This window comes from Lynx rufus, unplaced genomic scaffold, assembly GCF_022079265.1.
Source record: "Lynx rufus isolate CCGP_SWC_20201006 ecotype Redwood Valley unplaced genomic scaffold, mLynRuf1.p SCAF_16, whole genome shotgun sequence".
Taxonomy (NCBI): Eukaryota; Metazoa; Chordata; class Mammalia; order Carnivora; family Felidae; genus Lynx; species Lynx rufus.
The window spans coordinates 12,782,103-12,854,191 of NW_025814830.1; the positions used below are offsets into that span (position 1 = coordinate 12,782,103).

The 72,089-nt window shown below is 38.9% G+C and overlaps 1 protein-coding gene across 5 annotated transcripts; it reads right to left on the minus strand.

Moving 5' to 3' along the window:
- Window positions 1-16,478: 16,478 nt before the first annotated feature.
- ZFP30 (ZFP30 zinc finger protein) lies at window positions 16,479-35,263 on the minus strand. Of its 5 annotated transcripts, XM_047078156.1 has the most exons (7): window positions 35,171-35,263; window positions 34,846-34,985; window positions 34,583-34,654; window positions 28,728-28,813; window positions 26,455-26,581; window positions 25,378-25,476; window positions 16,479-18,904 (listed from the first exon to the last, which is right to left on the minus strand). In XM_047078156.1, exons 4-7 carry the CDS (start codon window positions 28,734-28,736, stop codon window positions 17,535-17,537), a joined length of 1,605 nt encoding a protein of 534 aa, XP_046934112.1. In that variant the 5' UTR covers window positions 28,737-28,813; window positions 34,583-34,654; window positions 34,846-34,985; window positions 35,171-35,263; the 3' UTR covers window positions 16,479-17,534. The 5 variants fall into 5 exon arrangements, with proteins under 5 accessions (XP_046934112.1, XP_046934113.1, XP_046934114.1 ...); XM_047078157.1 differs by lacking the exon at window positions 34,583-34,654; XM_047078158.1 differs by lacking the exon at window positions 26,455-26,581 and having other exon boundaries at window positions 25,378-25,473.
- Between the last annotated feature and the right edge of the window lie 36,826 nt (window positions 35,264-72,089).

Here is a 72,089-nt window from a genome sequence, read left to right on the forward strand (position 1 = left end):
GATGTCTCATTCTGTTTAAAAGCCTCTGCCTACCATAGGACCTGAAGATATTCTATTTTTCTTCTAGAGATTTTATTGTTTCACCTTTCACATTTATAGTTATGATTCATCTCAAATTAATTGTTTTGTTTCTTTCTTTTGAGGTGAGGATCAAGAGATTTTTCCCCCATACGTATAACCAGTTGCTCCATCACTATTTATTGAATTGCAATGGTGCCTTTGTAATAAGTCAAGTGACTTTATATCTGTGAGCCTATTTCTGTACTATATTTTCTCATTGGTATATTTAGCTATCTTGCACTAATACCAAGCTGTCTTTAGAGTAAGTATTGAAATATCATGGTATACATTTTAAACTTTATTCTTTTTCATTATATTGGGCATTCTAGGTCCTATGCAATTCCATATATATTTCAAGAAACAGCTGGTTGATTTACACAAAGAAACCTGGAGGGACTTAACTGGCTTTCTTTGACCCTGTAAATGTAGGATGAATTGATATCTTAATACTAAGTCTTGCAATTCACAAATATTGGCATATCTCTCCATTTCTTTGAGTCCTCATTAATTTATCTCAGCAACGTTTTATAATTTTCATTGGAAAGCATTTATGTCTTTATAAAAAAACAGCTTTATTGAGATACAATTAACATAAAATTCTCCCATTTGAAGTGTTCACTTCATGGATGGCTCAGTTGGTTGAGCATCTGACTCTTGATTTTGGCTTAAGTCATTAACTCATGGTTCGTGAATTTGAGCCCTGCAAATTGTTCACTTCAGTGGTTTTTAGTATATTTACAGTTATACACCCAATTACCCCACAGTCAATGATTTTACATTTTCATCGCCTGAAAAAGGAATCCCACACCCCTTAGCAGTAATTCCCAATTCCTGTCTCCTGTCCCCCAGTCACAGGCAACCATTTATCTTCTATCTGTATCTACAGAATTGCCTATTCAGGATAATGCATATAAATGGAATCCTACAATATTTGTTTTTTTGTGACTTTCACTTAACATAATTTTATCAAGATTTATCTTTGTTGTAGCATGTAACATTACTTTATTACTCTTTATTGCTGAATACTCTTCTATTGTATGGATTTTCCACATACCTTGGGGGAAATCATTGTCTTAGTTAATTATGATGTTAGCTGTCGATTTTTCATAAATTCCCTTTACTAGAATGAGGAAGTTTTCCTCTATTCTGACTTTGTTGAGTGTTTTTATCATGAAAGGATAGTAGATATTGTTAAATTTTTTTTCTTTGTCAGACATCATGTGCTTTCTGTCCTTTATTCTATTGATATATTACATTGATTTTTTGCATGCTACACCACCAACCTTGCATTCCTGGCATAAATCTCACTTGGTCCTGGTGTATAAATTATTTTTTTGTTTGTTACTAGATTCAATTTGTTAGTACTTTGTTGAGAATTTTTGTGCCTTTTTGTTATTTTCGTGTTTTGTTGCTATGAGAAATACTTTTGTTTTTTTATTTTACTGTTTAATTTAAGCTGGTATATAGAGACACAAATTCTGTTTTTATATGTACTTAAATCCAGTAATTATGCTAAATTTGCTTATTTATTAAGAGTTTTAGAATTCTAGGGGTGCCTGGGTGGTTCATTTGGTTAAACTTCCGACTCTTGATTTCAGCTCAGGTCATGATCTCGAAGTTCTGTGGGATTGAATCCCATGGCATATCTGCTTGGGATTCTCTCTCATCCTCTTTCTCTACCCCTCCCCTGCTCATATTTTCTCTCTCTTTCTCTCTCTCACTCAAAATAAACATTAAAAAAAAAGTTTTAGAATTCTTTTTTGGATTTTCTACATACAAATTATGTTATTGACAGATACTGTTATATTTCTTCTTTTTCCAATCTTTATACTTTTTCCTTTTTTCCTGTTTATTGCACTGGCTTGGGTCTCCAGTATGATAATAAATGCAAGTATCAAATGTAGATATCCTTGTTTTATTCCCTTGAGGAATCCATTAGGTTTGTTATCTGAGATTATTTAAAGATGTTCTTTATCAGATTGAGGCAATTTTCTTTCCTGCCACTTTTGTTGAGAATTGTTTTAATGGATGTTGAATTTTTTTAATGGATAGCCTGCACATTAGATGATCATAAGATTTTTCTCCTTTATTCTGTTAATGTGGTAAGTTACACTGATTATTTTTTGTATGTGAAACCATCTAGCATTCCTAGAATACTCATTTGGTCATGATTTATTATCTTCTTTATCATTCACTGAATTTGCCTAGCTATATTTTGTTTAGGGCTTTGCTTTTATGTTTTTCTTGTCCTGAAATTTCCAGGGTTAATATAAAGATGTTTTTGGCTTCATAGAGGAAATCGGGAAGTCATTCCCCTTTTTCTTTTCTTTGTAAGAATTTGTACATGACTGATATTTTCTGTTCCATCAAATATTTGGAAGAATTCACCAGTAAAAACATCTGGAACTGGAATTTTCCTTGTGGGAGATTTATAAATGAAGATTTATTTTTTTTTTAACAACTACTCAAATTTATATTTTTTCTCATGTCATTTTTGCAAGTTGTATTTTTTAAGAAATGTTTTATTTCTTTCAAGATCAAATTTATTGGTGTAAAGTTGTCCATAATGCCTTCTTGTTTACCCTTTAATATCTATAAAATCTTTTTCCATACCTGATATTTGTGGGATTGTTTTCTTTTTTGGTCAGTCTTGCTATGGCTTATCAATTCTGTTGATCTTTCAAAGAACTAGCTTTTGGCTCAGTTTATTTTCTCTATTACAAGTTTGCTTTCTATTTTAGTGATGTCCATACACATCTTTATTTCTTCTTTCCTTTTACTTTCTTTTGGTTTAATTTGATATTCTTTCTTTTAGTTTCTTATGATGGAGGCTTACATTATTCATATTCAGTATTTGCTCCTTTCTAATATATGCATTTAGAGCTACAAACATGCCCTCAAATCGCTGCTTTTACTGCATCCCAGTAAAAGCAAAAATCCCTTTTTGATTTTCACTATCAAAAAGTTCAAAATATCTTTTAAATTCCATTGTCATTATTTGATCCACTGCTTTTGTAGAGTTATGTTCCTTAAGTTTGGATAACTTGGGAAGTTTTCAATGTTTTGTTTTGTAATGGTTTTTGGTTTTTAGTTTAATTCCATTGTGGTCAGACACGAGACTATACATGATTTCAATCCTATGAAGTATATTAGATTTGCTATATGGCCCAGTGTATGGTTTATTTTGCCACACAGTCCACATTCACTTGAAAAGAATATATATTCCAGGGCACCTGGGTTGCTCAGTCAGTTGAGCATCAGACTCTTCATTCTGGCTCAGGTTATGATCCCAGGGTCATGGGATTGTGCCCCACATTGGGCTCCATGCTGAGCTTGGAGCCTGTTTGGAATTCTCTCTCTCTCTTTCTCTCTCTCTCTCTCTCTCCCTCTGCCTCTCTCCCCTGCACGCGCGCGCGCGCACACACACACACTCTCTCTCTCTCTCTCTCTCTCTCTCTCTCTCTGTCAAATTAGAAAAAAAGAGAGAGACAATAAAATTTAGAATTAGTTTTTCTGTTGAATTGCTCCTTTTATCATTATGTTCCTATTTATTTTTAGAAATATCTATTTCCTCAAAGTCTATCAGCTATTAAAATAGCTACCCCAGCATTTTTTTGGTTAGCATTTGCATGTTGTTCCCTCCACCATCTTTTTACTTTCAACCGTTCTCTGTCATACGTAATGTATGTCTTGTAGATCTTTTTACATAAAATCTAGTCTGATAGTCTCAGTTTTTTTTAGAGAGCCAACCTGCCAAAGCAGGGGAGAAGGAAGGGGTGAGAAAGAGAGAGAGAGACAGAAGAGAGAGAGAAAGGATCTCCAGCAGGCTCTACACTCAGCACAGAGCCTGATGTGGGGCTCAATTCCATGACCCTGGCTGGGATCATGACCTGAACCAAAATTAAGAGTCTGATGCTCAACCAGCTGAGCCACCCAGGCACCCTGGTAGTCTTTACCTTTTAATTGAAATACTTAGATCATCTTTATTTAAGATATTTACAGACATAGTTGGTGTGGTTAACTATAAAAACAGTCACAATAATTTATGCCATTCTATATTCACTTCGTAATGTGACTTTGCTGCTCCTTCCATCCTCCATTAAACACCGCAAAATGGAGCAGTGTTTATTTCTCCATCTCCTGAATCTGGGCTTAACCACATGCTTTTGCTATTGGGACATCAATAAATGTGATATAAGCAGTGACTTGACGAATGGAATTTGCCCATTTTTGTGTGTGAATGGTGTGAATGAACCTGGTGTGAATGAATCTGTTGTAGCATGCTAGAATAGTCATCTAGTAAAGAACCAAGATACACTGGTAGCCAACTTGCCAACCACCGGTGAAACTATCCTAGACTAACCAGCCCCAGCCAAACTGCCTAGAGCTTCATGGATGTGTTAAACTGAGACTCTCCTTGCCATAGTTTTTTCTTTAAAAAATTTTTTTAAGACTTTATTATGGAGCAGTTTTAGGTTTACAACAAAATTGAGAGGAAGGTACACAGATTTCCCATTTACCCCCTGCCTGACACATATGTAGTTTCCTCCATTATCAATATCCCTGGGGAACCTGGGTGGCTCAGGTTCCCCCTTTCCAGATTTGCCTTTTCCAGAATATCATATACTCAGAATCAGACCATCTGTAACCTTTTCCAAGATTGATTTCTTTTACTTAGTAATATGAATTTAAATTTCCTTCATGTCTTTTTTTTTTCACGTTTATTTATTTTGATAGAGCACATGCCCAAGTGAGTGGGGGAGGGGCATAGGGAGAATCCCAAGCAGGCTCCATGCTGGTAGCTCGGAGCCCAACATGGGGCTCCATCTCACAAACTGCAAGTTCATGACCTGAGCCAAAATCAAGAGTTGGATGCTGAACCAACTGAGTCACCCAGACACCTCTCCTTCATGTCTTTTGGTGGCTTGGTAGCTCATTTCTTTTTAGCACTGAGTAACTATCCCCAGGAGGTACCATAGTTTATCCATTCACCTACTGAAGATCATCTTGCTTTCTTCTGAGTTATGGCAATTAAGAATAAAGCTGCTATAAATATAAACATCAGTGTGCAGGTTTTTATGCAGACATAAGTTTACAACTATTATGGGTAAATACAGAGGAATTCCATTGCTGGACTATATGGTAAGAGTATATTTAGTTTTGTAAGAAACCATCAAACTGTCTTCCAAGGTGTCTTTGCCATCATTTCTTAACTGTAAAATAGGATTACCCACTTCATAACATTATTAGGAGTGGGGGATAAGGTAATAGTGTCAATTCCTTAGACCAGCCCCTGGCACATACTAAAAGCTCAGAAAATTTTACCTGTTATTATGATGTGGTAATTCTTAGCCAGTCCCCCTCAGGTTTCGGTAGATCAACAACAATGACAATGTAAACTTAAATTTATTGGCACTTGTAGGTAAGAAAATGAAGCAAATGCTAAAGTCATATAGAATACCATTTAACTCTATGCCATTTGCCTTCATTTGTGGACTTCCAGGAAACAATTGATTCATTAATTTTCCCCCTCACCTTTATTGAGATATGTTTGACATATAACATTATATAAGTTTATGATGTACAATGTGAAGATTTGGTATATGTAAATATTGTGAAATTATTACTACATAAGGATAGTCATTACCCTTAACACATCATTACCTCACATTACCACATCACCTAACACACATTAACAGATAATTATCTCACAATTAGCTCTTTATGTGTATTCATGTGTGAAAGAACATTTAAGATCCACTCTCTTAGCAACTTTCAAGTATACAAGTATATGGTTGACTCTAGTCACCAAGCTGGACAGAAGATCCCTAGAGCTTATTCATCTTCTAACTGGAAGTTTATACCCTTTAACCAACATTTCCCCATTTTCTCAATATCCTAGACCCTGGCAGACACTAATCTACTCTTTGTTTCAGTGAGTTCAGTTTTTTAAGGCCCCACACATAAGTGAGAAGATACAATATTTGTCTTTATCTGATTTATTTCACTTACAATAATACCCTCAAAGTTCATTCATGTTGTCTCAAATAACAGGATTTCCTTCCTTTTTATAGCTGAGTAACATTCCATTGTGTGTGTGTGTGTGTGCGTGTGTGTGTGTGCATCTATATCTTTATATACACTAAATGTGTTATATATATACATATGATAACGTGTACATATGTTAGGTACATGTATATATAACATTTTCTTTATCCACGTGTTGGTAGGCAAACAGGTTTGTTGCCTTCCCTTGGCTATTGTGAATAATGTTGCAATGAACATAGAGGTACAGACATATCTTTGATATAGAGATATGAGATAGTAATTTCATTTCCTTTAGACATATACCTAGATGTGGTATTGCTAGATCATATGATAGTTCTATTCTTAAGTTTTTGAGGAACCTCTATACAGTTTTCCATAATGGCTGTACCAATTTATATTCCCACCAACAGTGTGCAAGGGCTCCCTTTTCTCTGCATCCTGGACACCACTTGTTATCTCGTCTTCTTAAGGATAGCCATTCTAATAGATGTGAGGTGATATCTCCTTGTGTTTTTGATTTGCATTTCCCTGATGATTAGTGATGCCAAGCATCTTTTCATATAACTGTTGACCATTTGTATGTATTCTTTAGAAAAACGTCTATTCGGGGCGCCTGGGTGGCACAGTCGGTTAAGCGTCCGACTTCAGCCAGGTCACGATCTCGCGGTCCGTGAGTTCGAGCCCCGTGTCGGCTCTGGGCTGATGGCTCAGAGCCGGGAGCCTGTTTCCGATTCTGTGTCTCCCTCTCTCTCTGCCCCTCCCCCGTTCATGCTCTGTCTCTCTCTGTCCCAAAAATAAATAAACGTTGAAAAAAAAAATTAAAAAAAAAAGAAAAATGTCTATTCAAGTACTCTGCCCATTTTTAAATCTGATTGATTGCTTTTTTTTTCCTTGTGAGTTGTATGAGTTCCTTACACATTTGGGATATCAAATATATGGTTTGCAGCTATTTAGTTTGCAAATATTTTCCCCCATTCCAAAAAGGCTGCCTTTTCATTTTGTTGATTCCTTTTGCTGCACAGAAGCTTTTTAGTCTGATGTAGTCTCACTTGTTTACTTTTGCTATTGTTGCCTGTGCTTGTGGTGTCATATCCAAAATATCATTGCCAAGACCAGTTTTCCAGTGTTTTCCTCTAGAAATTTTATGACTTCAGGTTTTATATTCAAGTATTTAGTCCATTTCAACTTAATTTTTGTTAATGGTTATGTTTTTTATTTACTTTTTTAATGTTAATGTTAATTTTTGTTTATGTTAATGATGTAAGATACAGGTCCAATTTCATTCTTTTACATTTGAATATCCACTTTTCCCAGCACCATTTATTGATTATCCTTTCCTCATTGAGTATTCTTGACTCCTTTATCAAATATCAGCTGGATGAATATATGTGATTTTATCTCAGGGCTCTCAGTTCTGTTCCATCAGTCTAGGTGTCTATTTTTATGCCAGTATCATATTGTTTTGCTTACTATAGCTTTGTAGTATAGTTTGAAACCAGGAAATGTGACATCTCCATCTTTGTTCTTTCTCAAGATGGCATTTGGATATTCAGGGTCTTTTCTGGTTTCATAATTATTTTAGGATTGTTTTTTCTATTTCTGTGAGAAATGTCAGTGGAATTTTGATAGATATTGCATTGAATCTGTACATGGCTTTGGTAGTATGAACATTTTAACAATATTATTCTTCTGATCCATAAATATAGAATACCTTTCCATTAATTTGTGTCTTCTTCAATTTCTTTCATCAGTGTTTAATAGTTTTCAGTGTACAGATGTTTTACTTCCTTGGTGAAATTTATTCCTGAGTATTTTATTATTTTTTACGCTATTTTTTTTGTAATTTTTAAGTTTATTTATTTATTTTGAGAGACAGCAAGCAGGAGAGGGGCAGAGAGAGAGAGAGAAACCCAAGCAGGCTCTGCACTATCAAGTGAAGCCCAATGTGGGGCTTGAACTCACAAACCATGAAATCATGACCTGAGCCAAAATCAAGAGATGGATGCTTAACCAACGGAGCCACCCAGGTGCCCCTATGCTATTTTCAATGGGAGTGTTTTATTTCTTTTTCAGAGAGTTCAGTGTTAGTATATAGAAACATAACTGATTTTTGTATGTTGATTTTATATCCTGTTAACTTTACTCAACTTGTGTGTTAGTTCTAACAGTTTTATGGTGGCATCTTTAGGATTTTCTATATGTAAGGTCATGTCATTAACAAACAGAGACAGTTTTACTTTCTGATTAGGATGTATTTTATTTTTATTGTATTGTATTGTATTTTTTATTTTATTTTATTTATTGTATTGATGGGTCTGGCTAGAACTTCCAGTACTATATGAATAGGTGGTGAGCATGGATGGGCACTCTGTGTTGTTCTTGATCTTAGAGGGAAAACATTCAGCCTTTCAGTGTTAAATAGGATGTTAGCTGTGAGTCTGTCAAATATGGCCTTTATTATTTTGATATATATTTCTTTCATACCCAGTTTTTTTTAAGTTCTCAATATGAAAGGATGTTAAACTTTATCAAACACTTTTTCTTCATATAAGGTGATCATATTTTTAACTTTCATTAATGTGGTATAACACATTTATTGATTTGCAAGTTAATCCATTCTTTTTTTGTAATTTTTAAAAATGTTTATTAATTTTATATGAAATTTATTGTCAAATTGGTTTCCATACAACACCCAGTGCTCATCCCAACATGTGCCCTCTTCAATGCCCATCACCCACTTTCCCCTCCCTCCCACCCCCCATCAACCCTCAGTTTATTCTCAGTTTTTAAGAGTCTCTTATGGTTTGGCTCCCTCCCTTTTTTTTCCCCTTCCCCATGGTCTTCTGTTAAGTTTCTCAGGATCCACATAAGAGTGAAAACATACGGTATCTGTCTCTCTGTATGACTTATTTCACTTAGCATAACACTTTCCAGTTCCATCCACGTTGCTACAAAAGGCCATATTTCATTCTTTCTCATTGCCAAATAGTATTCCATTGTATATACAAACCATAATTTCTTTATCCATTCATCAGTTGATGGACATTTAGGCTCATCCATTCTTGCATCCCAAGGAGAAATCCCACTTGATAGTGGTGTATGATCCTTTCAACGTGCTGTTGAATTTCGTTTGTTAATATTTTGCTAAGAATATTTGCATCTATATTCATCAGGAATATTAGCCTATAGTTTTTGTATTAACTGTAGTATTTTAAAAATTTATTAAAAATACTTCTTAATGTTTATTTTTGAGAGAGAGAGAGGCAGATGGAGTGTGGGCGGGGAGGGGCAGAGACAGAGAGAGGGAGACACAGAACCTGAAGCAGGTTCCAGGCTCTGAGTTGTCAGCACAGAGCCCTATACGGGGCTTGAACTCACAAATCATGAGATCATGACCTGAGCTGAAGTCAGACGCTTAACTGACTGAGCCACCTAGCCACCCCTTAAATTTATTTAAAGTTAGTTAACATACAGTGTAGTATTGGTTTCAGGAGTAGAACCCAGTGATTCATCACTTCTCTATAACACCTAGGGCTCATCCCAACAAGTGCTCTCCTTAATGCTCATCACCTATTTAGCCCACCCTCCCACCCACCTCCCACCCCCCCACCCACCTCCCACCCCGGCAAACCTGTTTGTTCTCTGTATTTAAGTCTCTTATGGTTTACTTCCCTCTCTCTTTTTACTTTTTTTCCCTTCCCCTGTGTTCATCTGTTTTGTTTTTTAAATTCCACATGAGTGAAATCATATTTGTCTTTCTCTGACTTGTTTTGCTTAGCATAATACACTCTAGTTTCATCGTTGTTGCAAATGGCAAGATTTCATTCTTTTTTTAAAAAATGTTTAAATGTTTATTTTTGAGAGGCAGTGAGAGGGACAGAGCGTGAGCTGGAGAGGGGCAGAGAGAGACAGAGACACAGAATCCAAAGCAGGCTCCAGGCTCTGAGCTATCAGCATTTAAAAAGGAACAAACTATTGATAGATGTGACAACTTTGATCTCAAAAACATTGAGTTCTGAAAGCCAGTCTCAAAAGGTCACATACTGTATGATTCTATTTATGTAACTTCAACAAAAAATTATAGAGATCTAAAACAGATTAATGGTTTCCAGGGATTAGTGATGGTAGGTGAAATGCAGGTGTAATTATAAAGGGGCAGCATAAGAGAGATCTTTGTATTGGAATAGTTCTGTATCTTTACTGCAGTAGTGATTACATGAATCTATACTTATACTCATGATGACATGTAACTACATATATATGTCATATTAATGCCAAATTCTATGTTTTGATATTGTACTTTATGTAAGATGTGACCACTGATGGAAACTTGGTAAAATGTACCATTTCTGTAGATTCCTGTGTACCTATAATTATTTTCAAGTAAAAAAGTTAAAAAAAAAACTTAATGGACTGAAAAACAGAATGCATACAGCTGAACTGTGAATTAGGAAGCCAGATTTCATTACTATACAGGTCAGAGGAACCAAATGTAACAAAGTGATGCAAAGTATTAGAATAAAACTTGATATAAAAGATTGAAGTAGAAATTCCACCATCCATTTAAAAGAAGCCCCAGAAGATAATAGAAATAATTGAGGAGAGGTAATGTTTGAACTAGTAGTCAATGAAAGTAACCTCAAAACCAAGAAGGATGTTAAGTACTCAATTTGAGAGAGCCCTAGCAAGTTAATAAAATTCCAATTATCATTAATTCTGGTACACATTTTGATTTTAACATCTGTGAGACCAGAATGCATCTTTTTTTTTTAAATTTTTTTTTTTCAACGTTTATTTATTTTTGGGACAGAGAGAGACAGAACACGAATGGGGGAGGGGCAGAGAGAGAGGGAGACACAGAACCGGAAACAGGCTCCAGGCTCTGAGCCATCAGCCCAGAGCCCGACGCGGGGCTCGAACTCACGGACCTCGAGATCGTGACCTGGCTGAAGTCGGACGCTTAACCGACTGCGCCACCCAGGCGCCCCGAGACCAGAATGCATCTTAATATCAGTGACATAGCATAGTTTAATTCAGTGTTTTCTTTCCTTTAAAATGGTAAATAAAATAACTGGTTCTAAAAGTGATGGCTTTGAAAAAATTAAGTAAAATAGTAATACCTGAAATACCAAAAATAAGTTTTAAAAAATACTGAAAGTTTCAAGAAAGATTTAAAAAACAGTTTACATACATAAGAATAAGAAATACATTAACATTATACTTTCACAGATTATACTCATGTAGGAAGACAATGGAGTAAATCATCAAATTCAGAGAGAAAAACAATTCGTACCAATTTCCAGACTGTGCCAAACTCTCATTTAAGCATCAATGAAATAAATTAGGCATTTAAGAAACCTTCTCTGAATGTATTCCTGGAAGCTATAATCCAACAAAAAGACAAAATAACCAAACAACAGAAATAAGGTGACAAGGTTGCAATCTTCATACAAAAATCAATAGCTTTCTTATATATCAATAATGATCAATTAGATACTGTAACAAAACATTTCCAGTCATGAAATCAACAAAATGTATAATGCATCTATGATTGAACAAAGCAAGGAATTTGTAAGCTCTTTATCTAAAAGTGTAACGACTAGGGGCGCCTGGGTGGCTCAGTTGGTTAAGTGTCCGACTCTGGCTCAGGTCGTGATCTCACAGTTCCTGAGTTTGAGCCCCGCATCAGGCTCTGTGCTAACAGCTCTATGCTGACAGAGTTAAATTAGTTTTAATGCGGGGCGCCTGGGTGGCGCAGTCGGTTAAGCGTCCGACTTCAGCCAGGTCACGATCTCGCGGTCCGTGAGTTCGAGCCCCGCGTCGGGCTCTGGGCTGATAGCTCAGAGCCTGGAGCCTGTTTCCGATTCTGTGTCTCCCTCTCTCTCTCTGCCCCTCCCCCGTTCATGCTCTGTCTCTCTCTGTCCCAAAAAAATAAATAAATGTTGAAAAAAAAATTTTTAAAAAAAAAATTAGTTTTAATGCATGGAAGATCTAATATTGTAAAGATTTCAATTTTTATCTTCCTTTTTAAGTACCCTGTCTGAATAGGATACAGTATAACACCTTGCAGCTTAACAGATTTTCTTTGGTAGAAAGGAAAATAGAAGTGATCTTGATTTTTTTTTTCATTATGTTTCTGTATATTTTCTCAATTTTTATAGAAACTTACTTATAAAGAGCAAAGGTAAAAATGTTTAGAAGGATACAATACTAATATATATTAAAGGACATTAAAACAGCAACAATAAAAAAATTATAATGGATATTCTATGCCATTTTCCTGTCTCTGCAATGCTATATTTACATATATATAAATATATATTATACATATACATACACACACACACACACGTATTTCAGAAGCAGACAACAGGACACAATGATAAGGGAAGAAATTATTCAATAAATAAGAGTGTAAAAATTGAAAAATTTTCCAGCCTCAGTTAATTATTCCCCTTCACAAGTCAGGATGATATAAAAATTACATGCCAAGCACCAGTCTATCATCAAATTAGTAGTAACTGATGAGAAGTAATGCCAGGAGGAATACTATGACAGTGGATAAGGCATTCTCTAAGTCCATGGATGGTAGTTTTATCAGAAGCTTGGCATGCAGGGCAAGTAAATCCATATCGAGTTAAGTTTCTAGTCCAGTAAGGTCAAAACGCTGCCTCTTCTATGATGGAAGTGATCGAAGGTAACCAACCTGCTTCCAGTAGCTAGCTGAACACCTCAAGGAATAGGGTTATGTTGGGGGGCTCAGTATTGTCTCTGCTTCTGGCAGATTGAGCACTCAGCAATGGTCATAGCCAGGTCAGCCTTGGTGAGTGGAAGTCCATGTTGCTGATCACATGCATTACCTCCATCCCTGCCACCATGGCCACTTTGTTCATGGGTCCATTGGATGACAAGGGTGGCTGGGGAAAGAAACTATTAACCACAGAATGGGCCATCCTGTCCACTTGATTATTAAAATCCTCCTTTGCTGAGGTCACTCATTTACATGGGACACACGTATCTTCAATTTTTTTGCCCTAATTCAGAGAGGTCTACCCACCTACCTCTCCCCCAGATTTCAATGTCCAAAGTTCCAATCATGTTCCTTCCACTACAATGCCACACACTTAGTATCCATTTCCACACTTGTTCCCTGGATTTCTAAGTTAGAAAACTCAGGTAGTTCTTTTGGACTGTAGCACCCCTCCTCATGGGTCACACTTTGCACTGTACTTTTAGGAGTCTGCTGGGACAGAGTCTAGTGATAGGTCTAGAAACAAAAGGGGGTGGTTGTGCGGGTTTCTGAGAAGTAGCATTGTCTTGCATGGCCACTACCTCAAGGGAGGTCATTAGTTTCCTCAAGCAATGCATAGTTAATTCCATCAGATGGAAATGGAAAGGCTGATGTCACTGTGGGTGGGGATGCCACTGCCACTAGGGATGGAAAGGCCACCTCTGCTGATGAGGCTGCTTCTACTGGGAAGAAGACTCAGAATATAGGAGCTCAATGTCACAGCTACGTCAGAGCCTTCCCACTTGTCCCCATACCATCTTACAGGATCCCATTCTTTCCCAATCAATACTCTCACTGTAACATTACTCAACTATTCAGCTGAGAATTTCCCAAATCTCGTTTGAAAAATTCCATTGTTAAGTAATTTCTCTCTACTTGCATTTTTTTGTAATCAGCCAGGAGCCAAGCCACACCTTCAACTTCATTATTGTTCACAAGTTCTACTTTCCACAAAACACTAGAATGGAATGCAATTTCACCAAGTTCTTTGTCACTTTATAAAAAGAACTGCCTTCCTCCAGTTTGCAATATGTTCCTCACTTCCACCTGAGACTTCATCTGTACTGCCTTTACCATTCATTTCTACGAACATTCTGTCGATAATGTATTCTCTAAGGTTGAAGTTTTCTCTTCAGCTCTTTTCTGAGATATCACCAAAATCACCATTAATGTCTCTATTTTTTGCATGCATCTAAAAACTCTTCCAGCTTTTACCTATTATTCAATTCCAAAGCCACTTCTACATTTTTAGCTATTTGTTACATTAGCACCCCACTTCTGGTACCAATATCTGTCTCATTCATTTCAGTCTGCTATAACACAGTACAATAGACGGGGTGGTTTATAAACAACAGCAATTTATTTCTCACAATCCTTGAGGCTGAAGTCTGACATCAGTGTGCCAGCATGGTTAGTTTCTGGCAAGAACTGTCTTCCAGAGTAAAGACTGCCATTTTCTTGTATCCTCAGATGGCACAAAAATGTAAGAGAGCTCTCTGGGATCCCTTTTACAAGGGGACTAATCTCAATCAGGAGGGATCCACCATTGTAACTTAATTTCCTCCAAAAGGCTCCACTTCCTAATGTCATTATATTGGGGGTTAGGATGTGAACACATGAATTTCAAGGCCCAAATGGCTTCACTGGAGAATCCTACCAAACATTTGAAGAATAATTAACAATTCAACACTACCTCTACCAGAAATGAAAAGGAAGCAATTCTGTGAAACTCATTTTATGAGGCCATAATCACCTTGATAGCAAAATCAGGCAAAGACAGTAGAATGCAAGAAAACTACAAACTAGTATTCCTCATGAATATAGATACAAAGTTCCTAAAAAAAAAAATCCTCAAAATATTAGCACATCATAGCAATCTCAGCAAATCCAGCAATGTATTTATGTACTACATACAAAATGTACACTACAAACAAATGGAGCTTATTCCAGTGATGTAAGTCTTGATCGATATTTGAAAATTCATAAATGTAATCCATCATAACATAGCAAAAGAGAAAAATCACATTTTAGTATCAATTGCTGCATATTTCAAATAAATTTCAAGGAAACATAGAGGGTTCCATGGCAGTGTTTCCAGAGAGCAAAGGGTTTTCAAAGTTATAATGGGCCTGGGGTGGGAGTGGGAATCAAATATATAGTGCTGTCCTGAAAATATAGCCTCCAAATAATGATGAACCCAACTTTTATCTTTCCTGTGAAATACTAGGGCTTCTAACAATTTCAAACTCATTTTTCTACAGCAGCCTCATAGGGAACCTAATAGAGAAGAGCCTGTTGATTCTTTGAGTGAACCCTAATAAAATTCATAGAAAATACAGTTTTTAGGGGTGCCTGGGTGGCTCAGTTGAAGATTGACACCACACCTTGATTTCAGCTCAGGTCATGATCTTAGTGTTGAGATGGAGCCTGGTGATGGTCTCCATGCTGATAGCACAGAGCGTGCTTGTTATTCTCTCTCCTTCTCTCTCTGCCCGTCCCCTGCTTGTGTGCATGCTCTCAAAATAATAATTTTGTAAAATTAAAAAAAAAAATGTTTTTTAAGACAATGGTACTACTTGAAGCACTGCAAGCTTGAACCTAATGGGACAGAAATAGTACAAAGTGAAAGGGCCTTGGGATCCCAAGACATCTACAGGCTAAAAACAGTCTGAGAAAACTATTCAGCTTTATAAACACGGGCTACCTTTCATGAAGGGGAGGAAAACAAAGGATGATTCAGGGTAGAACCAAGATCTCAGTATGCAAACATGCCACTTGGAAGCAGAAAGACACTTAAACTGGGTTCTGAATATCCCACTGAATATCACAGCAGAGAAACACTGTGAGAAACAATATACATTACATTCTTTTAAAAACCAAATCTTCAAAACCTCATGTGTATTTTACACCTAACACCATTTTAATTTGAACTAGCCACAATTCAAGTGCTCAATTTTGAGTGCTCAACATGTTGCTGGCAACTATCTTATTTGACAATGAAGGTCTAGTCCATTAATTTCCACATTTAGTTGTAGTAACTGCTTTTTAAACTCATTCTTTAAACATATGAAGTACTGTGGGACAGGCATGGTAACAGAGGTAGCAATAGGTGAAGTAGATAAAATTTGGATCTTCCATCTGTATTTCCCAAATACAGTACAGCGTATTTAATATCCCAATGTGCAGAACTTCGACAACACCCAGAAATTTTGATATGCAGTCATTTAAAAAAATCATTTACTTCAATTTGGTTAAAATTCCAGAGCTAATTTTATCTTTAAAATAATATTATGGAAAAACTCAAATACATAAAAGTAAAGAAAATAGCAAGAACAAAATAAACAAAAACTATGTACTCAAGACTTATCTTACCATCACTTTAACAAGCTTATCCTTTTCTTTTGCATGAGCACTTTTTTTTTTAATTTTTTTTTAACGTTTATTTATTATTGAGAGACAGAGCACGAGCAGAGGAGGAGCAGAGAGAGAGGGAGACACAGAATCTGAAGCAGGCTCCAGGCTCCGAGCTGTCAGCAAAGAGCCCGACATGGGGCTCGAACTCACGAACTGTGAGATCATGACCTGAGCCAAAGTTGGTTGCTCAACCGACTGAGCCACCCAGGTGCCCCACATGAGCACTTTTAAAAAGTTCCAGACATCATACCATCTTATGTGTATAAACTTATCTCTAACATTTTTATATAACTACGATGCTACCTAACAAAAACATAATTTCTTAGTATTATCTGTCAATATTCCCATTTCCCCAACTGTCATAAAAATGTCCTTTTTACATATTTGTTCAACTTGTGATCTAGTTCACTGCATTTGATTAATATACATTTCTTCAGACTCTTAATATTTAAGAGTTCCACCTCCCTTTTTTCAATGCTATTTTATTGAATTTGAAGGCAGGTCATTTCTCTTGTGGAATTACCCACATTTTAAATTCGTTTCATTGCTTCTTCTTGTGTCATGTTCTTGTGTTCTGTGATTCTTCCCTAAACTGGGAGTTAGATCTTGATGCTTAGATTCAGTTCAATATTTTTTGGCAACATGTGTATGTCTTACTGTAACTTATTAGGGGGCACAAAATGTTTTGTCCTATTTTGAGATTAAAATTGATCAGTGGGTATCTACTGGTCTTAACCTCCACTGAGAATTGTACCTAGATCCATTATTTCATTATGTGCTGCAAAATTCTCTAATAAAGAACTTTAGCTCATCAACTTCTAGTTACTCTAAAATACAGTTCAACAGGAGATGCAGGCTAAATGATTTTCCTTTCAATTATCAGTTTTTGGAATGAGACAGTGCCCTAGCAACCTTCATAGATATATTATACAGATGGGAAAAAGAGGCGATGATAGGTAAGATTAACAGCTCTTCTATATTCACTCCTTTAAAAAAGAGTTTCTTTCTAGAACACATTTCCCAAAGTTTAACATAGTTTTTAATGATGAGAAAAGGCTTCTAAAAATTCATGAAATTTATCCTTTCCTTCAAAGAAAACCTAACTATTTAGGTTAGCTGTAAGCACGAAGCAAAAGGGATTCCTATATTCAAAAACTTTTCCCCTAGAATTTATTTTCTAATGCCCCTTAACACAAAATTCACAGTGGAAGGCTTTCCTAAATTATTTAGTTACATTATGAATTCGCTGATGGTAAGTAAGATGTGAATGTTGTCTAAATGCCTTTTTACATTCCTTACATTTGTATGGTTTTTCACCAGAATGAATTCTCTGATGTTGAATAAGTGATGAATGAAGTCTAAAGGCCTTTCCACATTCCTTACAGTCATAGGGTTTCTCACCAGTATGAATACTCTGATGTTGAGTAAGTTGTGATAGCAGTCTAAAAGTCTTCTCACATTCCTTACATTTATAAGGTTTCTCACCAAAATGAATACTCTGATGTTGGGTAAGTTGTGAGAACAGTCTAAAGGTCTTCCCACATTCCTTACAATCATAGGGTTTCTCTCCAATATGAATACCCTGATGTGAAATAAGTTCTGAGTAACGACGGAAGAACTTCCGACATTCCTTACATTCGTAAGGTTTCTCACCAGTATGAATTCTCTGATGGAGAGTGAGATGATAGCCACGACTAAAGGTCTTTCCACATTCTTTACAATCATAGGGTTTCTCACCAGTATGAATTCTCTGATGGAGAGTGAGTTGTTGCCGCACCCTGAAGGCCTTTCCACATTCCTTACATTCATAGGGTTTTTCACCAGTATGAAGTTTGTGATGTACTCTAAGGCCTGTACTACACAAAAAAGCCTGCCCACAGTCCTTACATTCATAACACTTCTCAGCAATATTAAGTCTCTGATGTCGTGTAAGGTGTGCATACTGTCTAAAGGTCTTCCCACATTCCTTACATTCATAGGGTTTCTCGCCAGTATGAATCCTTTGATGAAGATTAAGTTGTCCTCTTACTCTAAAGGCCTTCCCACATTCCTTACATTCATAGGGCTTCTCACCAATATGAGTTCTCTGATGTACTCGAAGATCTGCACCACATGTAAAGATCTTTCCACATTTTTTACATTCAAGGAGTTTGTCAGAAGTATGAATTCTCTGATGTCGACTAAGGTGGGCACACTGTCTAAAAGCTTTTCCACATTCTTTACATTCATAGGGTTTTTCGCCAGTGTGAATTCTCTGATGGAAAGTAAGTTGTTGGCGTACTCTAAAGGCCTTCCCGCAATCCCCACATTCATAGGGTTTCTCTCTATTATGGATACTCTGATACAGAGTAAGAGAAGTGAGTTTTCTGTAAGTGGGCATTTTTTCAGAGGTGGTTTTTTTCACTTGCCGGAAATATCCCTCTTGAAGGTGTTCTTGTCCCTCAAACTTCTCATATTTATAATCTTTTCTGATAAAGGAGTTTTCAAGGCCACAACTTCTAATTCTTCCCATTATCTCCCACTGAGATAAATTCATTTCACAAATATCCTTTTCTTGAAATAACTTTTTAGTGTCATATCTGGATTCTAAATCTGAAAGAAAACAAGACAAATACATGCTATCTTCTTATTCTAGAAAAAGCGAACAAGCATATAAAAAAACTTTATAATAGAAAATAAAGCTCAATTTCAAGTAAACGAGCTAAAAACCTCATCAAAGTTTGAGAATCTTTAAATTTTTTAATGATTACTTTTTAATTAGAATAATGCACAAACATCTTACCATGCATAACATGGCCTTTGTTTACCATAAGATATCATCTCAAGCCACTGCCTGATTTGCTCCCTATATTCCTATCCCACTAGCCTCCTTTCAGTTCCTAGAATATGTCACAATCTTTCCATTTCTTAGAGCTTTTCACTGACAATTTAAATTCACAGGAATTTCAACTTGCATTTTCTACATAGTTGGGTTCCTTTCATCCTTTAGATACCATGTTAAAAATCAGACCCATTCTGGGGCACCTGGGTGGCTCAGTCGGTTAGGCGACCGACTTCAGCTCAGGTCATGATCTCGCAGTCCATGAGTTTGAGCCCCACGTTGGGCTCTGTGCTGACAGCTCAGAGCCTGGAGCCTGCTTCTGTTTCTGGGTCTCCCTCTCTCTCTGCCCCTCCCCCATTTGTGCTCTGTCTCTCTCTGCCTTTCAAAAATGAATAAATGTTAAAAAAAAAAATCAGACCCATGCTGACTTCATCTAATTTATATACTTCATTTTCTATCCCAGTAACTTGTTCCATGCCTCTTAATACTTTTTTTATTTTGTTGTTACATATTCATTACTTTTCCCATTTTTAAATTCTCTTTATTTTCTTACCTTAAACCTTCCCAGGGCAGAAGCAACCTTTCATTTATCATTGAATAACAAACTCATAGCATATAGTAACTATTAATTAAGAAATCTCATAATTGGCTAACAGTTATTGCCTATGTTCCCTTGCCTCTAATCTTATACCTTATTACAAATTAAATATTTTTTATTACTTCCTATAGAGATAGGAAACAAAAGCACATCTAAGCTATCTCAGTCAAATATATAAATGAAAAATGGTGATGTCTTCACATCTGATCATCTTCCCAATTGTCTACTTTCACTTAGGTATCTCCGCTACTTCTGATTTTCTACCTTGCATAGTCATGAGTAAACTTTGCCTGTTTTCACAAGGTAACAAGAAGCTCATCTTTATTTCAGTTTATATATCTACACACATCTATGTTACAAACAGCCTGTTTAGTTCCTTCTTCATGCCCTTCCCTATACTCTCCCCAGAGTCCTCAAAGCCAATGCCATTTAGATTCTACCTAGAGAGTATTTTCGTGATTTTTCAGGCATAAGAACAGTTTTATACCATACAAGCATGCTAATAAAATTCTGAGCAAAGAGACGTTTTTCTCAAATGTGTATTTCCTCAAAAAAATTCCAATTAAGAGTTCACTACTTTTCAAAATGAAAATGGTATTTTTAAAAACTGAGAATACAGGAACATTAGTTTTAATATGCCCAAACTGGAAAGAATCCATCAGAATGGCTATGCAAATTAAAACATACTGAAACAACACAATACTGTATACCAAGGAGAATGAATAATATACAAGTACATGCAACAACATGGATCAATCTCACAAACATAATGGTGAGTAAAAAAGCCAGACATAAAAGAACATATACTGTATGGTTCCATTTTTATAAGTTTCAAAAAAAGTAAAACTAATCTATGGAGTTGCTAACAGTCAGGATAGTGGTTAATTTCAGTGGGGAGGAATGACTGGAAGGAGTTAGGAGGGAGCCGCTACTTCTCTCTCTCTCTCTCTTTTTTTTGTTTGAGTTTTTTATTTATTTAAGAACTCTCTACACAGAATGTGGGGCTCAAACTCAGGACCTTGAGATCAAGAATCACATGCTCTTCCAACTGAGCCAGCCAGGCACCCCAGGAGGGAGCTTCTAATATCCCAGCAAATCTCTATTTTGCTGCCGGTCAGATGGGTGTGATCACTTCGTGAAAATTCAGTAAGCTGTTTCCTTATGATTTCTGGATTTTTTTTTTTTTTTGGGTATACATTTATGTTTCAGTAAGTTTGCTTAGAAAAGGATTACCGAAAACATTAAAAAGTAACAATGATTTAAATAGTGTAGATAAAATATAAGCAGAGACAGGTAAATGATGATAGAAAATATCACTATCGGGGCACCTGGGTGGCTTAGTAAGTTAAGCGTCTGACTTTGGTTCAGGTAATGATCTCACGGTTCATGAGTTTGAGCCCTGCGTCAGGCTCTGTGCTGACAGCTCAGAGCCTGGAGTCTGCTTTGGGTTTTGTGTCTCCCTCTCTCTCTGCCCCTCCCCGACACATACTCTGTCTCTCTCTAAAAAATAAATAAAACATAAAATTAAAACATATATATATCACTATGAAATCTTTGTGTCTTCCTCCCTCCCTCTCCCCTTAGTTCCTTCCATTCTCCCGCTTTCCCTCTTCCCCTTCTCTCTGTCTCCATCTCCCTACCCCAAAAAAGCAATAAAAAATTATGGCAACTTTGTAAGAATCTTTAGGAAAAAGTCAATTTAAGTCTTCATTAAGATAAATAAGATATAAATGACATAGTAAATGACTAGTAATTAGCTAAGTAACAGTAGTAAATAAGTAGGAGGCTATAAAGGTATGACAAATGTTATAAATGATAATTACAAAGGATTTACTTATAAATTTAAAAAGTAAAAACCAGCAATGGAAAAGGAAAGTCATAAAAAAATTTAAAAACAGGAAAGTCATAGTTAAAATAAAAGTAAGCCAAAATATTTGTAAGAAAATGAGAAAGTGTTCACAGCATAAATGCTCACACAAATTGACATAAGAAACATTAAACAATGGAATGGAAAAATAGAATAAAGGAGATGAGCAGACAGTACACAAAATATATATAAATATACACGAACTTAAGACAAAATGTCCATATTCTCTCTCTCTCTCTCTCTCTCTCTCTCTCTCTCTCACACACACACACACACACACACACACACATCCTATAAATTTAAAGGTTTTCATTAAAAAAAAAAATTCTGAAAGTGGATATAGTGAACCTGAGACTCTCATATATGCCCCCACCCGTTATAAGACATGCCAGATTAAGACCCTGGCATGTTGAAAATTCTCACCTAGGAGACTACTCTATAGTATGAACACTGAACTGTAATCTTATGATTTCTGTAAACAAAAAGTCAGCCATATTTGTTTATGCCAGTTCTTATCCTTGCAAGCTACTAAGACAATCATTTCTATAAAAACAAAGCTGAATATTTTAGGTTCTTGTTCTACTTTAAATTGAAACTAGAAATAATAGCCTATGTAATATATATATGATCTAAACAAGAAAAAATTGGCTGGACCTACAATGAAACCAAAGGCCAAACTAAACATCCAAAGACTCGCCTATGGTAAGGAATTTTAATGTTTTGATTTTTAAGATATATGTAAAATATTTAACTATTTAAAATTACTAAACCAAACACTACTTTGGATTCTACTGAATCAAGAACTTTAGTAAACAATGCTAATATGAAAACACAGTGTTAGCCCATCTTAGATCAATATGAAAGGAGAAATGTTCTTTCCTTTTGCAGGGTATCAGCTTAAATTAAAAAGAAAACGAGGATCATGTTACCTGGTCACAGAATTAATTTGTTTTCTGAAGTATGATGTCTTTCACTACCTTTCTTTGTTGTTACTGATACAAGATAATATGGAATATAGAATATTTATGACAGAGGCAGTATTGGTTATATTAACACCAGGGTTAATGTATCAAGAAGTCTGTAAATATTAAAACCCTATGACCACAGAATTGTACTTCTGAGAATCAATACTTACTAAATACTAAATAATCCATACTGAATCCTAATAAAATACTAAATAATACATTCTGCTGATAATCTTACTGCTTAATTAAACAAGGAATCAGAAGCAACTGAAAGAAAAATACGTATTCTCCCCTTCACATTATTCAACCAACCTGTGTCCGTATCATTGTCATAAGCATGGGTTTTCTTCATAAATTGGCTCCTATTCTTTACCATCTATTGAAGGCCATTCCATACAATATTATCTATCTTTCTACTCCATCAATTTTCATTTCTTTGAAATCATTCCCTTCAACATTTAATATGTTCTAATAGCTCACATCGTAGAAGACATTTCCTGTATCCTATGTGTCTACTTTTATGGCAAAATTCCTTCAAAGAGTTGTATATATTTTTAACACGGTCTCATCTCTCATTTTCTTTTTATTTCCCAAAAACTTTAAAACTTTACCACAGAGCACCTTTAACATACACAAAAGTAGAATAGTTTAATAAATGTCTACACATCTATGACCCAGTCTGAACAACCATCAACCCCTGACCAACCCAGGCCAATGCACACCCCAATCTACTCTTCTCATATTATTTGACACAAATACCATATATTCATTTTTTCTACTTACAGGATTTATTTCTAATAATACCATTATCCAAACCTAAAAAAATGGACACTAATTCTTTAAGAATATCAAAAATGAGTGTTCATACTTCCAACTGTCTCAAAGATAAAATTTTAAGTAATTTAAAAATAGTAAATTTATCCCCCCAAAAAGTCCATAGAATACAACTGGTTGACAGGTCTTTTACATGTCTTTTAATCTATAGGTTGGTTCTCCTGCAATCTTTCAATTTCCCTTGTAATTTATTTGTTGAAGAAACAGTTTTGACCCCATAGTGTTTCCCATTTCTTAATTTTGCGGACTATATTCCTATGGGGCAGTAGAACATGTTCCTCTATCTTCTTCCCATAAATTGGTAGTTGGCTTTAGAAACTTGATCAGACTTAGGACCAATTTTATTGGCAAAGTTACTTCATAGGTGATATTGTGTCCTTTCATTAGAAGAAGTATGTCTGATTTTCTCTATTTCTGTGACATTATCAGTATTGATGTTCAATGCCTAGATTCAGTTGTTCATTATGGGTTCCAAAATGGTAATACTCTAATTCTGTCATCTTTCATTTATTCACTGAATACTTTTTTTTTTTTTAATTTTTTTTTTAACGTTTTTATTTATTTTTGGGACAGAGAGAGACAGAGCATGAACGGGGGAGGGGCAGAGAGAGAGGGAGACACAGAATCGGAAACAGGCTCCAGGCCCTGAGCCATCAGCCCAGAGCCTGACGTGGGGCTCGAACTCACGGACCGCGAGATCGTGACCTGGCTGAAGTCGGACGCTTAACCGACTGCGCCACCCAGGCGCCCCATATTCACTGAATACTTTTAAGAAAAACATCCATCTAATACCTATTGGTACAGTTCTTATAAGGAATGCAGAATACTTCTTTTCCTTTATATTTATATTTTCTAGTAAGTTAAATCTCTAGTAGTTTCCAATGGTGAACAATTTACTATTAGTAACACTAAGAATGTATGGAATTAAGCATATTTTATGTATTATAACATATTGCAGTTATGTGTATAGTCAAATAGTTCCATCTTTGACCAGCTAGAGCCTCTTCAAACTACTTCCTGTTTTCTGACCACCCTATTTAAAGTTACCCAACTCACCCATCATAATTCTCCATATTCTTACCCTACCTACTTTTCTTTTTTTTTAATATGAAATTTATTGTCCAATTGGTTTCCATACAACACCCAGTGCTCATCCCAACAGGTGCCCTCCTCAATACCCATCACCACCCTCCCCTCCCTCCCACCCCCCATCAACCCTCAGATCGTTCTCAATTTTTAAGTGTCTCTTATGGTTTGGCTCCCTCTCTTTTTTTTTTTCCTTGCCCTCCCCCATGGTCTTCTGTTAAGTTTCTCAGGATCCACATAAGATACTTTTCTTCATAATACTTAATCACTTATGATATTTGGTAACCCATTTGTTTGTTTATTGTATGACTTCCCTACTACAATGTAAACTTTATGAAAAGAGCAATGAAGAAATACATATACAAAAAATGGATTGGAAACAAATTAGATCCAAAGTACAGGTAAAATGGTTGTCATTACAGGGGTACCTGGGTGGCTCATTCCATTAAGCACCCAACTCTTGATACCAGCTCAGGTCGTCATTTCACATTCGTGAGATGGAACCCACCATGCTCAGGGCTAAGCATGGAGCCTGCTTGGGATTTTCTCTCTCCCTGTCTCTCTGCCCCTCTCCTGCCCGTGCTCTCTCCCTTTCCCACTCTCTCAAAATAAATAAATAAACATTTAAAAAATTTTCCTTATTTAAAAAAAAGGTTGTCATTATGGAAGAAAGCTTTCCCCCACTGAAATGACAGGGAAATAGAAGTGAAGAAACAAGTAGCAAGCCATAGTACAGATGAAATTTCCTTGGTGGCTCATGCTGAGATCTAAGTTTTCTTCCCAGGTTTCAGGTCTTTTCTTCATTACCAGTATCTATGGTGTGTGTTTCCTTCCCAACCAGTAGGCCATGCCATGCCATAACCACGTATCTCTGCCTGATTAGCACTTACTCACCTAGGCTCCTTCTTCTTCTCTCATCCCTCACAACCATCCAGGGTTCTTTCCCTTGCTCTAGTAGGGTAATCACATCTGGCTTAGAAATGGTACACCCTGCTTGAAAAAAACATAAGGGTATGTAATAAAGAATTTATTTGATCAAGCCTGCAGAATGAAATCGAGTAATGGGATTGAAAAAAACATTCATAATAGTGTTACTTCAGGATCATAAGGAATAACAAGAACAGAAGTAGGAACATTGTCTTAAACTCATACAAACTCTGTCTCTTAAGAGGAAGGAATGATTTTTTTTTTTTTAAAGAAGAAATAATGATTTGAGAACACTGGTTTTCAAATCCTGGCTCTGCTACCTGGGTCACTATGGCCTTATTTTTCTGTTGTAAAAAGGAAATACTGTATCTAGCCAAAGGACTGTTGTGAGGTTTGATTTAATAAATGTAAAGTGTTTGGATGAGTGTTTAGTACACAGTACACGCTATGCATACTTATTAGGGACTTTTATTAGATATTTTTGCTATTTTTTGTTCTTTTGCTAAGAGGAAAATAATTAGTTTCTTGCCAGGATATTCATCCAATATCAAATGCAAAATTCATGTATTTTAAACTTTTACGCATAAATCACTTAAAAGGTAATATGTCTGTTGTGGTAAATTCAATGGTCCACTTGAGTTTTAATAAACTGTTGATTCAACCCAGCAACACATATGTTGTATAAGCTTTTTAAATAGATATGCGGAGCCAGATACCTCTGGTCTTCCTACTCACATTCAGGTGAAGTAACAGATAATAGACCATTTATAGCAATAAGAAACCAGATTTCTTTGATAACTGGTTTTTCTATAAGTGTCTCAGAATTTATATCTAGCTGTCATTAAAGAGAAGTAATTACAGAGAAGGCAAAGAAAGACATAAAGGTCACTAAATTATCGGGGAAGCTGAAGGAGCTATTTAAATGCTTAATGGCTGCAGGTGCCTATTCCTAAATACAAAGAAAATATTCAGCTAGCTTCTAGAAAGACAGCCGTGAAATTCAGTCCTATGAATTTCTAAATTATATGACACAGATAAGCTTACCCACTGACACCAAGTTGCTATAGTTCTCTAATATCACATCTCTGTACAAATTCCTCTGATATGAGTTCAGGCATTCCCACTCTTCCTGAGAAAAGTCTACAGCCACATCTCTGAACATCACCAAATGCTGAAATGACAAACCCATGTATTATTTCTAAAATTATTTATTTCTGTAAAGGGCCAATATTTTAAGCTTTGCATGCCACATATGGTCTGTTCCACATCCTTTCCTTTTCCCTTCTTTTTTAAAACAATTCCTTCAAAACATAATTAGCTCAAAGGCTGTATGAAAACAGGCCAAGGGGGGCACATGGGTGGCTCAGTCGGTTAAGTCGGTCTGACTTCGGCTCAGGTCATGATCCTGTGGTTCATGTGTTTGAGCCCTGCATCAGGCTTTGTGCTGACAGTTCAGAGCCTGGAGACTGCTTCAGATTCTGTGTCTCCCTCCCCTCTGCCCTTCCCCTACTCATGCTACATTTAATATAAATAAACATTAAAGAAATTTTTTTAAATTTTAAAAAATAAAAATAAAAACAGGCCAAGGGACGAATCTGGCTCATGAGCTGTAGTTTGCCAACCACTGCTAGAGACAAAACTTCCTGTGGGAAGGGGGATAATTCCCTTAATTAAGCACTGTGGGATACTTAATTTTATTTACTTCTAGATATGTTCACATAGATTAATCAGAATTTCACAATTAACTGGAATAGTGATCATAAAAACACTGCTTGCAATGGGCTTAAATAGGCCTAAAAAAATTCTCAATAAATGTGTTTCATTCTAACTCCTTTTCCTTTAAGGATTAGAAAAAAAATTGATGGATTTTTTTCCCCCTTCCAAATGAACCATAAAATTTCTATTTTTAAAAAGTAGAGTTTGGGGGTGCCTGAGTGGCTCAGTCGCTTGAGTGTCTGACTCTTGATTTCGACTCAAGTCAAGATTCCAGGGTCGTAGAATAGAGCCCGTGTTGAGCCCTGCTTTGAGCCATGCTCAGCATGGAGCCTGCTTAAGATTCTTTCTCTCTCTCTCTCTCTCTCTCTTTCTTCCCTCTGCCCTTCTCCCCCACTTGCACTCTCTCTCTCTCAAAAACATAAAAAAAATAAATTTAAAAAGTAGAGTTTGTATAAAACTAAAAATTTCTTCCAGACCTCTCTTCATCATTGTATCATTAGCATTTTTGTTATAACAAATACTTTACTGAATATTTTTAATTTACTAAACAACAGTCCATTTGTGTTAGACTTAGTAATGATTATATTCATGTTTCTATACTTTTAAATATATTAAGTCATATTTAAAATTTAAGTTATACAAAATCTCTGAAGCTGCAATGTCCAGTATTCTAACGTAGATACATATAGTTATTGAGCACTTAAATTGTGGCTAGTCCAAATTTAGATGTGCTATAATTATAAAATACATACCTGATATTAAAGACTTTAGAAAGAAAAAAATGTAAAATATAATTTCCATACTGATTACACTTTAAATAACATTTTGACTATATGTACTGAATTAAATAAAACATTAACTGTACATGTTACTTTTTACTTTTTTTTAATGAGACTACTAAAAAGTTCAAGATGACATAAGTGCCTTGCATATTATTCTATACTCTTTATGAGATGTTATGCTGCCTACTGCACTTAAGGCACTAATTCTTTGGGGTGCCTGGGTGGCTCAGTCAGTTGAGTGTCCAACTCTTGGTTTCAGATGAAGTCATGATCCCAGGGTTGTGGGATCGAGCCCCACATCAGGCTCCACTCTGAGCATAGAACCTGCTTAAGATTCTCTCTTTCTCCCTCTGTCCTTATCCCCAACTAGTGTGCGCTCTCTCTTTGTATATCTCTAAAATTTTTAAAACGACACTAATTCTATACTTTTAATATGTGACTACTAGACAATTTTAAATTACATAGGTAACTCATATTATAATTCCTTTAGATGGAGCTGCTCTAAAGTGATCTCCAGTACTGAGTCACAGATCAAACAATTTCCTCTATGGACTTCACTTTTATTTTATCTCTGCTCTAGGCAAAGACTGAACATTTAGGAGATGCTGAATAATTTGGTCAATATACACATGGACATGGATGGAGAAGAGAGAGGCAAACAGAAGGGGCCTGGGCTGCCTGATTTCATCCCTTGCTAGAATGGAAGACTAGGAAAAAGCTGTTGGGTGGGGCTCTATTAAGAAGTTTCAGGATATCTAATGAGAATGTTCACATAAACTGAAAAAAATTACCGTACTTTAAATAGAAACACCAACTTACATGAGCCATGATTTTACAGTTGCAAGAACTGGTTAGTTTTCCTCAAAGGTCACTTGCTGGAGAAGCTGAGTCCATAGAAGCTAGAGCTGGGGGAAGAAGGTGAAGCCATAAGAACAAAATTGCCTCAGAGCTCCCAAATTTTAAAAAGTCATACTACTACTCCCTTCCTACAACCCTCTCCCCCCAGCAACACACAGACAAGTTATAAGAGGTAGGATGTAGTTTAGACAAACAGATGTCCTCAAATCCACAGGAAAATCAGTTGCACAAGGACAGACACAGAGCAGAGACTCTCTTGCATGGAAGCACATATTCATATACTTTAGCAGGAGTGTTTCCAGTTAGTCTCCTGCCCCAGGGAGGCTGATCTGGACCTGAGAATGGATTGTCTAGGCCTGTCCTGAGCAGATCCATTTCCCTCCATTGCCACCTTCCCAGCCAAGAAGTGGTTACATCATCTAACCCAGAACTTCTTTCTAAGACTCAGGAATGTGGCTGGGCTCCCTAAACCTAAACATAGGAAATACTATGGACAAGAATTTCCTAAACTTTGCTAGACACTGGAATTACCTTCAGGTCTTTAAAATATACTGATGCCTGGCTCACATCTCTCATTTTTATTTAATTAGTACAGAGTGTGACCTGGGAATCAGAATTTTTAAATTCCCCTCAGATTTTATAAAATTTCTGCCAGGTTATCATAATGAGCAACAAAGTTTGGTATTCAAACTTTGTGTGCATCAGATTCCCCTGGAGGGCTTATTAAAACACAGTTTGCAGGGCCTCACTCTTAGAGTTTGGAATTTAGTAGGTGTTTGGGCTTGGGCTTGAGAATTTGCAGTTCTAACAAGTTCCCAAGAGATACTTGATGTTGCTCGTCCAAATGTCACAATTTGAGAAAAACTTGCATAGCCCATGCTAGTGGTCTTTATGACAAAACTATACTTGCACACTGGGATCCCTTCCCAGGGGGAGGATGAACTACCATTTGCAGGCCCTCAGAGCTCACCAGTCACTACATATCTGTTCAGAATCATCAATACTACCTGCATGATCTCATTTATCAACCCATCTCTCTTGGAACCCAGGCTGGGGAAAAGTGAACTTGTGAAACCTGACCATGGCTAATTCTCTAGAAAGTAGAAATAACTCATTCGTTAAAACTAACTAATAACTAAGGAAATCCAAATTAAAGGAATTGGACTAGATTTGAAAAATTGATTATACTACTTACTACTAAAGTTGTGGGGAAATGGACACTTAAGGTATGATGTAGAATGATGTATGGGAAGTGTTTATAATGGGACCAAAAAAAGCTGGAAAGAACCTAAATATCTTTTAGCAGGTTAAATAAATTATTGTGCATTCACACAATGGCACTAAAAACCCATGAAAAATGAGGGTGCCGGGTTAGCTCAGTGAAGAGTGTGCAACTCTTGATCTCAGGGTCATGAGTTCAAGCCCCATGTTGGGTGTAGAAATTACTAAAAAAATAAGTAAGTAAACTTTAAAAAAGTAAAATAAATTTTAATTAAAAAAATACTAAAAATGAAGGTAAAATTCTTATTTGATATAATGGAAAGATGGTAACTACAAACTGCTGGTAGAAGGTAGGTTAGGAAATAGTTTTATAGTATAATTGTATATTTGGCAGGAAAACTACTTACATAAACATACATGTATATGATGAGGGAGCATAAGGCAAGCTAATACCTCACAAACCCTCCCCTCCCGCCCCCCCCCCCAGGTGGGATATGTGTGATATTCCTCAGACCCTTCTGGCTGCCCAAGAACAAAGGAAAGGGAAGAAAACAAATGGTTAACTAATAGAGATCACAGTCATGCAGGACATGAGTCTCCATCAGTTTACATATGTCTTAGTAAATGACAAAAAAAAAAAAAAAAAAAAGAGGGCAATCTTATCAATAACCCAATCTCCAGAAACCTATAGACTCAGTTTCCTGGAGCCCTAACATCACCTTCCTCTCCATAGTGATGTGGGGGACAAAGGCCAAGAAAGAAATGGCAGGTAAAATTAAATTTTATGGTCTACTTCATACTGTAAAGAATCCTTCAGAAATTCAGCCAAACAATTCACAGAGTGTCACCTATATCCCACTTGGTAAAAAGTGTTCCTGTCTCTGAAATGACCATGAAGTGAAAAGCTGGGTAAGTAATAGCACATAGAAAGCCTGTTGAAAGAATTGCTTGGGCAGTTTGAACATTACCACCCAATAACTGATTTCTTAAATAATTTATAAAACATTCATAAAATGGAATACTAAGGTAATCATTAAATGCTAAGTTTTAGAAAACAGTTAAGGAATAGAAAGTATTTTCAAGATACACTGAAAGAAAAAAATCAGTTTACAAAACAATATATGATTAGTTATTTTATTTATTTATTTAATTTTTATTATTTTTTAACATTTATTTATTTTTGAGAGACAGAGCACCAGGTAGGGAGGGGCAGAGAGAGAGGGAGACATAGAATCCAAAGCAGGCTCCAGGCTCTGAGCTGTTAGCACAAGGCCTGACATGGCTCGAACTTGCGAACCATGAGATCATGACTTGAGCCAAAGTCAGACGCTTAACCAACTGAGTAACCCAAGCGCCCCAATATGATTAGTTATTTTAAATCATCAATATGAAACAGATATCAATAGATGGGGGGAAAAATCTCTATCTTTCAATTCTGACATTTTAAAATTAATTTTAATTAAGTCTCTCAATTTAATTTCCATTTCTATCTTAAGAATTGTAATTGCTTGGAAGATTTCTCAAACAAGAAGGGGACTACTGGGATTTTACCTTTCCCCATAGATCCATGATTCAAAAATCCATGAGGACACTGAATGTCTCTTTTAAAGTAAGAACTAGAGGGGGACTCCTGGGTGGCTCAGTCGGTTAAGGGCCCAACTCTTAGTTTTGGTTCAGGTCATGATCTCACGGTTTGTGAGACCAAGTTCCACAACAGGGCTCTGTGCTGACAGCAGGGAGCCTGCTTGGGATTCTCCCTCTCCCTCTCTCTCTGCCCCTCCCTCACTAGCACTGTGTCTCTGTCTCTCTCAAAATAAATAAATAAACTTTAAAAAATTAAACTAAGAATAGAGGTCTTGATTTCTTTTAAATTTTTAATTAGGGTTATACCATTATTCAGAAATAAAATCGTACACAAAAATACATGCTTGTAGAAATATTTTGGGAAAATATGCTCTAAATATTAATAGTGATTATTTCTGGATGTTGGGACCATGGGTAATTTTATTTCACAAGCCTGCATTAATTCCATCAGAAATATCGTTTTAAAAAGCTATTCTCATTGGAGCGCCTGGGTGGCTCAGTGGGTTAAGTGTCTGACTCTTGATTTTGGCTCGGGTCATGATCTCATGGTTTGTTTGGGGTTCTGCATTGACAGCACAAAGCCTCCTTTCTCCTCCTCCCTCTCTCTGCCCCTCCCCTACTCATGCGCGCTCTCTCTCTCTCTCTCACACACACACACACAAAGTATTTTTCAAAGCTAAAAATAAATAAATAAAAATTTATAAAAAGCTATTCTCACTAAAAATAATTTTTTAATGATTTGGGAGAATGGGATACCTTATAGTCATTAAGAAAACTGTGATTAGGGGTGTCTGGCTGGCTCAGTCCACAGAGTGAGTGACTCTTGATCTCGGGGCTGTGGGTTCCAACCCTACACTAGATATAGAGATTACTTAGAAAAATAAAATGTTTTTAAAAATTTGTGATTGAATTGGCCTATGTAAGTGGTAAAAACAGGGAAATGAGAGAGAGAGAGAATCCCAAGCAGGCTCTACACTGTCAGTCCAGAGCCCAATGAGGGGCTAGAACCCATGAACCATGAGCCTCCACGCTACCAATTCTTGAATATTGTATTTCATCAACACCTGAGATCCTTCTGTGAAGGATCACAATGCTTTTCCAAACTAAAGACAGGGGAAAAAATGCTTATTTCATAGCATCTGCTCAAATATTTGAGCTTAACTCTACTGGGCTCCAGTTAATACACTAGTTATTAAACCCTTGTAATGTATCTTATAAATTGTTATCTTAGTGTTCAAGATACATATATAACTTAATTTCTTAAAGATTTTTATTCAGAATAAATACTTTTCAATGTTACATTATATACATATATATTTTTCTAATGACTAAATTACTAATAAATAGAATTTTTAGTATCGTATAACATCCCATCACATGGATGGAGTGTGAGTTACTTAACCATTTCCATACTGCTGGATGCTACTTTTATAAAAGATTATAACAAAAGTCATTCCCAGTTATCCCAAACTTCGATTCTACACCAGTAAGAATCAACCTTGTTGGGTCTTATACAACTTTGATTAGTATCATGAAATGACAGACTTCCTCCCCACCAAATTACCAACAAATATATACAACAATCCTGTACGTATTCTTAGATTTTTGTTGGCCTGAAAACCCATAAACACAGTCCAAAGACTTCATGTTAAGAACTCCTCTTTTGGTCCATTTGAGCATGTGATTCATTTTCCTGCTAGCAAGCATCCATCCTAATTAAGCTCACATTTTCATTACTCTTGGGAGTACAGAAAACTGATAGAGAATGACTAACAATCATCATTTAATACCAATAGCTAATATTAGTTAAGCAGTCTTCTAATGTGCAGGGTACTCCTCTAAGAGCTTTACAGGTACTAATTCAGGTAATCTTCAAAACCACTCTGCGACATAAATACTATTATAATTCTGATTTAATGGATGAAGAAACTGAGACACAGAAATATTGCTCAAACTCCCTCAGATTTAAGTGGTGGGCAGGATTCAAATTCTCTTAACCTAGGTTCAAAATCCTTTTATTTTTTATATATTTTTAATGTTTATTTATTTTCAGAGAGGCAGAGAGCCAGCAGGGGAGGGGCAGAGAGAGAGACAAAGAATCCAAAGCAGGCTCTAGGCTCCGAGGTGTCAGCACAGACCCCGCCACTGGGCTGGAACTCTCTGACCGCGAGATCATGACCTGAGCCGAAGTCCCATGCTTAACCGACTGAGCCACCCAGGCGCACCCCTAGCTTCAAAATTCTTAAATACCTTATACACCTCAGTCTATCCAATAACATGCCCTAAATAAACTTATGCTACAAACTCTCAGTCATAAGTAAACTCTGAAGACCTAATGTACAACATGGTTACTATAAATAATGATAATGTATTATAGGCTTGAAATTTGCCACAAGAGTAGATCTTAAGTATTCTCTCACCACTCACCATAGTTATTTACACAAAAGTAACTATGGGAGGTGATGGATGTTAGTCTGACGGTGGTAATCATTCCATTCCACAATGTATACATATACTGAAACATGTATATATTTATGCGTTAAACATATACCATTTTGTATTTGTCAAAAATAAGCAAAATAAACTCATGCTACCAAATCTCTACCACATCTGGCAGTTACCAAAAATCTCCAATGGCGGAGTCTCTTGGAAAAAAATTCCCACCCCTACTCTGGAATCAATCATTGAAGATATCTAAACAAACCCTGAACTACTCCTTAACAAATCACAGTCGAAAACAAAGCATGAACTTTCACTTCCAAAAGGGGCATTTCCATAATCAGAATATATAGCATATGGTTAAACTAAACGTAGAACTGTATTAGACGGGCACTAAGAAGTGTTATCTATTAATTAGGTCCTCTGCCATTAACTAGGTAGGGAAATCTTAAAGCACAAATCAATGAATAGATCATTCTTAAGCAGCACATTCCAAGGGAAGAAAATTTAAAAAGCCCAGTGTCCATAAAATCAAATCATTTCACGGAAACAAAGAATCAGCACAAACTCACACAGAACCTGGCTTTTAGAGGCGCGGCAGCGATTCGTTTCACTTCGAAGGCCTTCTCTGGAGACTGGCAGGGCTAGGGAAGCAAAGTGTTCATTACACCCCAGGCTTTTCTTAGTCCGTCAAAACCCACCCGCTCTGCCCCTTGCCAATCGCCACAGGCATGCACAAACAGAAACCAGAGGCAAACGAGGAAAGGTTTGCGGTCACCCGAGTCCGGGTTCGCGGCTCTGGGTACCCAATAGCTTGGTCGTCGCTACTGCTCACCGCCTGGGACTGCCCACTGCGTCTTCTTCGGTCCAAGGGGTCGTTCCGTCCCCACAGGCCAGCCCTGAATCTGGTTCCAGCGCTCTGCAGGGGACCTTTATTCTGGGGCTCCACCTCCGCCTTCCCTCTTACAGCCAGGCCTGGGTGGTAGAGAAGACCGAGGTGAGTAGGACCGCAGGGTCTCGCATTGCAGAACAGGCCGCGCCCACATACCCGGCCCAGCGGCGCTACTGGCGCACGAATTTAAACCCAAGCCGTCCGTGTCTCTGACTGCAAGCCCTCACTCGGGAAGAATCGCACAGTAGCCCGAGGCCCCAGGACCCACCCCGGGTCGGGTCCGCGGAATCTAGTCCTTCAGAAAAGCAGTCCGCGCACTCCGGCCGCCACTAGCTCTGAGGACCGCCCAGCCCTCAAGTCTACTGTGTCGGGCTTCTAGAGTGCCTATCTCGGCACGAGTGCGCAAGCGCGCAGGGGGCGGGGGAAGGGCCTCGGCTCTTCAGAAGCGCTCGCGGGGGGAAATGGGGCCAGATTACCGCGGCTGGCCTGCGGAATGGAGAAGCATAATTCTGCAGGGCCAGGACTCCTCAGGCCCGTAATGGTGACTCTGTGAGTGATCGGTGCTACCAAGGGTAATCCGAGCCTGCTCCCTTTTTGGAACAGTAGTCCAAAATCACAAAAGCTACGTATTCTGGCTTTCCTCTTTCGGTTCTCGGCTCCGCCCTCGGTTTGAACCGCGAGCACCGCACCGCCCTCAAGAGGAGCGTGGAGGCTCCGGGGAGTTGCAGTTTCCGTTCCGAGTACGCAGGCGCTGGGGTGGGGTGGGGGGCGAACCCTGTCCTCTACTGAGGTCAGGGAGCCTCTTGGAGCCACAATCGCTGGAGGGTAGGGGAAGGGAAAGGGGTGCAGGTAAGAAAGGTTGGAGCCAGGAGCCCGGCTTGGGCCTGGGTATCCAGATCTCTAGGCTCGTAACGGGGACCCTGACTGATACCCAGTGCCCTGTGTGTGGTTCACGTGGAGCTTCCTGATGGACTGGCGTGGTACCGCCAAGTGCCTGAGAGTGTAATTGCAGACTGGGTTGTGTTTTTTCCTACATGGAGCGATTTCCCCGCATATGTCATTCTTTGGATGTAAGACTGAGAAAGCGCCACAGAGAACACTGTGTGCATGATTGTGCTTGACTAGGGATCTCTGAAGTCTCTGTGGTTTGTAGCATTAAGAAACAAATTCAATTGGCTAGATCTAATCGGCTTTATTTAACTCTTCATGAGTTGGCAGCATCCCTTCTAGTAAGTAGACATTCCTAGGAATTTTACAGAATGGAAGGATTTCCAGGCAGGATGATGGGGCAAGGAAATTATTAGCAAAAGAAAAGAAAGGGTTGTTTCAGGCCAGGTCATCTTTTTGAGGGAAGAGAATAGGCAGGAGTCTTATTTTGCAGATTACTAGTGCTGTTCAGGAAATTTCAGGTTGACTGTTTAAAGGTCACATTTATGGGAGTGGTTGGAGCTGCAACTGTTGATTAATTAAAATTGTTAATCTTGGTTTGCTCTCTAAGGGTAAAATGACTCCATCTGGAGCTGGTTTCTTTTATTGTAACAATGAAGTGCCTCACATTGTGTGTATCCTTGAAGATGGCTGTGCTGTGAAGGTAACCAGAGTATGTTACCTCTATATATGCCTCTTGGACAAAAAAAATTATTTTGAGCTGAAAGCAATTTAGAAGCATGAAAGTCAGGAAAGCTCTCTCTGCCCTCCCCCATTTCTGCCTAAATGCAGGGTATAAATTCTCATTTTATACCCTGTTTGAGTTTTATACCCTGTTGTTGAGTTTGTTGAGTTGTTTGAGACAGCTCTAGATTCTTAGCCCATAGATGGTACCAAAGGAATCTGCAAATAGATTTTACTCCCATTAGTTTCCTTTCACAGACTTCCACACTTGGGATTCTAAAACTGCTTTTCTTTATCCTGTCATTTCTCTACAGTCATATTATTTGTTAAAGATGCTGTATAAGCTAGAGTGCTAAGCCACCAGTTTTGAGTTACTCTTGTTTTCTCCCATGAGACATGTGCACACATGTTAATAAATTGTTTATGTCTTCTGTTAATCTGTTTTTTGTTGCAGAGCCCTAGCAGAGAACCTAAGATGAGTAGAGGTAAAATATTTTCTCCCAGAAGCCCCATTGTGTGTTATTTCTGGCACGGTTTTGATAGGCCTGTACTTCTGGTTCTTGCTTTGCATGGATACCATGTTTGTGGGTGTAGGGGAGCAGAATTTGCCACCCAAAATGTGTCTCTTTAGCATAAGGATTATTATAGGCTGATTATTTTTTTAAGGAACTGCAAACACAGAAGCTCTGGAACTGAGTACAAGTTACCTTTTTGTAAGAAACATTTACATTTGTAAGGGAAATCTCTATTTTTAAGGGTGTCTCCCTCACTGTAACAAGAAGAAGACGGTACCTAAATCTCTAGAATGTTATCCCTGGAGAAGGCATGGACTTAAATCTGCATAACAACCTTATACTTATTTAATATGCTTTTCCTGGTAACCTCCCATAACTGACCCTCCACCCCAACATCTTTTGTCTTTAACTGAAGATGGTAATTAAGGTGATGGCTTTGGCCATTTCAGGGAGCCATGCAGTTTTCCTAGGTCTCTCCCTTGTATACAGGAAGTATACGTTTTATTAAACTTTTGTTTATCTTCTGTTAATTTATGGTGTGTCGGTTTAACTCTTAGATCAGCCAGAAGAATCTTGAAGGGCAAAGGATAATCCTTCCTCCCCAGCATGGATCACTGTGTTACTAGGTTCTGGGATTTTGATGGTCAGCATCTTGGCCACTAAGTGTGCTCTCAAGAATGTGGTGCTATGGCATTTAAGTGAGTAAAATAATTATAGGCACAAAAATACTGGAAATGAGCATGTAAAATTATCATTATTTATGAGTATAAGATTGTAGGAGTATATAATCAGGAAGTTGAAATTAATAGGACTTCATAAAACAAAAGAAGGGCGCTTTATTTTCTCTTATAAATGTACTTGCAATATTCATCTGCATATGAGGTTTTTTTTGTTTTTGTTTTTAACTGCACTTAGATGAAATCTTGGATGAATTCAATGTTTTCAATCACTCTTGGATAATAAAAGTTTCTTTGAACACCTTTAGTTAAAAGATCAGTCTTGGGGTGCCTGGGCGGCTCAGTCAGTTGAGTGTCTGACCTTGATTTTGGCTCAGGTCATAATCTCACAGTTTGTGAGATTGAGCCCCACGTTGGGCTCTGCACTGACAGCATGAAGCCTGCTTGGTATTCTCTCTCTGCTCCTCTTTCACTCATGCACTTGGTCTCTCTCTCGCTCTCTCAAAATAAATAAATAAACATTAAAAAAAGATCAGTCTTATTTTTAGCAGTTAAAAATGTCTTTTTTAATAAAAATGTCAGTGTAATAATCAATATTTCATTTAAAGCAAAAAACTTACACCTTTTTCTTTCTCCTTGACCACCTCCAAATATAATTATATCTCAAAGTCAATATGTGGTACTTATATACTAATTATGTAAATTATTTTTTATTCAAAATCAGGTAGATTTTCTAGCTTTTTTTGTTTATTAAGGATTTCATTAGTTTTCTTTGTACCTGTTCTTAGTTTTTATAGATGTTCCACATTTATGTTAAATATCCACAGATGATTTTTTTAAATTGTTCAAATATCCAATTAGAGGGGTGCCTGGGTGGCTCAGTTGGTTAAGCATCTGACTCTTGATTTTGGCTCAGATCATGATTTCACAGTTTGTGAGATCAAGCCCCACATCGGGCTCTCCGCTGAGAGCACAGAGCCTGCTTGAAATCCCCCCCCTGCCCCTCTCCCCCTCAAAATAACTAAATAAACCTTTTTTAAAAAACCAACAACAAATATCCCATTAGAATCTCTCAGTCTACCATTCTGGGGCTCCAGTTGGACTCTACAGTTGTCATGAAGCTCACTTTCATTGTTTTCCTGAATCGGATTACTGTTTCCTGGAATCAAGTTAATTTTTCATTTTCATTAAGGTTCATTAAGGTTCTTTTTTCAATAGCTTCCTTTAGATGCACGTGTTCGAGTTAAATTTTTTAGTTCTTTCATGTTTGAAAATGTCTTTATTCTACTCTCACACTTCTCCAGTATTCAAAATTTGGAAACATCACCTCAAGTCTTCTGGTAGCTTATGTTGTCAAATCTAATACTAGTTGCTTTCCATTCCTGTATATGTAACTTTATGTCCCCCTCCCCATTCAGATACTTATTGTTATTTATATCTCCAGTGTACTGAAATGTCCTAACTTATGGTATGGATTTTCAAACATTTTTTATGCTAGGTGAGAATTTTAGTCTTTAGACTCCAGATCTGAGAATATTTCTTATATTTTTGTTTTTGGACAAACATTTTTAAGTTTTTAAAAAACGTTTATTTATTTTTGAGAGAGAGACAGACAGATGCAGGGGTGTGGAGAGGGGCAGAGGGAGAGAGGGAAAGATTCCCAAGCAGGCTCCACACTCAGTGCAGAGTCAGACACGGGGCTTGATCTCATGACCATGAGATCATGACCTGAGCTGAAATCAAGAGTCAGACGTTCAACTAACTGAGCCACCCAGGCACCCCTATTTTAGATTTTTAATTCCTGGGATTTGTATTTGCTGGAAGGACTATTCATGAGTTGTGCCTAATTTTTCCTTTTTCATAGGTTTCTCTTATTATATATGGATGCAGTATAATTTTCTATCAGGGTAATTACAGTTGTTCAAATTTTTCTTCTCCATTTTTGTCTTTTATGTCCAAATCAAATTCTTTTTGCAAAAAAAACCTTGAATTGTTTAATTTACATGGGATCCTTTCCTGAAATGTGTGGTAATCCTTGCCTCCAGTCAAGAGGTAAAGTTTCTCAACTGGCAGATATTAGAGCCAGCCTTTTTACTGGAAGACTGCCAGAGAGCTCTGTTCTCTGTTCTTTCTGCTCTGTTTAGAGCAGAAAACATGTCCAGTCTCCTGAGTTACTGGTGTTTGGGGCTAGGATAAGGAAGGTCCTTAGTGGCCTGATTTTTCACTCAGGCAGCCTGTGCCTCAATCCTGTCTTCTTTTGTGCAGTTGTACATCCTTTCTAGGTCAGTTTATCCAGAGATCAAACCCTATGTGCAGTGTATTTGATTACATAAAAGAGGAAAAGTAAAGGGGGAGAGCAAACAGTTTGTGCACAAATTTTCAACCAAACTGTTTCCAGGTACATACCTCTCCAGGTTTATCATCTTTACCAGAATATAGGACTCAGCAGCCAACAGGGTCTAACTGACATTTATAGAACATTTGTTCCAACAGCAGCCGAAAACACATTGTTTACAAATATTCATGGAGCATATAATAAGATATGGCAAATGCATGGCCATAAAGTAAACCTCAAAATACTTAAAAGAATTGGGGCATGTGGTGGCCCAGTTGGTTAAGCATCCAACTCTTGATTTTGCCTCAGGTCATGATCTCATGGTTCATGAGATTGAGCCCCACAATGAGCTCTGTGCTAACAGCTTGGAGGCTGCCTGGAATTCTCTCTTTCCCTCTCTTTCTTTCCCCCTCCTTCGCTTATGTGTGCTCTTGCTCTCTCTCTCAAAATAAGCATTTTAAAAAATGTTTAAAAAGACTTGAAACCAATTCTTTTGGACATTCTCTGACCACAATGGAATCAAACTAGAAGTCAGTAACAGAAGGCAGGAAAATCTCCAAACACTTAGAAACTAAACAACACTCTTCTAAATAAACTGTGGGTCAAAGCGGAAACCTTAAGGGAAATTAGAAAATTACATTAAGTTGAATGAAAATACAACATATCAAAATTTGTGGGACACAGCTAAAGCAGTGCTATGGGGAACTTTTTAGCACTAAGTGAATACATTAGAAAAAAAGAAGAGTCCCAAATCAATAATCTAGTTAAGCTTCCACTTCAAGAACCAAAGGGGAAAAAAAGCAATATAAACAAAGCAAGCAGGAGGAAGAAAGTATTAAAGAGCAAAAATTTAAAAATGAACCTTATACGAAGATCAATTCAAAAAGGATCACAGACTTAAACATTAAAAGTATAAAACTTGTAGGAAGAAACATAGGACAAAATCTTTAAGTTCGAGGTTGAGGTAGAGTACTTAGACCTGATACCAAAAACATAATCCATAAAAGGAAAACTGAAAACTTGGGCTTCATTAAAAGTAAAGTATTTGGCTTGTGAAAGTCCACATTTAAAGGTTGAAAAGACAAGACATAGTCTAGGAGAAAATATTTGTAAACCACATATCCAAAAAAGGGCTAGTATGTAGAATGGATACATAGATTAGCTGGAATGTGGTGACATTTCATAGTGTATGCATATGCCAAGCCGTCATTTTAATATTCAGTTACACCTCAATAAAAATGGGGGTGGAAGACAGAATGAAAAGGTCTCATATAGCTCTCATTGGAGTGTCAAAAGGAAACAACAAATGAAAAAAGGCAGTATCTAAAGAGATCATGAATGCAAAGTTTCCAGAATTGAAGAAAACTATGAGTCCACAAATCTAGGAAGCACAGTACATCCTAGGTGAGATGAATGAGACAAAAAAGATGCATACTTAAATATATTATTAAAAACAGCAACAAGAACAACTTGAGAATACAAAAGACAAAATTAAAAGCACCTAAGCTAAAAGCATTAAAAACAGAGTACCTACAAAATTATTGCAGTTAGAAAACAGCAGACCTCCCAACAGCAACAACGGAAGCCAGAGACAGAATCATATCTTTATCATTTTTTTTAATTTAATTTAATTTTTTAAATTTACATCCAAATTAGCATACAGTGCAACAATGATTTCAGAAATAGATTCCTTAGTGCCCCTTACCCATTTAGCCCATCCCCCCTCCCACACCCCCTCCAGTAACCCTCACTTTTTTCTCCATATTTATGAGTCTCTTCTGTTTTGTCCCCCTCCCTGTTTTTATATTATTTTTGTTTCCCTTCCCTTATGTTCATCTGTTTTGTCTCTTAAAGTCCTCCTATGAGTGAAGTCATGATTTTTGTCTTTCTCTGACTAATTTCACTTAGCATAATACCCTCCAGTTCCATCCACGTAGTTGCAAATAGCAAGATTTCATTTTTTTTTTTTTACATTTATTTATTTTTGAGAAACAGAGTGAGACAAAGCATGAGCAGGGGAGGGACAGAGAGAGAAGGAGACACAGAATCTGAAGCAGGCTCCAGGCTCTGAGGAAGCAGCACAAAGCCTGATGCGGGGCTCGAACCCACAAACCATGAGATCATGACCTGAGCTGAAGTCAGGTGCTCAACCAACTGAGTCACCCAGGCGCCCCGATTTCATTCTTTTTGATTGCCAAGTAATACTCTGTTGTATATATATACCACATCTTCTTTATCCATTCATCCATTGTTGGACATCTGGGCTCTTTCCATACTTTGGCTATTGTTGATAGTGCTGCTATAAACACTGGGGTGCATGTGTCCCTCCAAAACAGCACACCTGTATCCCTTGGATAAATACCTAGTAGTGCAGTTGCTGGGTCGTAGGGTAGTTCTATTTTTAGTTTTTTGAAGAACCTCCATACTCTTTTCCAGAGTGGCTGCACCAGCTTGCATTCCCACAGAATCATATCTTTAAAGAGTTGAGGGTTAAAGCCCATAACTGGGCATCTAGGAAGTGAGTCAAGAATGATGATAAAATATTTACAAATTAAAACAAGAGTTTACTACCAAGAGATATCGTTAAATGAACCTCAAAAGGATACACTTCAGGAAGAATGAAAATGATCCCAGGAGGACAATCTAGTGTGCAACAAAGAGTGGTGAACACAACAATGGTAAACATGTATGTGAATAAAAACTAACTTTACAGAAGCATTAATTAACATAATACCATCTAATTGGCAGTATTAAAAGGAAAAAACAAGTGGACTTCCACTCTAACCATGATGGAGTATTAAGGACCAGATTTACCTTTGTTGCCTTTAACAAATGAAAAACTAGAAAAAATAAATAAAGCAACATTTAAAAACAGGCGAAGCAGGAGAATAATCCCTGAGAGAAGGAGAAAAGGGAAGTCTTGTGGTTGCCCTAGAGTACTTCCAGTAGAGACTTTTGCAAGCCACAGCACAAGAAAGGGTAAACTAAATAGTCTCCCATGAACTGAAAAGAGCTGACAATTCAGGAAGGCCAAAGTGGCTAGAATTCCAAGCAATTATACATTTGATAGAATTCATACAGAGAGATCACATGTACCATTTTTCCAACTTTCCCCAATTCTAACATCTTGCAAACCCCATAATAGAATACCACAATACCCAGGTACTGACACTGATAATAGTGAAGATACTGAACATTTGCATCATGCAAGGATCACTAATGTTGCATTTTTAGAACCACACCCACTCTTCTCTGTTACCATTACCTCTTCCATACCTGCAACCACTAATCTGTTCCCTATTTCTAAAATATTGTCATTTTAGGAATGTTATATAGGTGGGATTATACAGAATGTAATCTTTTAGGATTGGATTTTTTTTTTTTTCCATTCAGCATGATTCTCAGGATACTCATCCAGGTTGTTGTGTATAGCAATAGTTCTTTTTCTTTTCTATTATTTTCCTTCTTTCTTTTTTATATCTGAATAGCTTTCCATGATATGGATCAGCTTCAGTTAGTTTACTCTTTGAGGGAATCTGGGTTGTTTTTGGGCCTTGGCTGTTACAAATACAGCTGTTACAAATATTTGTTTACAAGTTTTTATGTAAACATGGTTTACATTTCTGTTGAGGAAACACCCAAAGAGCCTTAATTGCTGGGTCATATGGTAGTTACATGTTTAGTCGTGGTTTTTTTTTAAATATATAAAGTTGATTCATTTTAAGAGAGAGAGAAAGAGTGCACATGTGTGAGAGAGAGCGGGGGAGGGACAGAGAGGAAAAGAGAGAATCTGAAGCAGGCTCCATGCTGTCAATGCAGACCCCAACATGGGGCTCGAACCCACAAACCATGAGATCATGACCTGAGCCAAAAACCAAGAGTTGGATGCTTAACTGACTGAGCCACCCAAGTGCCCCACCATGTTTAGTTTTTAAGAAATCACCAAACTTATGGTAACAGCAATGGCTGTACTATTTTACTTTACCAGTAGCAATATATTAGTGATTCAGTTTCTCTGCATTCTTGCCAGCATTTGGTATTGTTACTCTTTTTCATTTTAGCCATTCTAAAATGAAATGATAGTAGTGATAGTTCACTGAGGTTTTAATCTGCATATCTCTCATGGCTAATGATGTTGAACATCCTTTCATGTGTGCTTATTTGGCATGTGTATATCCTCAGTTAAATGTACCCTTGTCTCTTATGCATGTTTTCTAATGGGATTGGTTTTTTTTTTTAATTTTTTGAGCTTTGAGAGTTCTGTTTGTATAACTTAAAAATTTAACAAAATTCTTCCAAAATTACAAAAGTAACACTCATTCTACTGTTGAAAACATTATAAAGAAATAAATATTATCCCATATATTCTTCCTTTCCCCACCAGTCTTGAATTTCACCTTCTTTTTCTGCACCCTCTGCAGTATTGGATGCTAATTACATTTTGTCAATTAGATGGGTAAAACATGCTTTCTTAACTGTTGCTTCAATTTGTATTTCTTTGAAAACTAATAAGGTTAAGTGTGTTTGTGCATGCGTGCATGTGCTTGTATGTGTATGTATTCACGTAAGTAGCTTCCTCCTCCCATCTAAAGTTTCACTTTTCACTGTTTCAGTTATCTGTGGTCAACCACATCTGCCTGGAAGCAGATGATCCTCCTGACATACCATGAAAAAGTCAATCAGTAGTAGCCTAGTGCTTTGTCATAGTACTTATGTCATTCACTTCACTTCATCTCATCACATAGGCATTTATCATGTCACATCACAAGAAGGCGGCTATCATAGTACAGTAATATATTGAGAGAAACCATATTCACGATTTTATACTGTATGTTATTATAATTGTTCTTTTTTATTATTAGTTATTATTGTTAATCTCTAACTATGCCTAATTTGTAAGTTAAACTTTACCATAGGTATGTATGTATAGGAAAAACATAGCACATATAGAGTTTGGTATGTATGCACCTTGAGGCATCCCCTGAGGGTCTTGGAATGTATGTCCCATGGACAAGGGGGTGACTACTACTTGTAAATAAGCAATTCTGTGAATATAATGAAAGCACATCCAGGGAGTTAAGACCAGCATATATACTTTACTGTAATTTCCAAATTATGATATTTCTAAGTCTAGAAATTAAATGTGGAAAAACAGAGGAATGGAAATGTGACATCTTACTGGTAAAATCTGAAGAGAGTTGGGCTTCTATTCACGAGGTGTATTTTCATTGTCCTTTTATTGATGCTGATAGAGATCTCTGTTTCTCTTTGGTGAACCTTCAGGTTGAATCTTCTTTGTCAGAGGTGGAAATCAAAAGATATAATGTTTTGGATACTCTTGTGCTTTATCGATTTATTTCCTAGCAAATCTATCCTTCCTTGACCTGCTTTGCAGTATTGGAGCTGAGCCATGTAAACATTCCCTACTGACAGCTGGGCTAGTGTTAAGCTTTTTACTAGATGGGAGTGGAGAGACACTGCATGAAAGTGGGGCTTTTCTTCCTGGTTCTGAAACACTTTTCAATTCTTACTCGGATGATGAACCATAGCCAGCAGGATACATGTGGGATACACAATCTCTTGTGAGTTCTGATAGCACTCACAGGCGGCTGGGCTATCCAGTGGCACTCATCATTCTGAGAGCTTCACTGGCACCCTCCCATGCCCCTCCTCCCTTTCAGGAGGCTTCCTTGCACATTTGACAGCACCTTCTGTCTTCTTGAATACGTGACGTTTTATTTAGAGTAGCCTATTTGACAACCTTTTCTATGAATTCTATCGACTGTATAATTTCTTGGAATTCTAGCCACTTCGGCCTTCCTGAATTCTCAACTCTTATCTTTTCAGTTCAGGAAGACTGTTTAGTTTACCCTTTCCTCTGCTGTGGCTTGCAAAAGTCTCTACAGGAAGTACACTAGGACAGTCACAGGACTTCCCTCCTTTTCTCCTTCTCTCAGGGATTTTTCCCCTGCTTTGCCTGTTTTCAAATGTTGTTTTACTTATTTTTTCCAGTTTTTCATTTGTTGAAGCAGCAAAGGTAAATCTGGTCCTTGTGACTCCATCATGGTTGGAGTGGAAGTCCATTTCTGTGTTTTCCTTTTGATACTGCCAGTTAGATAGTATTGTGTTAATTAATATTTTCCAAAAGTTAGTTTTTATTCACATACATGTTTACCATTGTGTGTGCTCACCATTCTTTGTTGCGCATTAAATTGTCCTTCTGGGATCATTTTCATTTTTCCTGAGGCATATTCTTTTGAGGTTCATTTAATGATGTCTCTTGGTAATGAACTCTTGTTTTAATTTGTAATTATTTTATCATCACTCTTGGCTCATTTCCTAGATGCCCAGTTCTGCATTTTTAACCTCAACCCTTTAAATATATTATTCTGGGGGGAGCCTGGGTGACTTAGTCGGTTAAGCATCCCACTTCAGCTCAGGTCATGATCTCACAGTTGGTGAGTTTGAGCTCCTCATCGGGCTCTGTGCTGACAGTGCAGAGCCTGCTTTGGATCCTCCTTCCCCCCCCCCCCCCCGCCCTTCACCTGTTTGCACACTCTCTTCCTCTCAAAAATAAACATTAAAAAAAATAATAAAGATATGATTCTGCTAACTCCTGGCTTCTAGTTGTTGCTGTTGAGAAGTCTGCTTCCCTAAATCTTGGTATTTTGGAGCTGGACCAAGTTCCTCATGCTAAAGCTCATGCCAAAAATTAGGAAATTCCAGCTCAGAACTGCCCCTAGGTCACTGGCAGTTTGGGACTGGACTCCACACTGGATGCTCTGACTTTCAGGCCTAAGTGAGCCCAGTTTCTTAACCAAATGTGAGCAACTTTGGCCCGGAAAGGAAGGGAGTTCTCTTGTTTCCCTCATCTGTGAATTAGGTCAAAACCAGCCCCTTCCTATGCAGCTCTGGGGGTTACATAGGTGGGCCCAGCCCAGGGATGCCACTCAGTAGTAGGAATATCATAATGGGAAGTGGAAGGAGGGCTAGAATTTTGAGAGTTCCCAGACTCTATGTCACTTCTCTTCCCCAAATCCCCTGGTTTACTAGGGAAGTGGTTATAATGAGTGTTCAACTCTAGTATGAAAACCCACCCTGATTTTATTTTTTCCCCTTCAGAATAGCCCTGAATTTCTCTTTTTCTCTGTCCAACTTTTACCTACATAACAATTCCAGGCCTTTCTGAGGCCTGGTTTTACTGTCATGGCTTCCTAGCCCAGCACCTGGATTTAGCTTCTTTCTAATCCACCTAATATGCCACCTAATATGCCACTGCCTGACTTATCCTAAATGCCAAAGTCATCACACTGCTTCCTGCTTAAATACTTGCTGTCATTTTCCAGCATCTGGCTCTTGACCTGTATTTAACTGAGACTGACTTTTCCTGTTTCTGGCCCTGTAGCATTGAGTATCTGGCAGGTCGATAACTGCATTGTTCCAATTATGATGTGTGTCTTAGAAGGAAATTGGTGATCCTTGAAGACAAGGATGGTTACTTGTGTCTGTTTTGGATTTTTTTTTTTTTTTTTTTTGAGACAGAGAGAGACAGAGCATGAGTGGGGGAGGGTCAGAGAGAGGGAGACACAGAATCTGAAACAGGCTCCAGGCTCTGAGCTGTCAGCACAGAGCCCGACGCGGGGTTCAAACTCACGGACAGCGAAATCATGACCTGAGCCAAAGTCGGACGCTTAACCGACTGAGCCACCCAGGCGCCCCTTTGGCTTCTGCTTTTTAAGATCTTTTAAAGCTGTGTGTCCTTCCTTTTCAGCCTCACACATGGCAGCCATTATTTCCTCCAGCTAAAGCCTGATTTACTTAATTTAAGTTAGTGTTACATTATTTTCATTTTAGCAGAATAAAGAAAAATCTAGACTTATAGTTAAAACATTTTTCATTTAGCATGACATCTTGAAAGTTGAGTTATAAGTTATTTTCCCAGAAGAAACCATTTTAGAACAAGCTGTTTTAGAAGAAAATGTAGGAGAATATCTTTATAACTTTGGAGGTAAAGAAGCATTAAACCACACACAAAAAGCACAATTATTATAATGACCTGCTATACTGCTATACCTGTTCCACCAAATTCCTTGGAACTCATAGAACTGGATCCCCAATATGAAAACAATGATGATGACAATACACTTATTTCCTATAACAAGTGGTAAAAAGGAATCTGAGGCTTAAAGAGATGAAGCAGTTCCACCCCCCAAGGCCTCAAATGTCCAAAGGGAAAGAGCTGGGTTTGAAACCTGCTGGGTCCACAAATGCTTACCTTCACCACCTTTAGCACCCTGAAGTCTTGGTCTAAACCTTGGTCATTGTGGAGGCACTGATCCTGCAGGAACCACTTGATTCCCCGCCGGGTATCCTATACTTCCTCCTTCCAGCACCTTTCAGTGGGGCTGAGGGCTCTACCCCGGGAGGGTATCCAGCATGTCTGCACGGGTCTCACCCATGTTCTGGGAAGGTTCCATTTCTGCAGGAATCATGAATATATATTTAAATTGAATAAATTTAATTTATTCAGGGCACCCCTTGAATAAATCCTCTCTGCTTCTGCCCACTCTTTTGAAGAAGGCACCGTCTAGCCTTTCTCCAAAAAACTAGAAGACTAGAGCTGGGGAGGGAGAGCATGTAAAGGTAGAGAGGGATTTATCCTCCTCCTCCTAGGATGAAGGGGCACCTTCCCTGCAGCACATTGTTCCCATGCCCTGGGCTGCCTTATGCTCAGTAGCCAGCCTCCCGCAGTTCTCCCTGCTCTCTTGACACTTGCAAATTGAAATTCAGCTTGTAGAGGTGGAATTTTCTCTTTCTGTTTGAGGCTGACAAGAACAATGACTGGGAGATGGGGGATTCCTGTGGGCCTCAGACTCAGCCTAGGAATTTTCAAGTGTCCTGGAGCTGGCCTCTTCCCTTTCCCCATTTCCTACTGCATGAAGAGGAGACCTTGATCCCTACAGGAGGTAAATAACATCTGCTCCTAGGGTGTGGAGGTGCTTCCTGCCTGGAGTGAAGGGATGCAGAGGCTTGGGCTAAGCTTGAGGGTCTGGGGCCAGAAAACAATTTCTTAAAACAAACAAACAAAAGGCACCTACAATTTTTATTGCTTGTTTTGTTCCTTATTATATGACTAATCCATGTTCATGGTGGAAAAATTAGAAAATGGAGATGTGCAGAGGTGCCTGGGTGGCTCAGTCAGTTGAGCATCTGACTCTGGATTTCGGCTCATGATCTCATGGTTTGTGAGATTGAGCCCCACATCAGGATCTGTGCTGACAGTGCAGAGCCTGCTCGGGATTCTCTCTCTCCCCCTCTCTCTGACTCTCCTCTGCTTGTGCTCTTGCTCTCTCTCTCAAAATAAATAAACATTAAAAAAAAAAAAGTACAGATGTACAGAATGAAGAAAATAAGAACCATCCATATAATCCCATCACCAAGGATCCTGATCATTTATATTTGGGTGTATGTTCTTCCATTCTTATTACTAGGTGAGTCCTCCCTACCCCATTACCCCATAGCAAAAAGTGAGGAGTCTTACATGTGAGTTCTTAAAAAGTCTTTCATGGGAGAGGGTGCAGTTATCTGAAGGACTTTAAAGATAATAGGACAGTTTGGAGAAGATTCATTGACCTTAAAGGATTTCCATTCATTTGAGCTTTGGAGGCCTAAAGAGGTCTCCCTATGAAATCAGTCAAACAGGGGCGCCTGGGCGTCTCAGTCGGTTTGAGTGTTTGAGTCTTGATTTCAGCTCAGGTCATGATCCCAGGGTCGTGGGATTGAGCCCTGGGTCTGGCTCTGCACTGAGCATACAGCCTGCTTAAGATTCCCCTTCTCTCTCCTCTGCCCCTCTCCCCACCAACCCCCCCACTCACTCTCTCTAAAAGAAGGAGGAGGAGGAGGAGGAGGAAGAGAAATTAGTCAAACAAGTGGCAGAGAAATTTAGTTCAGATTTGGCAGTTATTCCTGGGAAGATGACTGTACATTTGCATAGACTGGATAGCATTGCACACAAGTATTTTAACAATTATTTAAATAGGAAATCCTATTTTGATATTGTGAAGATAAGAAATATACACCTACAGGGGTGCCTGGCTGGCTCATTTGGGGGAGCATGCAACTCTTGATCTTGGGGTCATGAGTTAGAGCCCCACATTGAGTGTAGACATTACTTAAAATATATACGTATGTACAGGATAAATAGAAAAATGTATTAATGTCACATGAATGCATGCAATGAATGCATCATTGTCAATAATGTTCAGATTCCACTTCTTATTCTACTTAGAAGAGAAAATGATGGACCCTGGAAAACTGGCTTACAAACCTCAAAAACAGCTTTGGGGGAGGTGCCTGGGTGGCTCAATTGGTTAAGTGTCTGCCTTTAGCTCAGGTCATGATCTTGTGAGTTTGAGCCCCCTGTCGGGCTCTGTGCTGACAGCTCCAAGCCTGGAGCCTGTTTCAGATTCTGTCTCCATCTCTCTGACCCTCCCCCACTCGTGCATGCATGTGCACTCTCTCTCAAATATAAATAAACATTTAAAAATTATCAAAAAATTGCTTTGGGGATGAGAAAAACACTGCTACTTGTAGAGTTAAAAATCTTTTTTCAAAACATGAAATTGGAGAAGACCAAAATTTATATATTATTCATTCAATTTAAATATATAATTCATCTAAACTAATACATATTATAAGTACATATTTCATTTCCCTAAAAATTTATACAATCAGGACAATCCCAACAAAATCTTCTTGGCTCACTGTGAAATATTACTGCATTGGAAAAAGTACCTTAGATTTAGGGTCACCTTGTGTTTGGGCATTCGTGGTGTCCATATTTATATTTTTTAATTGTAGCCTCTTGTACATACTCTTAAGAAACTTACTTTTAAAAATTAATATATTTTAGATATATTGTTATGCTGATATATCAGTATCTAGATCTATATCTCTACCACCTACATAATATTTTTAAAGATCTGCACAGTAAAGCAAAGTTTGTACTAAAAATTATAAAACACTTGCCTTTTTGTTCTTATTCTTTTCCTTTTCCTTTTTTTTTTTTTTAAGCCACATACCTTGAAAATCCTTAACATTGTTAAGGTTTACCAGAGGTTTAGCTCTTGCCTAGCTCTGCAGTGTCATCTCTTAAAACTATCCCTTTCTGTTAGAAACGCACTAGTTTTCCCCAGAGGCTGCCCCCACCTCCAGACTCATCTGTGCTTTTCCTACTTGGTATGACTTCCTCTTCAGGGAATCTTCTCTGGCCCTTCAGATGGCTGCACCTGTTCTTCCCCTTTTCTAACTTTTCCCCTGCTCTTTTCCTGCATGCTGGGAAGTCTAAAGTGTAGAGAGTATTGTTTACCCCTGTATTCACCATCACTGCTGCGTGGCCTGGCATCTAGTAGGTGCTCACTAAATGTCTGCTGCATGAATGTGAATGAAAAGTTGTGAGAAAGGAATTCCCCCAACATTTGGAAACAGGGCTGATGTTCACTACCAGGCCATTCTTTTCTCCTGTTGGACATAAACAATCTCACAGACATCATATCAGACAAGGTTTCTCTGAGACCATGACAACATGAAATAAAACAAGGTCCCTCTGTGGCCCACTGAATAACAAACATCCCCCTCTCTCAGCTGACACATGGGTTTATTTTTGTTTATATTTTAATAAAGAAAATTCACATTTGACACCAATATTAAAACTTCTTATGTCTTTAAAACTGATCATAAATGATAAATCAAACAATGTGGTTTCTATAAATATACAATTTCTTTTTTAGGAAAATGGACTTTTTGCACTTCTTGTTGATGATAATGGTAACAGCAATTTCCATTCTCAAATGCTTACTGTTCCTATTCCTGGGCTTCATGCTTTACATGGCTTCTCTCATTCACCCCTCACAACTCTATGGTATGGATCCTACTGAAGTCTCCTCTGCAGACAAAGAGAGGGGAGAATACTCATTTATTCTGAATAATTTTGGCAGAAAGGGTGCGTTGGTCAAAGATGTGAGGAAAGGTAGAAGAGGTGTGGAGAAGAGGGGAAGGGAAAGCATGTTGTGTGTCCCCACAGAGCTACATGGTTGGAATTTAACCTTAGAACAGAGAGGGTCAGACCCAGGAGCTTACGGACTTGATGTCACATGGACATACAGAACTGATATATGACCCAGAGCTTTGGAGAGTGCCTTGGATGTTCCCTGGCACAGAGCCCTCTGCTGCCCCAGCATCTTGAGCACGAGTGTTGAAGGCAACAGGAGGCAATGCTTTTAGCTTGATACAGAGACAGATGAAGCAGAACATAAAAGATGTGCCCCTAAGTCCACAGGACCCAGAAATCACCCAGGACCCAGGGAGGCCTGGGGAGGAGATGGTCCTTCTCCAAAAGCTGATAGGGATGTGGGCACCCAGGAGTCTGGGTGACTGTTAAGGGAACTTCATCTGATCTTACTTTCTGGGAAGACCTAGCACACATACAGGTCATCTTCCTGGCCTCTCTTTGAACGTTTCTATGGCTTTTCAAAACTTTATCTTCCAAAATTCTCTGTGACATTTATATTCCAACCCCCGTTGCAAAAAAGAAAGAGAGGGAAGGAGAGAGAGAGAAGAAAAGAAAGAAAGAAAGAAAGAAAGAAAGAAAGAAAGAAAGAAAGAAAGAAAGAAAGAAAGAAAATCTCACCATTTCCAATTCATAGAATTGTAGCGTGGAAGAAATGTGGAGGTGATCTGCTCAGTCCTCGTTTTGCAGATCCTGGAATGAAAACAGCAGTGTTTACCAGAGTTACTTAACATTTTAGTAATAATATTAATTTCAATAGCTATAACTTGCTGGGCACTCAGCATATACTAGGCTCTTCATGGATTAGCTTCTTTAATCCCCACTGGACCCCATGATGTAAATTCTCATCCTACATAGGAGGAAATTGAATCTCAGAGAGGTTATGTGACCTACTCAGCCCCAATAGCACATAAGTGGAGTTGCTGTGATTTCTTTTATTCCAAATATCAAAGACTTAACCACTCTACCATCTCAACTGCCCATAGCAGTTGCTATTTATTGAGCTCCTACTGTGTGCTAGTCACTAGATGAAGCCTACAGACAGAGCCATTGGTGGAATTTCTCTATTCACCTACCAAATTTTTATTGAATTCATATTGTGTGCCATGTACTATGCTATGTGCTGAGGATACCACAGAGGACAACTGCTCTGGGGCAACATGGAGCCTGGTCAGATGACTTTCATCCCTCAAGCCACAACTGCTGACTGGGCTTGTGGTGGTTTACACCTCCCAGTGAGCCTGCGATTCTTCCCCCCTCTGAGCTCTCCTCTAAAGCTGAAGGAAACATGGGTAATCCTGAATAGTTTTTGGCTTGTACTCACATTCTTTAGTACCATGTTTCCCAAGAGTATCCCAAGGATGTGCAAAAACAGCTGCTTTCAGTGTTCTACATTTAAAGCCAAACTCAAAGGAAGGAATGGAGGAAATGAAAGACAAAAAATTTTAAGATCTACAGAAACAAATAATGTGAGGAATAAGCTTAAGAATTCCCTGAGCTTTCACCAATGGGTTAACAAGGCTTAGGGTGGAAAGCCAGCACAGGGAGAAAGTGCCACCAGTGTAGAAGAAAGCATAGAGCGGAAAGTCACTTCCACAGGATGGAAGTGTCTGTGAACAGGTAGAAGCAGAAAGCCCCTGCAGCAGGGTAAAAATGTCCAGAGCTAATTAGCAAGAAAAATGCCTTGTTAACCCTGAGGCAGCAGGGTTAGCCCCTAGACAAGTTAAGATAAACAGACACAGTGCCTGGTGGCTGCAGTAAACGGCCATCTACTCAGCGCCGGGACTTTGATTTGTATTGACCCAAACCCCTAACACCACGTACCTTTGAAACCCCCTTTCTCTCACATACATGAATTAATGGTTAGTGTTTTATTGTCTCTTTCTGCATGTCCATCATGTTTGTAAGCCTTCTGATCCTAATAAATATGGAGCAAGGACACTTACTTGGGGCTCTCATCTCCTCCCGGACATTAGCCTCTCTTGTATTCAATTCTGCATCCATTCTCTTGCTGGACAAGAGGGAACTCCAACTCAAAGTCTGTGACAAAATAACAATTTGGTGAAAGTAAGTCCTTACATTAGTTTAAATGTAAATTGATTAAACTGCCAATCAAAAGATACAGATTGACAGGATGGGTTTTTAAAACTCAGGATTCAGGGGTGCCTGGGTGGCTCAGTCATTTAAAAGACTGACTCTTGGTTTTGGCTCAGGTCATGATCTCACGGTTTGTGAGATTGAGTCCTGGGTCAGGCTCCACGCTGACAGCATGGAGGCTGCATGGGATTCTCTCTCTCTCTCTCTCTCTCTCTCTCTCAAAATAAACTTTTAAGAAATTAAAAAATAAAATAAAAATCAATATTCAACTATATGCCATCTATAAAAGATAGAAAATCTTGGGGCGCCTGGGTGGCGCAGTCGGTTAAGCGTCCGACTTCAGCCAGGTCACGATCTTGCGGTCCGTGAGTTCAAGCCCCGCGTCGGGCTCTGGGCTGATGGCTCGGAGCCTGGAGCCTGTTTCCGATTCTGTGTCTCCCTCTCTCTCTGCCCCTCCCCCGTTCATGCTCTGTCTCTCTCTGTCCCAAAAATAAAATAAAAAACGTTGAAAATTAAAAAAAAAAAAGAAAATCTCTAAGGACATATATAAGTTGAAAGTGAAAGTATGGGAAAAGATATTCCAGGTAGATAGTAGCCAAGAGACAGCAGGAGTAGCTATGCTAATGTGGACTTTAGCTCAAAAATTCTTACGAGAGACAAAAAAAAAAAAAAAGACATTATATAATGATAAAAGGGTCAATTAAGATGACATACAATTATGAGCATATATACAACAAATATCAGAGGTCCTAAATCTATGAAGCAAACATTGATAGAACTGAAGAAATACACGGCTCTACAATAGTAGACTTCAGTTCCCACTTTCAGTAATGATAGAAGAGCCAGATAGAAAGTCAGTAAGGAAACAGAGGACTTGATCAACACTATAAACCAGCTGAACCTAACAGACATATACAGAATACTATTTTGCGCCAGTCTCAACCTATCAGTAGTGATGCTATAAATGGCTGGAGGTACTTACCTGGGCTCAGGTTCCCTTTTTGGAACCAGTGTTGTAGTTGAACTGGCCCTTGTGGCTTCAATGCAATCACTATCAAAATTCCAGTAACATTTTTTGTAAAAATAGAAAAATCCATCCTAAAATTCATATGGAATATTAAGGGACCCTGAATGCCCCCCAAAAAAACTCTTGAAAAAAAAGAACAAAGTTAGAGGTCTCACCCTGATTTCAAACCTACTACAAAGCTACAGTAATCAAAACTGTGTTGTACTGACATTAAGATGGACATACAGACCAGTAAAAAAGAATAAGAAGCCCAGAAAATTACCTTGCAGTATAGTTAGTTGATTTTTGACAAGGCTGCAAGACCATTCCATGGGGGAAACAACAATCTTTTCAACAAACAATTGAAAATTGGATTTGGGGAATCTAATTTGGGATTGGGAAAATTGAATATTCACATGTGAAAGAATGAAGTTGGACCCTTACCTTACACAATATAAAACTATTAATTCAATATGGATCAAAGACCTAAGTGTAAGAGTGTAAAACTATAAAATTATTAGAAGACAACATAGGGGAAGAGTTCATGACATTGAATCTGGCAATCATTTCTTGGATATGATACCAAAAGTACAAGCAATAAGAGGAAAAATAAATTATATTACATAAAAAGTTTAAACTGTGCATCAAAGGACACAATCGACAGAGTGAAAAGGCAACCCATAGAATGGGAGAAAATATTTGCAAATCATATACCTGATAAGAAGTTAATATCCAGAATATATGAAGAACTCCTACCACTCAACCACAATAACCCCAAACAACCCACTTTTAAAATGGGCAAAGGACTTGAATAGACATTTCTCTAAAGAAGATATATAAATGGTCAATAAGAATATAAAAAGATGCTCAATATCACTGACCAGGGAAATGCAAATCAAAATCACGATGAGGTATACTACCTTAGATCTATTAGAATGGCTACTATCAAAAAGAAAAGAAAAACAAAATAAAAAGTATTGGTGAGGATATTTAGATTTTGGGATCCTTATGCACTGTTGGTAATGTAAAATGGTACAGATGCAATGGAAAACAGTATGGTGATTCTACAAAAAATTAAAAATAGAATCACCATATTGTCCAGCCATTCCACTTCTGGGTATATATCCAAAATAACTGAAGAGAGTGTTCAAAGAAATTTTTATACACCTATTTTCATAGCAGCATTATTTACAACAGCCAAAGGTGGAAGCAGTCCAAGTGTCTGTTGCCAGGTAAATAGAACAAAATGTGGTATACACATACAATAGAATTATTCAGCCTTAAAAAGGAAGGAAATTCTGACACATGCTACATACAACATGGGGAAAAGTTACAGACATCATGCTAAGTGAAATAAGCCAGTCACAAAAAGACAAATACTGTAAAATTGCACTTAAATGAGGTATCTGTTATAGAGACTGCAACTAGAATAGAGCTTGCCAGAGATTGGGGGGAGGGCAGAATGGAGAGCTGCTGTTTAATGAGTTTAATCAGGCTTGTAGTTTCTCGTTTTTTTTTTATTACCTTTTCTCTTTTTTTGGATCAGAGTTTTTAAAATTCTTTTCTTTTTCCTTCCTTTTTCCTTCCTTCTTTTTTTCCTTTTCTTTTCCTTTCTTTTTCTTTGGAATCAGCCTTATAGTTTTTTGATTCTCTGTTTGGTTTTTTTGTACCCTTTCCTTTTCTCTTTTTTTTTTTTTTTTTTTTGAGATCAGGCTTTTTCTCCCTCCCCTCTTTTTACCAAGGTTACTTGAACAAACAAATCAAAGGTTTGGACCTAGTTAAAGGTCCAAACACTCCACCACAGGAAGCATGGAGGAACTCTGCAGAGGACTGACCAGTAGGAAAGAGCAGCCAAAATGCAACAACAGAGTATACACAACATACACCAGAAACACTTCATGAAGTGCCAGGCCCTGCACAGGGTATGACCCCTTTTTAATACAGCAGTACTCTCAGGTTCAGGAAACACAAAACATTTTAAAGCACACAAAAGACAGAAACTTAGCCAAAATGACAAGATGGAAGAATTCTCCCCAAAAGAAAAATCAAGAGGAAATCACAGCCAGAGAATTGCTCAAAATAGACATAAGCAATATATCTGAACAATAATTTAGAACAATAGTCATTAGATTACTAACTGGGCTTGAAAAAAGCATAGAAGACACCAGAAATATCCTTGCTGCAGAGATCAAAGACCTAAGAACTAGTCAGGATGAAATAAAAAGTGCTGTAACTGAGATACAAAACAAACTGGATACAGTGACAATGAGGACTGAAGAAGCAGAGGAGAGAATAGGTGATACAGAGATAAAATTATGGAAAATAATGAAGCTGAAAAAGAGGGAAAGGAAATTATTAGATCACGAGGGGAGACTTAGAGAACTAAGTGATTCCATGAAACAAAACAATATCCATATCATAGGGAGTCCCAGAAGAAGAATGGGGAAAAGGGGGCAGAGGGTTTATTTGAACAAATGATAGCTGAGAACTTCTCTAATCTGGGGAAGGAAACAGGCATTCAAATCCAAGAGGCACAGAGAACTCCCCTCAAAATCAACAAAAACAATTCAACACCATGACATATCATAGTGAAACTTGCAAAATACAAAAATAAAGAGAGAATTCTGAAAATAGCTAGGGACAAAAGGTGCTTAACCTACAAGAATGGGACATAAGGTTAACAGCAGACCTGTCCACTGAAACTTGGCAGGCCAGAAGGGAATGGCAGGAAATACTCAATGTGCTGAATAGGAAAAATATACAGCCAAGAATTCTTTATCCAGCAAGGCTGTCATTCAGTATAGGAGAGTTTCCCAGATAAACAAAATTAAAGGAGTTTGTGACCACTAAACCATTCAACCACTAAACCACCAAACCACTAAACCAGCCCCACAAGAAATTTAAGGGGGGGGGGGGGTTGTCTCTCTGAGTGGAAGAAAAAAAAAAAAAAAGACCAAAGCAACAAAGACTATAAAGAACCAGAGAACATTACCAGACACACCAACTCTACAGGTAACACACTGGCACTAAATTCATGTCTTTCAGTAATCATTCTGAATGTAAATAGACTAAATGTTCCAATCAAAAGACATATGGCATCAGAATGGATTAAAAAAAACAAGATTCATCTATATGTTGCCTACAAGAGACTCATTTTATTTATTTATTTATTTATTTATTTATTTATTTATTTATTTAATGTTTATTTATTTTTGAGAGACAGAGCATTAGCAGGGGAAGGGCAGAGAGAGAGAGGGAGACACAGAATCCAAAGCAGGCTCCAGGCTCTGACCGGTCAGCACAGAGCCCGATGTAGGGTTCGAACTCACAAACCTTGAGATCATGACCTGAGCCAAAGTTGGACGCTTAACCGATTGAGCCACCAGGCGCCCCTACAAGAGACTCATTTTAGACTCAACGACACCTACAGATTGAAAGTGAAGGGATAGAGAACCATCTTTCATGCTAATGGAGATGCAAAGAAGGCCAGAATAGCCATACTATATCAGACAAACTAGATTTAAAAACATAGACTGTAACAAGAGATGAAGAAGGGCATTATATCATAATTAAGGGGTCTTTCCATCAAGAAGACAATTGTAATTATTTGTAACAATTGTAAATATTTATGCCCCAACTTGGAACACCCAAATATGTGAATCAATTAATCACAAACATAAAGAAAACTCATTGTTAATAATACCATAATAGGAGATTTTAATACCCCACTTACAACAATGGACAGATCATCTAAGCAGAAAATCAACAAGGAAACAATGGCTTTGAATGACACACTGGACCAGATGGACTTAACAGATATATTCAGAACATTTCATCCTAAGGGAGCAGAATACACATTCTTCTTGAACGCATATGGAACATTCTCCAGAATAGATCACATACTGGGTCACATATCAGCCCTCAACAGGTACAAAAAGATCAAGATTATACCATGCATATTTTCAGATAACAAAATGCTATTTTCGTAGCATTTTCAGATGCTATGAAACTGAAATCAACTATAAGAAAAAAACTCGGAAAGCCCCCAAATACTTGGAGGTTAAAGAACATCCTACTAAAGAATGAATGGGTTAACCAGGAAATTAAAGAAGAAATTTAGAATTATCAATCTCAACACTCAAAAAAACCCAAATAATCCAGTGAAGAAATGGGCAGAACACATGAACACTTTTCCAAAGAAGACATCCAGAGGGCTAACAGATACATGAAATGATGGTCAACATCACTCATCATCAGGGAATACAAATCAAAACCACAATGAGATACCACCTCATACTGGTCAGAATGGCTAAAATTAACAACTCAGGAAACAACAGCTATTGGTGAGGATGTGGAGAAAGGGGAATCCTATTATGCTTTTGGTGGGAATGCAAACTGGTGCAGCCACTCTGGAAAACAGTGTGGAGAGTCCTCAAAAAGTTAAAAATAGAACTACCCTACAACCCAGCAATTGTACTACTAGGTATCTATCCAAAAGACTTAAAAAATTGCTGATTCGAAGGGGCACATGCACCCTAATGTTTTTAGCAGTGTTATTATCAACAATAGCCAAATTATGGAAAAAGCCCAAATGTCCATTGACTGACAAATGGATAAAAAAGATGTGGTAGATATATACAATGGAATATTATTCGGCCATCAAAAAGAATGAAATCTTGGCATTTGCAACAACATGGATGGAACTATAATGTATTATGTATGCTAAGCGAGACAAGTCAGTCAGAGAAAGACAAATATCATATGATTTCACTCACATGTGGAATTTAAGAAACACAACAGATGAACACAGGGGAAGGGAAGGAAAAATAAGATAAAAACAGAGAGGGAGGCAAACCATAAGACACTCTTAATTATAGCAACAAACTGAGGGTTGCTGGAGGGGAGGTGGGTAGGGGTAGGGCTAAATGGGCAGTGGGCATTAAAGAGGGCACTTGTTGGGATGAGCACTGGGTGTTATATGGAAGTGATGAATCACTGGGTTCTACTCCTGAAACCAATACTACACTGTATGTTAACTAACTTGAATTAAATAAATTAAATTAATTAAAAAATATAAAGAAGCTCACTTGAGCATTGGTATCAGTCTTTCTTAAAACTCCATAGATGATTGTCTGTATGTTGCCTACTAAATAAAAATATTGCCTATGTTTACAGACCCTCTGGATGTTGACAGTTATGTGACCAAAAGCCTAGACCCTGAATCACATTGTTAGTGTGACCCAAAGCCTCTATGTAAATTAGTTGTTATTGTTTGGCTTGGCCTAAGGCCTGTACTCCAAATAACCTTGTTAATCCCTGCCTAACACAAAGCCGCTCGTAAACAAAGACATTTACCAGGCAAAATATTCCAAAGAGGTAAAAATAAGTAGGAGCTAAGGAGAAAAAAAAAATACCTCTTTCTAGGTAAACTTGAACACTTTACTACCAAACCACCATTCTAGAAATGACAAAACAGTTCTACAGAGAATTTCAGTGAATGGCCCAAGTGCCCACAGATGGCAAATGACCAAGTTAGAATTAAGACCCAGAATAAAATTCCAGAGTCAGACTATTAACCATCAAGTTGTGCTATCTCCCAAAGGCACATAAGAGTTTCATCTGACACAAACTGACACAGTTAGATTTCAAAGGCTTCAACACAGTTCTCATTACTATATTCTCTTAATCTAAAGTCCTCTGTTACAGGAGTGCCTGGGTGGCTCAATTGGGCAAGCCTCTGACTTGGTTTTGGCTCAGGTCATGATCTCACAGTTTTGTGAGTTCAAGCCCCATGTCGGGCTCTATGCTGGCAGCATAGAGCCTGCTTGGGATTCTCTCTCCCTCTCTCTCTCTCTGCCCCTTCCCCACTTGTGCTGTCTCTGTCTCTCTCAAAATAAATAAATAAACTTTAAAAAGTGAAATAGGGGGCGCCTGGGTGGCTTAGTTGTTTAAGCAATTAACTTTGGCTCAGGTCATGATCTCACAGTTTGTGAGCTTGAGCCCTGTGTCAGGCTCTGTGCTGACAGCTCAGAGCCTGGAGCCTACTTCAGACTCTATGTCTCCCCCTCTCTCTACCCCTCCCCTGCTCAGGCTCTGTGTCTGTCTCTCATTAATAAATAAACGTTAAAAAAAAGTGAAATAAAATAAAATTCTATGTTAAAAAATAGTCAATACCTATGCCTGATATTCTCTTAGTGCAAGTTCTGCTCACCTAATGGCTAGAACCAATACCTTCTACCTTGCTTTGTTTTAAAAATACATCTTTCAAGATCAACTATAAATGGAATCTAATTCTATCTAAGCTTAATTCTTCCCCCAGCAGATAATATGTAAAATAAAGGTTTACTATTTCCTACAGAGAAAGAAACTCCACTAAAATGTGGACAAACCAAGACTTACCACATGCCTATGTATATACTAGGTCAGAGGAAAAGGGGCATTGGGAAGGGTCTGAATTCACCAATGCTCTCTCACTGCCATGAGCTGCCATCAATCAATGAAAATAAAAGGCCCATGAACATCTCTATCAGGGAAAACATACATGGAGAAGGAAAGCACATGTAAGAAAAACAAAAATCAAGTGAAAAATAAACAGCATGTATAATAACTTGCAAGGAAAAATCTCTGTGAAGACAGAAGGCCATGAAAGACTTGCCAAATGAATACGGCCACACCAGGTAGGCCACGGGAACTCACTGGGCAGGCAAATCCCACCCTCTTCTGTGGACCTCAGCATTCATGCAGGCCCAAGCTGTGCTTTCCTGCTTTCTATAGCACTCATCTTAGGAGAAATACACGAGGGGACAAGAAAGTCATCAGGAGACTAGACACCAGGGCCAGAAGTAACTCAGGCCCTCCCCTGAGTCTACAGATGCACCACAGGACTTATTTGCTTTGTCAAGGGGAGGCTGACTGTCCTTGACAGAGAGGGGTCAAGAATCCGTCAGCGGCCAGCCACTGAGGAAAGAGCCCTGGGTCCTGGAATGCTTCTGGGAAGCACCATCCCCCCCCCCCCCCCCAGTCCAAGGAGGCAGGTGCTAAGCAACTGGTGTGCCCCACCAGGGAGGGAGCCCCTCCACAGCTGGGCCTATGTACACTAGGGAAGAGGCTGTTTTTCCGGGGGGTGGGGGGCAGTGGGGTTGCAGACCTGCAGAAAGGGATTCCTGAAAGGCACTGGGAGAGGCAGAAGCTCCGATGTGTGGTGCCAGGGCATGGGACTCCTCCACCCACATCTAGGTCTCAGGGAAAATGGATTTTCAGGTGACAAGGCTATGGGATCTTTATTACCTCACTCACCAGATATCATCCCCACCCCACCTGGCCTTACATCAGATCCCATTCCTACCCGCTCCATTTGGATTTCGGTCCATAGTGTATGCAGTCTGTAGTGTCTGCATCTGGCCATTAAATCTGGCCGGCATGGCCGTAGTGGCGGCCACGGCTGTGATCCAGAGGCCCATGATCTAGGGGAACCGAGGAGAGTAAAGCAGGCTCACCCTCCCCACCTCCCGGGTTACACCCTCCTCTTTCACCCCCTCCCCACCGCCCACAACGCTCCAGGAGCCCAGCAACTCGGGGTTGAGGCCCGCCCTCCAACTGCACAAGTGCGGGCAACAGATATTGCCAGCTTCACCCGGAGCCACCACCATTCCTAAACGAAGGGCGGAAACTGTATGGGGGGCGGGGGCGCCCTCTGGCGGTAGTGTTGGACAGGTTGAGGCACAGGCTGTGGCTGTCCTCTGTCTTCTAGTGGGTCCAGCGGATGGAAAGAAGGGAGGGAGGGAGGAAAGAAGAGAGGGAGCGAGGGAGGGCCAAGCTAGACTGACCAAGCAGGATGAGAACAGTAGCGTTGGTATCCCTTCCCTTGCGAGTGTGCCTGGGATGATTCTGGAAGGGGTCTGCCCTCTGACCCTGAGATGGGACTGCCCCTGTGTGCTTCCGGGCCAATTTGCTCCCTCGCAGGCTTCAGTCACTGGAGCCAGAGCCAGCCGGAAGCCAATGAGCTGCCCAGTATGGGTGGAGGGTTGGGACTTGTCATCTAGGCCTAGGGATGCTTACAGTCCCCATTCTTCCTAGTGACCTTGTAGCTGTTTTTGCTGTGTTTGGCTGTGTAGCTGAGTGTGATTTTTTTCCTCCTCGTTTGTCCTCGGTTTTCTTAAGGTGTGCCTGACCTGGCGATGGCTTCAGACCAGCAGTTGTAGGAAGCCCCTCTCCATCCTAAAAGGCACCTTTCCAAACACAAGAATACAAAAAGACCTGCTCAGGAATGCCTTTCAGACTTTGAGGAAAGAGGTCAAAGAAGGTGCTTTTCACTCTTTAAGGCCCCACCTCACCCCCCTTCCCAAAATTCATATATCTCACCTAACCATTGTGCCATGATCCACAGGAGGCAAGTCACATTAGGAGGGTATGATCCACTCCGTGGCTGACTTGATAGCAAATTTACCACTGATCCACTTCCAGCATTTCATCTTCTGGCTTCCACTCCTTACTGGGAAGCCGGTCCCCGTTTGAGCTTGGGGGAGAAGAAGTGGAGGTGGGAGGGGTGTTTTCCAGAGGAGCGTTGCTACTTGGAATGTGCTTTTTTTTTTTTTTTCTTTTTTTTTTTTTCTCCACCCACTGCAATCTTGTCTGATTTGGGGTTGGCACCAGCCATGTTTCTTCTTGTGGTCCTGTATATGAAATTCTTGATTGTGAGCCTTCCGGGGCTTCTTCTTGCTGCCCAAGCATGGCTTGGGGTCACTGTCAGTCTTGCAGTATCCAAATACTGCCTCAGACATACACTTTCTTCCTCCATCTTCCCTTGCTGAATCCCAATTCTACACCTATTCAACTTGATCTTTCTGTTCTCTGTGCCTGTGTTTGCTCCTCAGCAATTTCCATTATTCTCTCCTCCTCCTATAGGGGACGTGTTATATTCCAGTGGGTTCATTTTCCCTTCTGAAACTATTCTGCTGAGGTCATCACTTACATTTTTTGTATGTCATGGGCAAAACTTTTTTTTTTCTTTTCTCCTGGTTTTTGTGTTGTTTTTAAACTCCTAGAAGAGATTTCATTTCCTGTCCAGCCTGAGCATTTCTCTTCTGTGACTGAATCTATATCCCTACCTCCCCTGCCCCTACCAAGGAACTGTCTTTGAGCATAATTCACATCAAACAAAATGCACTGCCTTTCCATTTGGTGTCTGACAACATTTGGCAGATGTCCTTGGAGGTGGTTTGCTGCTGTCACCAGAACCTCAAACACTGGAGGGGATGGAACCCAGAAAGTCTCTGAGGAAACTATGAGTGAAAAATCACTGGGGACTAGAAGAAACTGCTTCTTTTTCCTCAGGGTTCTCTAGAGAACTGCTAGAAGCCTTTTGTGGGTATCAGTACCATGGAGGTGCTGATGTCCCGACATGCAGGATTCCAGTCAGTGGTGGCCTCTAGTGGTGTATGCCTGAACTGAGACTCAGAGACAGCCACGATCCAAGTCCACACTCCAGGCACCTTACCCTCAAGCTCTCCTGAACCAGAGTCAGCTCTAAGACTCACACATAGTGTCTTGACCCAAAACAAAGTCAGGCAGGCCAATCTCCAAACATACGTCATTCTTTGTATGGTGTTGGATTCTTTCTCTCTTCAAAAACCACTGTCTCTCACCCCAAACACTGCACCCCCAGACACAGCCAACCGCCACACTGGACTGTATTCCTGACTGAAACAAGTGGCTCCAACCAGGCCCAGTCTGTCAACAGGGGTCTGGAGAGGACATCAAAGGTACCAACCAGGCCTACTTTTCTTCCTCCACAAAATACTGTCTCCCATCACAGTTTGAGACTTTCCCTCCAGGAGGAGGAAAAATCCTTGTAAAGACAAAGGGCCATGAAAGACTTGCTAAATAAATGTGGCCACACTAGGTGGCCACATAGGGATTGGGAAACCCACTGGGTAGACAAATCCCACTCCCTTCTCTGGACCTCAGCCTTCAGGTAGGCCAAGCTATTGTTTCCAGGGGCACTGGTCTTGGGACTAGAGAATAAGAAAGGTATCAGGAGACTAGATGCCCCAGACTACAGGAATTCAGACGAAGCCCTCCTCTGAGGCTACAGATACAAGGCAGAGGGACAGGAGCTCCACAGGACTTGCCAGCTTTGTCAAAGGGAGGCTGGCTGTTCCTGACACTGAGGTCAAGAATATGTCAGGAGGATAGCCACTGAAGAAAGAGCCTGGATTCTGGAAGACCTATGGGAAGCATTATTGCCCTTTCTCTCCTCCTCTATAGTCCATGTTATATTCCAGGGAGTTCACTTTTCCTTCTCCTATGTCCACTTGTTCTTAAACCTGTCTGCTCAGGCCATTTCTTTTGTTGTTTTCAGTTGTGAGCATCTTTTTCTCATTTCCTTGATTTTCTTGTTTTTAAACTCATAAAAGAGATTCCACTTCCTGTCCAGTTGACCACTGCTTTTCTGTGTCTTTCACTTATGACTGACTTTATATTTGTACTTCCCCTGTATCAGTAAACTGTCTTTCACTCAGAATTTCATTCAAACATAATTCACTCAAACAAAGCACACTGCTACTCCTTTAAGTGTATGATGATTTTTTACAAACATAGAGGTGGAGTGCTGCCATAATGGAAGCTCCAACACAGGGAAGGGGCAGAACCTGGAAAGCCTTTCAGGTAACTCTTTGCAAAAGCCACAGAGCCAGGAAGAAAACATTTCTTTCCCATAGTGTTCCTTTCCACAGTGGTTATAACCACTTCATCCCCCAACCACCATTGTCAGGGCGCACAACCCCTGACACAATTTTTTGAAGTTAGTAGCCCACATGTCCAATAGCGGTATAGATCTCAGCTAGGAGTCCATCTCAGCTAGAATCAAAGTGCGGACATCAGGCTGTTAGGCAAGCTATCCATACTGTATCTTTCCATGAAGCACATCAGGCTGTCATTGCCCAGAAACCAACTCAGGTGGGGAAACTTCAACTCATACTTTGTCCTCACTACAATTTTAACTATCTTGTCTCCATAAAGCCCTGCCTCTTAATCCAAACTAACCATCAAAAGCCATCAATGGGACTTGGCAAAGCAAAATCCTGGTCATATCACACCTGAGAAAAGCAGGTCCTACCTTGCCTAATTTTTGAAACCAGGTCACTGGAGAAGATGGAGGATAAATTCTCAACTGGTTCCATATAGTCTTCAATTCTTCCTCCACTAAATACTGTCCAATATCATGGCTTTCCCACTTCTCTCCAAGAGGAAGAAAACTCTTGTACAGGCAGAAAGCTGAGGAGGATTTTTTTAAGTGAAGAGGTTGATAATAGGCAAGTGGGAGAGGGACACTATGTAGGGTCTTCCATCAGGAACCCTTAGTGACAGACAGCACCTTGTACTCTGGGGAAAGGTAAGGCCTGAGAATCTTATCTGGCAGAGTGTGCCTGGGGAAGGAAAAGGCATGTCTGTGATAAAAACCAGAGAACTCTTGGAAAACCAGAAAGCACCTGGAGCATCTTCTTTCTTCCAGGAAGACAAACACTCTATTTTTCTGGAACTGCCTTTTAAGTTCACAGAACTATGCCTTCCTGTTTGGAGAGGTTCTCAAGGAATTCAGACCAAGGCCTCCTGTGGCCCCCTCCATTAGTTCGTACATTCAGGGCAAAGGGAGAATGGCACCAGATAGCTGACCTATCTTTTAAAGGAAAGTCCAGCCAGTCCCTGTCACATGGGGCAAGACTCTCCCAGGAGGACAACTACTTTGGAAAGAGCCCTGGCTCCAGGAAGGCCTCTTGGAAGATTTGCTCCTGTGGAAGAAGTAAGGTGCCCGCTAGCCCACCCATATTTACATCCAACTCAGGAGATAGCACCCTCAATAGCCAGGTCCAGTTATCTGAAAGGAATTGGGGTAAGGAATTGGTGATATAAGACAGGGCAGGTGCAGCATTTCCAGGAAAGTGCTCTAAGAGGCATGGCCCCCCTCGGTAGAAGTTTCAGAATTGGCCCTGTGGAGGTGCTGGCCCACCAAGGTGCCCAAGTCAGGAGATAGCACTCTCCATGACCAGTCCCAAATATAGCTAAAAGAGGTGGGGTGGTTTCTCTATTTCTAGGAATGTGCTCAAAGAGTCGGTAACCCCTGGAGTTTGAGGCCAGGATTGGGGTCCTGTTTCAATGTCTGAAGGAGGTACTGGTCTCACAATACCTATGAGTGTCTATTTACAATAGACACTATCACTTAGGGACTTGGACCTTCATATCCCTGCCCCCAACCTACCAGCCACATTCCCTCCATACCAGTCTGAAGAGGTGGCAAGGGGAGCCTAGGATGTGCGGTAGGATCCTTGTCCCAAGTCTTCATTGAATGTGTGAATGTGATTGTCCCTGAAGGAGTCTGCCAGAGATATGAATGAATGAATGAATGAATGAATAAATAAAGCAAAACAAAACAAAACAAAAACAAAGAATATAAACATAACAAGAATACTCACTGTCAACTCACTTTCATATTATAGAAGAGGTACAACAATAGGCCATGTACAGTCTTTATAACATCTCACAAGCCCTCTTGCTCTAAAGGGAACCACATAACTAATTGTAGATATTTTGAGAACAGGAACTTCACGGTGGTACAACATTATAAACTGAGCTGCAGATCTTAATGGAAATTCTGCCATTTTCCCACTAATGTCTTTTTTTCTGATCCAGGATCTGCTTTACATTCAGTTGTTATTTCTCCTTAGCCTTTGCCACTTTCCACGTTTTCTCAATCTTTTCTTGTCTTTGAGGATCCTGATGCATGTTTATTTTGTGTAAGTCCTAGGAAGAAACAAAATCAAAATGAAATTCATAGAATTCTGTTATCATTGAAATCATTTTTTCTCATCAACATATATGTTTCTTCTGGGATATATGCTATTGTTATAAATTTCTCTGTTGATATTTTCTTTGTACAAAATAACTTTTGGTTTCACTATGCTTTACATACAATGGGATCATTCATTCTTAGCTCTTGGCCTTTTCATTCCTGTTGTCTAGTGATGTTACCTGCATTCTATTTTTCTTTCACTTTAAAATGATATCCAATTGCTTATCTCTTTGCTTTTTCTTGGTGGAATCGTTGCTCCTTTGAAAGCCCTTTTTTTTCTCTGGAAGGTTCTATGGTTTTGTTTTTTACTTTCATCAAATCTTCTCTTATGGTGATATCTACATGGCTCAGTTGGTTAAGCATCCAACTTGGCTCAGGTCATGATCTTATGGTTTGTGAGTTCAAGCCTGGTGTTGATCTCTGTGCTGACAGCTCAGAGCCTGGAGCCTGCTCTGGGTTCTGTGTCTCCCTCTTTCTGCCCCTCCCCTGCTCACAGTCTGTCTCATGCTAAACTAAAGCAACATCGATAGTCCAAAACTACTCTGTTTAGACGGATCTGCTTACACAGTTGACCCTTGAACAATATGGGGGTGTTAGGGGTGCTGACCCCCCCATCAGAGTTGAAAATCTGGATATAACTTAATTCCCCAAAACTTAACTACTAATGGTATACCATTGACTGAAAGCCTTAACAATAACATAAACAGTCAAACAACACATATTTTGTATATGTATTAAATACTATATTTTTAGAATAAAGTAAGCTAGAGAAAAGAAAATGTTATTAAGACAATTATAACAAAGAGAAAATACATTTGCAGTACTTCACTGTGTTTATCGGAAAAAAAATCCACAGATCAGTGGACCATGCAGTCAAACATACGCTGTTCAAGGGTCAACCATACTGTCTACGGGGTTGTTTTTTTTTTAATGTTTATTCATTTTTGAGAGAGAGAGAGAGAGACAGAGCGTGAGCAGGCGATGTGCAGAGAGAGGAATACACAGAATCCAAAGCAGACTCCAGGCTCTGAGCTGTCAGCACACAGCCCAATATAGGTTTGAACCCACGGACCATGAGATCATGACCTGAGCTGAATTCAGATGCTTAACCGACTGAGCCACCCAGGCACCCCTCTACTCTTTCTGCTAGGTCTCGCTCATGTGGTTCTGTTCCCTTGCATGACTTGTTATCTATGACAGCTTGCTGGTCATTATCCCTAAAAAGTTATTTGTGGAGGCAGAAGCATAAGGTTGGTATGCCCACCTGCAGTGTGGACTCTCATTCATCTTGCCAGGTAGTAGCCAGCCCAACTCAAATCAAATTTGAGGTTCCTTAATTGATTTAGGTTGTGAGTCCATAATTTCCCACATCTAGTAAACTTGAAAAGAAAGAAAAATAGAACTTTGCCCCAGGAAAAGCAAATGAGGATTGCTGGGAATGGATCCCAATCATTGGTATTTTTTAAGTTTCTGAGTGACTTTAAGATTTAGCTAGAATTCAGAAGCACTGGACTTAAGAGAAAGGCAGAGTATAGGGGCCAAGTTGTAAAAGAAGAACATCTTTAGATTTAAACATTATATCTAAACATGATCTTCAGTCATGGTCCCTCATACATGGCACTGACCATAAGCTAAAGATAAGAATTTACAGTTTTTTTCTTTTTTTCACAAAAATATTTACAAAAACAGAGAGAAAAGATTAATCCCTATGTACTCATTATCCAGATTTAACTTCTCAGTATTTTGCCAATTTTGCATTAAGAAAAGTTATTTTAAAAAACTAGGAAATAAGGAAACATTACTATGTCATCCTGTGTGACTCTTCAAAGTCATACCAGAGCATGGTCCAAAAACCCACCCAAGGTTGGGACACCTGGCTGGTTCCGTCAGTTAAGCGTCCGAATTCAGCTCAGGTCATGATCTCACTGCTGGTGAGTTGGAGTCCCATGCCAGGCTCTGTGCTAACAGCTCAGAGCCTGGAGCCTGCTTTGGATTCTGTGTCCCCATCTCTCTCTGCCCCTCCCCCACTCGTGCTCGCTCACGCTCTCTGTCTCTCTCTAAAAAATAAACATTAAAAAAAAATTTTTTTTTAAATAAAAGTTGACCCAAGGTCTAATAAGCCATTCTAGTGAAGGTTTTCTAAATTCAGCACTGTTCACATTTTTGGCCAGATAATCCTTTGTTGTGGAAGGTTGTGTTCTGCATTGTAGAATGGTTGGGGGCATCCATCCCTGGCTTTTACCCACCATGTGCCAGTTGCATTCTGCCCATCCTTCCCCTCCCACCCCCCCAGATGGTGACAACCAAAACTGTCTCCAGACATTGCCAAATGTACCCTGGGGATTAAAATTGCACAGTTTGAGGGTGCCTGGGTGGCTCAGTAGGTTAAGCGTCTGACTTTGGCTCACGTCATGATCTCACAGTTGGTGGGTTTGAGCCCCATGTTGGGCTTTGTGCTGACAGCTCAGGGCCTGGAGCCTGCTTCGGATTCTGTGTCTCCCTCTCTCTCTGCCCATCCCCCGTTCATGTTCTGTCTCTCTCTCTCTCAAAAATAAATAAAAATGTTTTAAAAAATTAAAAAAAAAATAAAATTGCACCAGTTTGAGATCCTACTACTCTAGTGGAATACAGGTGTGATTGGCTTTTTACTAATTAGGACTCAGACTATGCATATGCATAGCTAGGTATTCACTTGCAAAAAATTGATGCATTTCATCTATTAGTCTATTACAGATGCAAATTGATTTTTTACAGAAAAGATAACCTTAAAGGTTTGGTTTTTATTGCCCTGTAGGACATGAAATAGTTTTGTATCTAAATTTGCAATCTTATTCCAAGAGTCTTTCTTCCACTAACTTGGCTCCAGCAGAGCAATGATTGCTCCATCATGCAGGACAAGAGGAAAATGCTAATAATCCTCTCTGATCTGAAAGAAAAATCTCACAAGTTTAAGGACGTCTTTAAGAAATCCAATGACATCAATTATAGTATTTTTACCACAGCATCAGTTATCTATTGCTGTATAACAAATTACTCCCAAACTCAACAGCTTAAAACAAACATTTAGTATCTCACACAGTTTCTGAAAGTCAACAATACGGGAGCTGCTGGTTAGAGTGCTGAGTCTCTCATGCAGTTGCAGTCAATCTGTTATTGGCAAGGCCTGCAGCATGTCAAGGTTTGACCAGGGCTGCAGGATCTGCTCCCAAGATGACCCACTTGGATGGGGAGGGTATCAGTTCCTCCCTGGCTGTTGGCAGATTTCAGTTCCTTGCTACATGGGCCTCTACATAGGCTGTGTCAGCGTCCTCATGACATGACAACTAACTTCTCCCAGAGTAAATTATTTGAGAGAGAGCAAGAGAGAGAGACAGAGAGCAAGTGACCACACCTTGAAGACAGAAGAGGTATCATTTATAACTTAATCTTAGCAGTGGTGTGCCATCACCTCTACTGTATTTTATTAGCCTCCTAGACCAGCCCTGGTCCAATGTGGAAGGGGACTACACAAAGGTGTTAATGGCAACAGGTAGCCATTTTGGGGGTCAGCTGTTACACCAGTTAGTATGATGACCAATTGGAATTATGTTTTTTTAAAAAAGCTATTTTCATAAGACAAGGTAACCGTTCCTAAAGATTCCAATGTCTATGATATGTAGAGCACTGCTTTGGGTGCTATGAAATGAATGCTGTCAGTATAATGCAGGCAGACTGGGTCTGAGGACTCAGGACGGTTCCACAGGACCAGCCAAGAGGGTCCTTGGCTTTATGCAGGAGAGAAATCTAATGAGAGCTGGAGAAAGTGAAGACAGAGTTTACTGAAAAGTGTGAGTGACAAACAGAGAATAGCAGACAGAGCGTCTGGGAGACTCAGGAAGGAAAAGAGAATGAGTCTCATCATCACTTGTGGTTAAGTGTTTACATTGGAAAGGGGTTTAGAGTACTCAGTTTCTTTCAGGAATCCAGGGTAGGGTCCAATCAAAGCAAGAGTTTGATGAACAATAGGTGTTATTCTGTAAATCACCAACGGTA

Coding starts and splice junctions, on each gene's coding strand:
- ZFP30 (XM_047078154.1), bottom strand. CDS start 26,599: ATGGGTTTGTCATTTCAGCATTTGGTGATGTTCAGAGATGTGGCTGTA. Junction 25,477..26,454: donor TAGCAACTTGGTGTCAGTGG/GTAAGCTTATCT, acceptor GTTTTTTTCAAG/CAGGGTGTACCATTTCTAAG. Junction 18,905..25,377: donor GAGAAGAAGAAGGAGCCTAG/GTGAGTAAGTGC, acceptor GTTTTCTTTCAG/ATTTAGAATCCAGATATGAC.